This window comes from Lemur catta, chromosome 14, assembly GCF_020740605.2.
Source record: "Lemur catta isolate mLemCat1 chromosome 14, mLemCat1.pri, whole genome shotgun sequence".
Lineage (NCBI taxonomy): Eukaryota > Metazoa > Chordata > Mammalia > Primates > Lemuridae > Lemur > Lemur catta.
The window spans coordinates 11,107,815-11,159,706 of record NC_059141.1 but is presented as its reverse complement, the minus strand read 5'-3'; the positions used below and the strand labels follow the sequence as shown (position 1 = coordinate 11,159,706).

Here is a 51,892-nt window from a genome sequence, read left to right as displayed (position 1 = left end):
AATAATGATGAAAAGAATGGATCCTGGGTAGACCCCAGGAAAAAACCACTACAACAAGCTAACATCTATTGAGCACTTCCCAAGTACCAGGCGCCATGCTGAGAACTTTCCATGCATTATTTCATTTAGTTTTCATAACTGCCCTGTGAGATAAACACTCATCGTTCCCATTTTACAGCTAAGGATGTTGAGGCACAGAGAAGTGAAGTAACTTGGCAAAGATTCCACAACAAGTAAGTGATGAAACCAGGATTTTAACTCAGACGTTCAGATGCTAGAGCCCAAATCCTTAACCGCCAGATTATATCTTTATCATGCAGACCATAAAGTAAATCACATCGAAGACCTTTCAGTGCTGTTTCAGCATCTTTAAGAGCAAGAAGGCCACAAAGCACCCCAGTTTCCGGATTGTCTTCCTCCTGGTAATGAAGGCAGCGTGACAGGCTGAAGGGGCCGTGATGCATTTACCAGGAGGTAAGTATTTCAGATACGGTTTGGAGGGGTTTCAGGGGAAACATTTTCAAGGACTTGACTTGCAGGAATGATTTATGAAGAAAGATGAAAAGAGCTAAATATATATGTCCTGGCACGGTATGAAAAGGGTAAGAAAGGGAGAGAAGAAGGCAGCACAAAATAAAACACACAGACAGCCCTGAGTGTTCCAGAAATCTAGGGAGGGCTGCAGCAGCATGAGGCAAAGCGGGTCACGGCTCAGATCCAGTTGAAAAAGGAAAAATAGCAAGCCCGGGGCTTTCTCCAGCAGACGTTGTTTGAGTGCTGGCTGGCTCTGCCATCAGCTCAGGACTGGGAGGTGGGGGCGGCTCCTCCCTTCAAGCACTTAGGCGCGGAGAGGCTAGCTCAGGACTAGAGCCCTTATGGAATACTCTTGTAGGTAGAGCTCAGTAGGAACCGTGGTCTCCCGGGGGGAAGGAAGCAAGGTCTTTAAGTCAAGCTTTATATTTACAGACCACTTTGGCAGTTTTTCCTCTTTGAGTCATCACAACAATATTATCCCCATTTTGCAGGTGAGAAACCTAAGGCAGAGCTGGCTCAAGAGACTTTAGGATCAGGTGGCATCACACTGCTCCAGTCAGTGGCAGATCCAGGAATGGGGACAGCAGTGTTTCTACTGCTCATATTTTCAAAAGCAGCATCTTCATTCAGCACAGTAGCTGACACATAATAGATGCACAATAAATGCCATCTCTCTATGTAACGTAGCTTATGACTGAAGCCATGGACATATCCCCTTGTCCATCAGGATTTCTCTTAAGGGAAGTTCAGCTTTGGTGTCAGCTGTCTCATCAGGAGAAATACTTACCAGTATTACTGGAAACTGGGACTATCTTCCCCTACGAGCAAGAAGTGATGTAAATTAAATTCTCATGAACCAACATGGAATCAGACAGCTACTAACCTGGGATTTTATTTTCTAATTAAATTTTTTTGGCCTGGGGGACCTTTCTTGGGTGTTGTTGTCCTCCCTCCCTGGAGTCCTAACGGAGCCAGATTCCATTCAGATGCTACGGAAGGGAGGGATGGGTGTTTGTCACTGAAAGATCAGAAGGACATCATTATTAGAGCACTTGAAACCAACGGGCAGCCTCATTGAATTTCTTGTCTTCCTGTGCTACCAAAAATGTTTCTGTTGGTAAAATAATAACAAAACAAAAGAAACCAACCAAAAAACAATAATGAAAATACCAAACCAGTGACTTAATAAGAAATATTTACTACACAGAAGTTCAGAGATGAGGTGTCTCCAGGTTGGTTAACTTAGCAATTCAATATCAAACTCAAGGCTTCAATGGCAAATGCAAGACCTAGGTTCTTGCCATATTTTTGCTCTGCCATCTTAAGCGTATTGGCCTTTGCAAGCTTGTCCCTCATGGTCTCAAGACTGCTGGCATCAATCTCACACAACAATGTCCAAAGGCCAGAAGGTCAGAAGAAGGCACACCTTTTCCTCACGTCCCTTTTGAAGGATGTGAGGCAGACTTCCTTTTATGTCTCCTTTTGTGGCATAATCATGCCACATGTCCGTTCTTAAGTCAATCACTGGCAAGGAGAACAGAATTACTACTATGATCGGTTTGGTTCCTATCCTTGGCTACACTTTAGAATCACCTGGGGAGTTTAATAAAACATACCTGTGCCCAGGTCCCAGCCCTAGGGAATCTGTTTCAATGGATCTCAGATACAATCTAATGTGCAGCCAGCATTGAAAACCTCTGGTTTAGACCAACCAAGATTCCTCCTTAGGGCTAGAGCCAGGGCTGAGGCCCAGGCTGCTGTGAAGCACACGGTCACCTGATTCCTGAATGGAATTAAGGTTCTATTCAGTGAGAAAGAATGTGGAGCTGTGGACCAGGGAAGGGGATGCTGTCGGGTGGGCAGCCAACCACCCGTGCTGCACCCTCGCCTCTCCCCATGTAGGCAGGTGGGGACTCCACTGGAGTTACAGCACAGTTGGGAAATTTCTTCTTTTCTGGCTCATTTTGATGCCTTCCATGATGCAATCACCAGCTGAGGTCACATAGAAAAGGAGAAAATGAGAGAAGGGGAAAAAGGTTCTTTGGCCTCAATATTTTTGTGATTAATATGCCAAATTTCAGTTTTCTCAAAGTATGGTCTCTGACCACCTGGGCACTTTAAAAATGCAAATTCTTTCACACTGAGCAGGTGTCTGAAGAAAAAAATAAAGAAAAAGTAAAAATGCAAGTTCCTAGGCTCCATCCCAGACCCATGGAGCTAGCATATCTGAAGGGGGGACCTGAGATTGTTATTTTAACCAACATTGCAAGTGATTCTTATGTGACCCCAAGCTGAAGAACAGTGGAACTAGATGCAGCAGAGAAGAGATGGGTCGAAGTTTTTGATTTCTCCAAGAGGATGAATTTAGTTTCCCAATCACTTTCTTTTGGGTCCCAGTGATTTGGGAAGACGGAAAATGCTTGCCTTAAAGTTGCCTCATGGGGCCAAAAAGAACCAGCTCTGAAAATGAACATGTTGATGCGTGTTGAGTTGCCTGGAGGTGTCCTTAGCAACAGCCCGGTTTGCCACCTGGGGCAGCTGTCACATGCTGAGCAGAGAGAGGCAGCTTGGGAAGCCCATGCTGAGGAAGGTACGGGCTGGTTTCTGGGGTGCTGTATGGCCCTGTGTGTGTGTAGATGTGTGTGTGTGCACGAGTGTGTAGATGTGTGTTGGGGCTTGGGGGTGTGGCCTTTTAAGGTTCTCTTGAAATACTGGAAGTCATCCTAATTGCTCTCTACTCCTCGAAAAGTGGATTCTTACCCTGGACCCAGTGAAATGGAAACAGGCGACTGAAGACAGTGGCTTTCTGAGCCAGGCCTGCCCCAGTCGCAGCCCTCTAGCCTCAAGGCCCCAGCCTGCCCTCTGGTCCATGCTGCATGAGTTACAGATAGGATTGTCCCTGAGCCCCAGGGTCCCCATGGCCCAGAGGACCGTCAAGGCCCCCAGAATCGGCTCCCTGCGACCTTTCCAGCCGGTTGCTCCTCTGCTGGCTCCTCTGCTCTGCTGCGCTGCACACTCCGGGGTCTCCTCCTGGTTCCCTGAATGTACGTCGTGCCTCACACCCCAGCTTGCGCTGCTCCCTCACTCTGAACACACCCTCCAATTCTTAAAAATGAGGCTCCCGTCCAGGAAGCCGGTTCTGGCCTCCTGCCCCCATGCAGGAATGCCCACTCCCAACTTTGGGCCCCAACTGTACCCTGTGCAGACATCCATGCACTTGCAGCCCTTTATCGCATGGCTATGAGGATGTGTCTCCTCTGGCCCTGAAGAGGCCCTCGAGGGCAGGGCTTATCTCTATGTTCCCTGAGCTTACTGACCAGCAGGTGCCCAGAGAGAGTTTGTTGACTGACTAACTGATGTTTGCCTCAGACATCTGTTTAGAGTCGTATCTGAAATGTCTGTGTTGTGGGAGAGTCCCTTCACTGTCCTGGGGGCCAAAGCCCAGAGGAGCCCGATCCCCATCATCCTGTGATTCGAACAGGTAAGAACAAGCCAACCCCTGCTGGGCCCAGAGCCCTCTAAAAAGTGGGTGTAGCTCCCAGTGGGAGCTTGGACCTGCTGGGAAGGCCGAGGGCAGCCTCTTCCTTTAGGGTCTGGAGACCACTAAGGAGGAGGGAAGGGGCAGGAGCAACAGGGAAGAGCAGGAGGGACAGCCTTGTCACACAGCACCTTCTCACGTGATCTCCAGGAGAGCCCCTCAGAGTAGATGTCACCCTTCCCCTGCGTGGCAGTGAACACAGCTCCGTGGGAGAGCTCGCCCAGTTCCCCAGCAGGGAAAGGGTGCCTGGCGTGGGCTAGTCTGTTTGCTCTTGAGTAAGTGGAAGGTTGGGTGGGCCCTGTGCCCCCCACTTCTGAGTCCCAGCTGGAAAGCAGAGCTGCTCACAGGGCAGGTGAGATGCTCCAGCACTGGGGGCACCTCCGGGCAGGATAGGCCAAGGCTTCTGGGCCCCACCCCCAGCCTGCCTGGGGCCTGCAGACAAGTCACCCAGAGCACAGAGCACAGCCTGGGCAGGGAGCAGATTGGTGGTGACAGATTTAGGGCTCATTGTGTGCAGATGAGCTGGAAGAGCCACAAGCCTCCCCCTTGACCCTAACTGAGCCCGGCAAGCAGCTCTGGGTGGAGAAAGTGCTACAAATGTCACCTTCCGTTCCCTCACTCAGGTTGCTATTGTTTCAGGTCTACCAAGCTCAAGAAAGGGGATCAAAGTAATTATGGGTAAAAAAAGCACAGAGTGAGATCCCTTTTCAATGCTGAGGATTTGTGTGTTTCAATAACTCTTGTGTTTCTGCCCCAGCTTCCTTCTGGAAGCCACACGGCAAGTGTCAAACAGAAACAACCCAGAGGCTTGTGAAATGCATATTCCCAGGCCCCTTTCAGATCTCCTGAACCAGCTCCTCAGGCCTGAGGACCGAAATCTGGGTTTTAACAAGCCCCTCAGGGATTTCCCTGTGGAGCCAGGGCTGGAAACCTGCGTTGGAGGAAGCCTCTGGGTGACTGAAGACACAAGACCAGGTCCGGCTCCCCTGGGCTGTAAGGGCTGGAGACTCCGGCAGCCATGGGCTCCGAGAGGAGAATCATAGAACCACCCAGAAGGCGCTTCCTCCTCCCAGAGGTCCCGTGTTTTCACCATCTGCAGCTGGGCTCTGTCCTTCCCTCACCGAGGGCCACGCTGGTCACTCCCCTTGCCTCCCTAGGGCAGGACAGCCTGAGTTGACATAGCCCAGGCAGGTTTGCTGGAGTCATAAGATTACTCCCCGTGATCCGGGGTTGGGGAAGAAGGGGGAGGAGGAGCAGGAGGACGACTGAAAGAATGTCCACAGAGAAAAACTCTTGGTCCCCTGCAGGGCTTCCTGGGAAAGGATTTTGATCCTTCTTGCCCATCAGCCCTGTGTCCCTGAGCTAGATCAGCTGGTTTAGGGCCCAGCTGCTGCTCCTTCCCCGTCTCACCTCACCTGACTCCACTCCTCGGGCTCCCACCCCCTGCCCGGCCCCAGCAGCACGTGGGCCCGCGTCTGCCCTCCCGTTTACCGATGCCTGGCGCAAGCACGACTGAGTAAATGCTCACAGCATCCCTCTGAGATTGGCAGCACCATCCTCACTTCTCAGATGGGTAAGCTGAGGCCGAGAAAATTGTAATGTCCAAGGTCATGTTGGCTAGCAACAGCTTAGACTGGATTTGAACCCTGTTTTTCTGACTCGTGTTCTTGACACCTCCCATACACTCTTTTGGCCTATTTTGACTAAAGGTGAATGTTTCAACCATCAGGATTTGTTTTATTTGACCTTAGACTGCGGCGGTAACACGTAAGGTTTGGCTGAGTGCCTGGCACATAGTAAGCATGTGATGACTGCCAGTTCTTAGAATAATTAAAACAACCAATTATATAATAGAAGTAGCTTTCGATAGGGTCCTGGTGTTTGACAGAGGGAAGCATAGACTCTACACAGCAGAATTCTATGTAGAAGGATGCAAAGATTCCCCAGGGGGCTTGCTGCCTTCCTTCTAGGTACCTCTCTTGATGACGATTAGCTAGGAGCAGTAATACCTCACCCCACATCGTCGAGCAGTTTCAAACTATTCCCATGGTCTCTGTCTTATGTGACCCTCACCACATGCCTGTGAGGTGGGGAGAGTAATATATTTTGTTCCTACATTACAGATGGAGAACTTGAAGCCCAGATGGGTTAAGTTACTCCCCCAATGTTGCACAGCCTATTTGAAGCTGAGCTGAGGCAAGTACTGCAAGCAAGTCCTCCTCCTCCTTGTCCAAGTGGGAGATGTTTGTTTGTTTATTTATTTATTTATTTATTCATTATTAAGACAGAGTCTCGCTCTGTCACCCTGGCTAGAGTGCAGTGGTGTCATCATAGCTCACTGAAACCTCCAGCTCCTGGGCTCAAGAGAGCCTCCTACCTCAGCCTCCTGAGTAGCTGGGACTACAGGCAGGCACCATCACGCCCAACTGAGTTTTCTATTTTTTGTAGGGATGGGGTCTCGCTTTTGCTCAGGCTGGTCTTGAACTCCTGAGCTCAAGCACTCCTCCTGCCTTGGCCTCCCAAAGTGCTAGAATTACAGGCGTAAGCCACTGTGCCTGGCCAGATGTTCATTTAGAGATGATCAGTAAGAATCACAGGTTTTTAGAGCAGGGAAGACCCTTCTGGGACCACCTCATCCAAGTTCTTCATTGTGCAGCTGAGTGAGCTGGAGAGCAGAGAGGGTCACGACTTGTCCAAGATGACAGTGCTGGCTGGGGCAGAGCCGGGGGGATGCCCACAGAGGGCTTACCTCCTGCAGTTGGTGGTGCGTTATGACCAGGGACGCGCAAGAGCACATGTGACACTTAGCACGTATTCCTTTTAACTCCCGATATAGTGAAGCACGGAGCTCTTTAGTTCTGCTGCTGAAGGCCACAAAAGGAAACATTACATAAAACAAGTGTATACTAGAAAGTGTAGAAGAAGGTGAACTCTGGAAAGGAGACAGGTTGGAATCAGATGATCACCTGCCCCTCAGCTGAGTGGCCATGGGTTGGTGACTTCATCCCACTGAGCCTCAGTTTCCTCATCTGCAAAGTATAGAAATAACCATGCCCATCTTGCATAGCTGTTTAAGGATTAAACGTATGTGAAGCACTTAGTTCAAGCCCGTAAGCGCTCAATGAATGAACCTATTGTTATGAGTGCTGTTCGTGTTGCTATTGATAGACATTTTTGTCTCCTCCAAGCGTACTGCAGAGCACTGAGCCCAAGAGGGCAGGAACTGTCTCTCTAAGACATCTCTGCATCTCTGTGCCCAAACATTGCCTGGCATGAAGCCACATCTGTTGGATTGATCTCAAGACTTGCTATTCTTCATTGTCATGTGGCACTTTGCACTTTTCCGAATCCTCTGAATACAGTATTCCATCTGAGCCCTGCCAAATGCCCGTGGGACAGGCAGGGCCAGTGGTGTTATCATTCCCATTTTATAGCTGAAAGAAATTGAGGCTTAGAGAGATGATGCCTCCTGCCCAAGTCACCTGGCTGAGCTGAGATGGGATAAGTCTCTTCAGACTCCGGGCTGCACGTGTGTGAGCAGCACCCATGTTCTGTGGGAAGCAGATCCCCAGAGAGCCCTTTCATCAGATCCTGGGGTTTTTTGCCCGTAGAATCAGAACGGGCTTCAGAGAAAGACTGAGCTAAGGTCATCTGGTCACACTGACCTGTCCCCTCTTCCTACCCAGGCTCAGCCCTGCTCTCGGACCTGAGTGAAAGCTGGATGGTCATGGCACGTCAGAAAGGACCCTGGGAGCCGTGTGGATTTCAGGCAGGCTGCCTGGGGCACTCGGAGAAGCTGGAAGCAAGAGACTTTGCCCGGCTGGGGAAGACACCCAGGTTGTACATCCTGGCCTGGCTGACAGCCTCACTGACAGGTTTATTACCAAGTTTTATGGCTTCCAAGCTTAGTCACTGCTTAAGTCAGCCTGCTCAGAAACAAACACATAGCAAAGCCGTGACCCAGATGCTTAAGCTGGGAAAAGCGCACCCCGCCCTCGGCAGAACCGGCTTCTGGAGCCAAGTCCGGGGCTGGGAGGCAGCAAGGCTGTGGGTGAGGTGTAGTTGGGTGACCCACACAGTTGTCCTTTATTTTCCTGAAGCTTTCACTACCAAGTTTGTAGGGTGTAGGACGCAGTTGCCTGCTGCATGACAGTGGCCGGGGGCGTCTGACCCACTGTCCCCCAGGCCTTTCTTGAGAACTAAGCCTGGAGGGGGGAAGGGGGAAGGGGCACATCCTCTGGCAGACAAATCAGACTCCCTCCTGGCTGTCAGGTCATGAGCCAAGGGTGGAAGCCCAAACCCTGACCCAAAGCTGTTCAACCCTGTATTCTTCTTCCTACTCTTGTCCTATCCCTGCCTCCCTCCACGTGGCCTCTACTAATGCCAGAAATCTCCCCAGAATCTCTCTAGTCTCTACCCAGCACTGTGGTCCTTCATCCACCTGGAGCTGGAGTGGGCCTCAATGGAGTGGCCACAGCCCCTCTGCCCAGCTGTGCACGGCAGAGCCTGGGGCGGCAGGTCTTGGGGAGCCCTAACTGTGGGGCAACCCTCCTGCTGTTCGAGCCTGCAAGGACGTGCGGGCCATCTTCCTGCTGGTCTGTCCTTCCTCCAGTTCATTTATGGCCCCTGCCCAGGCTGGAGAAGAAGTGTGGAGTCAAGTTTACTGCAAAGTGGCTCTGGCTGTGAGAAAGAACTTGGAAGTTTCCATTGAACTTGTCCAGTTCCTTTAGAGTATGGCTTTAGGGCACTTGGGTCACGTCATGCACTTTGTGTTCCAGGTCCTCACTTAACTCTCACCCTGAATCAAGTCACCATTATTATTTGCCTGATTAGTTTCAAGAGACTCTTCACTGCCCTCCTGCTGGAGTGAAAGCTCCACTCCACTGTCATTCTTGGTAAGTAGCAAAGATTCCATTCTAGGAATGGAATCTGGGCCTCAAAGCATCTTGCTGTCATCCAACATTCTCTAAATCATCCCATCACCAAATTCTCATGCGTGACTGATTACAACCCCATACACTGGCAGAGGGAGGGAGGTTCAAAAGTGGGAATGGAGAAGTGGGCGCTTTGGGCCAGGATGGCGCAAGATACAACCAAGGCATGGAGACTGAATGTCAGAGGGGAAATTGATTAGTGCTCTCCCACTGCCATTGGCCGACCAGTGGGGCACTGGTGGGCAGGGTGGAGAGTGAAAACCTTGGGCTTGAGTCTGGCTTTGGAATTCACTGGCTGGGTGACCTCAGGCTGCCCTAGAAGGAAGCTTTCCTTGAACCATGTCCACAGTCGGACCCCTGTTTCATTCATGGCACCCTTGGCCCTTGCTGTATTGTACTTTATGGTGATGTATAATTGCATATTTATTCATGGGCTTCTATCTTTAAAGCCAGCCTTGATCACCAGACTGTAAGCGCCATGAAGGCAGTGACAGGTCTTTTTGGTCAGTTATTACCCAGCTCGACACAGTGCCTGGTAGGTTCATCTGTTGGATGAATAAATGGACAAATTCAAACTCTCTTGGCTTCGCTATCCTCATGTGAAATGTGAGATAATAACAAGTTATTTAAAGAGTTTTTTGGAGAAATTTAAAGTAAAATGTTATGAAAATACTTTCCACAAGGTCTGGCATGGTACAGGGTATATATGCTCAGCAAACTACCCTTAATTCTCACCACGGGGCAGTTAAGAACAGCATCTAGAGGATGTTCAAAGCAGACCTGTGCTTCTAGCTTGTTTTTCCAGGTCATTCCAACCTCCTCAGTGGGCCTCAGAGGTCTTTGTTCCAGATTCCTGGGGCTGCCCCACCCAGCCGCTCCTCTCTGGCTGGTGGGGAGAGCCCTCCTCTTCGGTCCCCTCTGTCTCCCTCCTTCCTCGTATCACTTGGTCCCTCTGACTCAGGGTTGTTATCCAGTGAGGACATACTGCTAAGGCCTCATCATGCTTAGAAGATTAAAATCCTTTAGTACCAGGTGGTAAAAGGTGCAACTTGATGAGACTATAAACCACCAAAGGACATTGTCCTTTGTCCTTTGGACAGCCTGGAGAGGGTCACCAGCACTGAGAGTGGCCGGGAGTATGCTGGCTGCCCTTGGAGGCGCTGAGTGGGCAGGGGCAGAGAGGGTGAATGCCATGCCCGCCTGCCACTCCAGGGCAGCCAGCAGGGGGGTGTGACAGACCAGGTGACAGAGCAGGTGTCCACTGTGCCCTGCCACCTGAGGGTGTGTGCTCCCAGGTGTGTGTTCCTAGTGTGTGTGTTCCCAGGCACTATGTGTGAGCAGGGCACTGTGTGGCCCCAGCTGCAGCAGAGCACCAGGTGACAGGGACCTAGTGACCACCACTCTAATGGGGATGTCCTTGGAAGAGTTTTAGGCAGTCCCCATAGCCAACCATGGCTCAGATAGGGACCTCTCACAAATGAGTTGGTAACTATTACAAGAATTCAATGATTTGTGCTACAATGGTTATTGCTAACAAGCAGTTTCAGCATAGTTTCATTTACCTGGAGGCCAGAAGATAATATTCTTTAAAATTCTGATTGATATGTTAATAAATTAATGACAGCCCGGGTTGTAAGTACTTTGCATACCTCCTGACCCTGGGCTGCTCCCGGGGGCCCTCCCCAGGTCAGTCAGCGCCACCTTCCCTGGCACCTGCTCTGGCCTCAGGCTGGGGTGCCTGTGGGACAGCCAGGCCTTTGCCTGGCCCAACTGTGGCTCCCTCTTGCCGTTTCCTTCACGTGTGTGTTTTTATGCTGTATCTCCTCTTTTTCCACCTTGGGCCCTGGGATGGTTAATTTTATGCATCAACTCGACAGGGTTATAGGGTGCCCAGATGTTTGGTGAGACATTATTCTGGGTGTTTCTGTGCGGGTGTTTTGGGTGAGGTGAACATCAGTAGACTGAGCGAGGCAGAGGGCTCTCCCTAAGGTGGGTGGGCCTCATCTAATCCCTGAAGGCCCAGTATGACAAAAATCCCGACCCTCTTGAAAGTAAGAGGGAACTCCTCCTGCCTGACTGCCCTGAGCTGGGTCGTCGGTCTTTTCCTGCTTTTGGACTTGAACTTAAACATCGCCTCTTCTTGGGTCTCAAGCTGCTGGCTTTTGGACTGGAACTTGCACTGTCGGCTCTCCTGGTTCATGGGCCTTGAACTCTGGCTGGGTCTATGCTACTGGCTGTCCTGGGCTCGGCTTGCTGACTGTAGATCTTGGGACTTCTCAGCCTCCATAAGCATGTGAGCCAATTCCTTGTAATCTCTCTCTCTCACACACACACACTATATATATCTCTCCGTAACTTGCATATATATCCTGTAGTTCCATTTCTCTGGAGAACCCTGACTAATACATGCCCTAATTCCTCAGACCCCCCTTGGCTGTCCTGGTTTGGGCATATAAATGCCGGTGCCCAGCAAGGGATATGAGGAGAGACTGCCCACCTGCCCACCCCAGGAAGCCATGGCCACTGGTATTACACCTTAGTTCTACTGTGCCCTTCTCTCTTGCCGCCTCCCCGCCGTGCTGCTGCATCCGGCTGGGTGGGCAGCGTGTTCCTGAAACCATGGTGAGCCGGCCCACGGGCCATTCCGCAGAAGCCCTACCTGAGCCCCGGGAGAATCCCACAGGGACTGGGCTTGGTGGGTGCTGATTTAGGTCACTTTTCCTCAAGACGAGAGGCTGAATGTCAGGGCTGCTAATCCTCCGAATGGCTCCTGGCTCAACCCATGTGGAATTAAATCCAGAATTAAAATTCAGAGCTTGTGCTGGACTGGAAGGGAAGACTTAGCTCTTTCCCTCAGGGACAAGGAAAAGCCCAAGGCCGGCTTGAGAAGGCAGCTTGGATGAGGGGTCCGCTGGGCTGATGGACTGTCTGCTGCATGTTGAGAGGAGACAGCATCCCTGTCACCACGGGGTTTACAAATTAACAGGGAAGCCTGGCAGGGGGCACAGGCGGCTAAAGAACCCCCAGAGAGGGAGCAGCTTCCTACCCACCCTGTTCCCACTTGTCAGCTCCCTCTGCAGGTCCAGTCACCCACACCCCTGTCCTCATAGCTGCCACCTCGTCCTTAGCCTTGCTGAAGCTGGCTGCCTGTCCCCTACTGCTCCCCTTCCAGAGGCTGCCTGTGCCCGTGGCAAGAGCAATGTGAGAGCCAGAGAGATCTAGGTGGAAGTCTGGCCTGCTTCCTTAGCCCACAGGAAGCTGCTCAGTCATGCCTCAGGCCAGCATATAACCCAAACCAGGACCCCACGTAGGGACCCACTTATGGGAGGAGGTGGCATAGTGGAGTAGTTAATTCTAGGATGGTTTGGATGCACATCCCAGCTCTACCCCTTAGAAACTCTGTGACCCCAGGCAATGCAATTTGCTTTCATGTACCCCACTTTCTTCATCTATAAAATAGGAATGTTTATGGTTCCCATCTTTTGGGGTTGTTCCGATTAATGTCATTCATGGATTAAAACAATTCAGATTATAAAGCACAGAGTCATGCTGTGATAATCCATTATGTTGATTATGAAATCAGAATTAATTATGATTAGAAACAGGAAGGCCACCACGACCTTTCTGGGTTTTCTCAGCTCTTAAATGAGATGATCCTTGCATGATGTTGCCTGGTACGGGGTCCAGAACATGTTCTCTGAATTCTCATTCTGTCCTTTCCTCTTGCTGTTGGTTGTTTAGAGACTCAGCATTAGCAAATAAAGCCCTAGAAGCACCATCAGAAATGGAGACATGTTGGTCTAAAATGCGGCCTTGTCTCGAAAGGCCCCACAGCTGGGGGCAGGCCTGCTTGGTCTCAGGGTTGGAAGTGGAGATCGTTGCCTGAGTGTCTGGCCTCCTAATGGTCACATTGCAGGCCCTGCAGGCTCTGCAAAGTTGGCCTCTATTTATGTCACGGTCCTTGCTGCTGCTGGACTCAGGAAGAGCTCACAAAGGAAAGCCCCCAAGCCCCAGACCCCACCATCAGCCTGAGGTGGAGGTGCTGTTTTTATCTCTTCTTGCTTCAAAGTGAGTGGCTCTCTTTCCTTCTTGATTTGGACATAATCTTTGTCTTCCTTTTTCTTTGGGTGCCTGTAATGATTAATTTTATGTGTCAAGTAGAATGAGCCACAGGGTGCCCAGACATTTAGTTAGATGTTATTTTGGGTGTGTGTGTGGGGGTGTTTCTGGGGGAGCCTAGCACTGGAATTGGTAGACTGAGAAAAGCAGATTGCCTCCTGATGTGGGGTGAAGGCCTGCATAGCTCATAAAAGGCTGATGCTTCCCCAGGTACGAGAGAATCCCTCCTGCCTGACTGCCTTTGAACTGGGACAGCAGCTTCTTCCTGCTTTCGGACTAGAACTGAAACCTTGGCCTTCCCGGGTCTCCAGCTTGCTGACTCGCCCTGCAGATCACAGGACTTCTCAGCTTCCAGCAGCGGTATCTGCCGGGAGCCCCCCGCACAAGAGCCTCCTCCGAATGGCAGGGCTCCCAAAGGCGCGTGTTATTGGATGTCCTGTGCGTGTGGCCCCTCCTCACCGAAAATGCCCAAGCGTTCTAGGAGCTCCGCTTGGCACCCGTGGGAATACGCTGCCAATCCCTGCTCCCTTCTGGCTTCACTTACCAGGAAAGGACCGGCAAATCTGATGAATAAAACCCATCAGAGAGTCTTGACCTGCGCGTTGGTCAGAAGCTCGAGCGAGAGGCGGCAATGTTACAATTAAGTAAATGGGTGACCTCAATTCGGAGACGATGTTTGTCGAATTGAATCTTCAGCAGGTTAACTTTCCTCATATGAGTAAAAATGATATTTGGGATTAAGTTTTCACTGCACTGAATGCATTACTGGATTTCTGCTTCTTGTCATTAGAAAGGGGACGTAACCTTCACTAAGGCGGTCTGCGGGGACCGGGACGGCTGGCATAACTGCTGAGTGCCGACTGACCACAGGGGATTAGGGCCGAACACAACTCATTTCACACTGAAAATAAGCTGATTTGTTTTTGTTTTTAAATAAGCCTTATTAAAAACTGGCTGCCACTCATGTAGGATCTGAGGACGCGTAGCAGGGCAGGGCTTTGACGTTGCTGGCTCGGCAGACACAGCAAAGCTGCTTTCAAACAACTGCTCCTGCCTGCTGTCCGGGCCCCAGGGAGTGGTCAAATGTGGGCAGCTCTGGACCCCCGACTGCTAAGTTGCCGGGGGCAACTCACAAAGGAAACCCAGGGACGGTGCCCATGGTGGGTGTGGCTGAGTCCGTGGGCCATTCTCTCTGCACCCCACTGGCCTTTCTGGAGCTCCTCATGGCAGGGAACTTTCCTGACCGTTCGTGACTCCCATTTGGATAACCTGCCTCCCTCTCCCATCTTCTCCTCTGGCCCCACTAGAGAAGCTGCCTTGGTTCTAGAACAGATCTGGAGTTCTCAAAGTGTGTTCTGGGAATGCATGGGAGTCCCCTGGACCCTTTCAGGAGATTTGCAAAGTCAAAACTCCCTCCTAAGAATATTATGACATTATTTATCCTTTTCCCTGTCATTCTCTCATGGGTGCGCGGTGGAGTTTTCCAGAGGCTACGTGACCTGTGAGGATGGATCACTCTGGTGGCTGGTGGAATGTGTGCCTGTGTATTCTCTTTGCTAAACATTTCTCGGTTTTAATTTTGAATGTGGAAAATGTCAATAGATATAAGTCACATAAACATAAGCTCTTTGGGGTTCAGGATTATGTTTTAAGTGCCTAAAGGGGTCTTGAGACCAATACATTTGAAAGCCTCTGCTTTAGATCTTTCCTTTTTTTTTTCCTTTTTAAATTCAAGGTGAAGTGCCATATTTACCGCAATATTTATATGCTCATAACCATTTAACAGGTAAAACTGTGCTATCATTTTTATTAGGTTCCTATCTTTTTTAAATGTGTAATTAACAAAGTCTTTGAATGATATGTCCCAATTCTATTTTTCCCATGAACCTCTTGATTTTTATTGTGTGATTTAAAATAATTATTTGTAATTGTGGTAAAATACACATAACATAAAATTTAACATCTTAGCCATTTTTAAGTGTGCAGTTCAGTGGCATTATGTATATTCACATTGTTGTGCAACCGTGGCCACCATCCATCTCCGGAACTTTCATCTTGCAAAACTGACACTGTCCGGATTAAACAGTAACTCCTCATTCCCCCACCTCCAGCCCCTGGCAACCACCGTTCTACCTGCAGTCTATGAATTTGACTAGATACCTCATGTAAGTGGAATTATACAGTATGTGTCTTTCTAGATTTTTCTTGATCCCTTCCCAACAGCCAAACTACCTGGTCTCAGGGTCCTGGAAGGCAACACAATACCTGGAGCTAAGACGCTCTTGTCCTATAAAGATGTGTCATGATGCCCCTCCACATCATGTGCGTTGTGACTGCCAGCCCTGTTGACAGTGGCATGTTCTAAAGATCATAGACATCAGACAGACCTAGTTCTAAAACCTGGCCCTATTGCTTTTGAAGCCATGTGGCCTCAGCGTGGGACTTAAATGCTCCAAGCCTTAGTTTCCTCATCTCTAAAGTTAGGATAAAGATTCCCTCCTCGCAGGGTGGTTGTGAGGATTAAAACAGCTTGTGGAATGGAAGGCAGGGACATTCACTGGGTGGCCCACGGTCGTGCAAAGGCCCAGCAGCGCAAGAGAGCATGACACGAGGTGGGGGCTGGGGAGGTGAGGAGATGCAGAAGCTCTATTTGATAAGTGCAGGGTGGAGGTGAGGAGCCACATCACAAAGGGTCTCAGGGCTACTTGGAAAGTTTGGACTTTATTCTGAGGGCAATGGGGAGCCACTGAAGGTTTTAGGCAGAAAGGGGACAATTGGATTTGCACTGCAGGAAGGTCACTCTGTCAGTGTGTGGAGAACACACTGATAGGGGACACAGTGGGAGACCAGTGAGCACACTGCTACAGTATCCTTGGTGAGAGATGACATGACACAGCAAAATGCCGTGGAAAGTCCCTCAAAACACCTTTGTTCTTTCCCCAAAGTTCTCCTCCTTGCTTCACCTTTCCTGTTTATTTTAATCTATGGTCTCTGAAAATATCTTTATTATCCTGAGTAATCCTGCTTTTGCTCTCAGCTCTCTCCCTCTCTCGAAGTAAGCTAAGTGGTTCACTAGATAGAAACCACCCACTCCTCAAATGTACTCCCTGGGGGTGTCTCCCCAAGCCCACACCCTCCGCTCCAAGAGTTTAGCAAAGTATTCACCAAAAGAATTGAGCTGTCTTGCAAGGGGTGGTTTCTGCCCAGAGCAATGAGCTGATACATTCATCAAATGTACGCTCCTGGTTTTTCCCTTTGTCTTGTAACCCCAGCCCTGATACCATCACCTCAAGAGATGGTCATATGGCACAATGCAGAGAACGAGAGTTAGGTTTTTGGCTTTGAATTTTGAAAAGGAGTTTAATAAGGAGATTTGTTCTGTGAAGTTTGGATTTGGTCGAGGGGCTGCACTCGGGGATCTGGAAGGCCACATGTGGCCTTGAGGCTGCAGGTTTCCCACCCCTGAATCAACCCACGCCGGGTCCCCCTGCTCCTGCAGAGGAGGTCCAGTGTGCCCAGTGAGGGGTGGGTGGAGCACAGTGAGGGGACAAAAGGCCTTAGATACAGGTGGGGTCCTGCTCCCCTGGCTGACCCCTGTGTACATTTGGGGCAGGAGAGGTGAGGCAGGGGGCACAACAGGATCTCAAGATAGGTTTGGGGGCCAGGCAGTGGCTCACACCTGTAATCTCAGCACTTCGGGAGGCCAAGGTGAGAGGATCACTTGAGCCAAAGAGTTCAAGACCAGTGTGAGCAACATAACGAAGCTGAGTCTCTAACGAAATTTTTTTAAAAATTAGCTGGATGTGATGGCACATGCCCTATAGTCCCAGCTACTCGGGAGGCTAAGAAAGGAGGAGAGCCTGAGCCCAAGAGTTCAAGGTTATAACAAGGTATGATTGTTGCACTGCACTCCAGCCTGGGTGACAGAAAAAAAAAATAGATTTGGGAAAAGACCCCCGAGCTAGCCTCTGTCCAGTGTGATGTGAAGAGGAAGAAATGTCTGTTTGCATAGACAATGATAACCAAGGACCAGATACCCCTCATTCTGACCCCCTTGAAGACTCATGGAACAGTGCACAATTTTGTGTATCATGTGGGATGCGTCTCTGGCACGTAACAGAAAACACCATTCCCATTGGCTTAAGTGATAAAGAGAACTTATTGGCTCATGTAAATAAAAAAGTCAATGGTAGGGTGGTCTTCAGGTATAGTGTGATTCAGACGTTCATGATAGCATCAGAGCGTGGCTCTATTTCTCTCCCATGCTCTTGGCTTTGCACCTTTTCCCATGCAGGCCTTGTCCTCAGGTCATGGTAGCAAGATGCCACGTGTTTCCTTGTTTATATCTAGGGGTGATGGAAGAGAAACAAAGAGATTGCATTACTCTTCCCCTAATTATTGAATAAAATCCTAGAATTCTGCTCTGATTGGACCAATCTAGGTCAGGGGCCTTGAGCCAATCACTGTGACAATGGCCTGCCATGAATGCAGGCGAGAAGTAGAGGAAGATGGGTTCCTGGCGGTGGGCAGGCCAGATCAGGCAGGGCCTGGAAAGCCACAGCACAGGTCTGGATTCTATTCTAATGGCTTTGAGAAGCCAGTGGGGATGGAGCAAGTGTGGGATATAATCTGACTTACATTTTTGTAAAGAACATTCCACTAAGGGTGGAGAATGGATTAAATGAATGAACCTTTTTGGTATGGAAAGGAGTGAAAACTTTTTGCTACATACAACCCCTGCTTCTTTTTAAGGAGGGTGGATTCCATTATAAGAAAGACCCTTTTCTCCTGCTCTGGCAAAATCTGGGAGGAGAGGCTGGGCAAAACTGAATTTTGGTATATAAGAAAAGGGAATGATTTATTATTATTATTGGCAGTTGTTCTGAGAGAGAGAACAGAGATGTGGTGAGAGAGATAGACCCAGTAAAGGTCAGAAGACTACAGTTTCCATTTCAGAAATGTCTGAGGGTGCTCTGGTTTGGATGTTGAAGCTCATGTTGGATTCGATCCCCAGTGTGGCAGTGTTGGGAGGGGTTTGGGTCGTGGTGGAGGGTGGGGCGAGTGAATTTCTCATGAATAGATTAATGCCCTTCCTCAAGGGTGAGTGAGTTCTTGCTTTTCCAGGAATGGATTAGTTCCTGGAAGAGTGGGTTGTTAAAGAGTGTGGCTTCCTCTCTCACCTTAGGATCTCTTTGTGTGTGCCCACTCCCCTTCCCCTTCCTGCCATGAGTGGAAGCAGCCTGAGGCCCTCACCAAGGGTAGCAGCCCAATCTTGGACTTTCCAGCCACTAGAATTGTGAGCCATATAAACCTCTTTTCTTTGTAAATTACCCATCTTCAGGTGTTCTGTATAACAACACTAAATGAATTAAGATGAGGGGCACTTTTAGAGGTAGGTTTATTGAACTTTGAATTTTAAGTTGTGTGTATCCTAAAATGTAAATCTTTCCAGGTCACCTAAAGCGTCCGTAGTCTGTACACTTATGAATAACTGTGTGTGTGTGTGTGTGTGTGTGTGTGTGTGTGTGTGTGTGTGCATACATGTATTATAGAAAAGGGCTCAGTCCCAAGTCCGGGTTAATGTTGCATGGGCCACAACAGCGTGTGTGAGATTATAAAATGAACCCAAAATGAGTGATTTCAGGGTCACCTAGAGTGAGGAGCCAGAGATCCCTAAAACTGCAAACTCTCTCCCATCTCCTGCCCTGCACCAGGAACTTCCAGAAACCTTGGGTGGGGCAATGGCTTAGGGAAATCTGTAGAATGAGGATTGGAAACACTGTTACTTAGAATTTAAGGAGCAAGTCATCACCAGCTGACATATGAGCTATAAATGCTTTAGAGTTTATAAACTAATTTCACATGTGTTACCCAAAAATGAAGTAAAATTTAAAAAAGGCTTTCCCTGAGAAATTACCACCCTCTGCTTTGGGAGTTGAAGACTTATTCTGAACGAGTGTGAATTGCAAGATCTCTTTGAGATGCTATCTGGCAGTGCCTACTACAATTTTAACACTACAATTTCCTACTACAATTTCCTCTGACACAGCAATCCCACTTCTAGGACTTGGACTTACCAAATAAAAACCCAGTACAGGGGAAGAGATGCACAGTAATTATTGTAGTGTCATTTATAGTAATAGCAAAAACAAACACAAAAAGCAAATTAACAAACAAGAAAACCCCAACCTAAAAAAAATTTGTCCACCAACAGGAGACATGTTAATAAAATCATGGTATATCCACACAATGGGATGCCATGCAGCTGTCAAAAAAGAATGAGTCAGATCTATATATCATCAGCTGGAACAGTGGCCAGGACATATTGTTAAATTTTTAAAAAGCAACTAGCTTGTTTCAGTTTTGTTTGTTGTTTATAAGCAATGAAAAAAACTTCATCAATGATACACATCAAAATAGTAATCATCAATGGGGTGGGATTAGAAGGAGACCATGAACTTAAAAATATATATATCTATATAATACCTTATATATCATGATATTTGGTTCTATATTTATACAATAAAGGACAAGAAATGCCAATTTCCTTCGAGGAGAAGCTGCCATTGCAAGCAGTGGGCAATATGTTTCAGAGCTCTGTGGATGCCTGGTATTTTTCTAAGGGTCAAAGCAGGACATTCCAATACCTGATTCTTTGTCCCCTCCCCCATCAGATGTGCCATGCGCATAAGAGTGTGTGTGTGTGTGTGTACGTGTGGGGGTGGGTGGGAGAGCAGATGTGGCTCCAGCCAGTCCCTATGAACCCCTTATCCCACACATTGTCATCCACAAAACCTCCTGAATTACCAAAAAAAAAAAAAAAGCAGCGTTGAGGAGACAGAGGCTGAGTTTTCCACATGCAAAGGAAGTAGGTGGAAAATTTGGCAAAACTCTGGAGATGGCTGGCAGACACCCAGGAAAGCTTAAATTATCTCCAGATTTGAATTTTCCTGGTAGAGGCTTAAAATCTCCTCATCGCTTTGCATGGGGAGCCCAGCTGGCAAAGGAGTGTTGAGCAACATTGGTTGGTCCCTGCTGGACATGGTTCCACTTCCTGTCTCTCTCCCCACTTCCTTTCTCAGTCTCCACTTCCTGCCTGTCTCTGCTCTTCTTACAGTATTTTAACCTGGGACTGGCCTGGGGGCCAAAACCACTCTTGGTCTCAGCCCCTACAGAGTTGGTCCCTTAGCTGCGATCCCCAACCCCTGGGCTGCAGACCGGTCCCAGTCCGTGGCCTGTTAGTTAGGGACCAGGCCACAGAGCTCCACCTGGATGTCTGTGGAAAAATCGTCTTCAGGAGCTGAGCAGGGGTAGCGGGTGAGTGAGCAAGGGAAGCTTCATCTGTATTTATAACCGCCCCCCGTCGCTCACATCACTGCCTGAGCTCCGCCTCCTCCCACCCCTGTCTGTGGGAAAATTGCCTTCCGTGAAACCCTCCCCTGGTGCCAGAAAGGTTGGGGACCACTGCCTTAGAGGGAGAATTGTGCCCTGGTGGGTCCCCCTCGGGTTCCACAGAGCAGCATGGCTTGGGGCTTTGCAGCTGGTCTCCTTTCCTGGTTTAGCTTTCTGTCCCCCCACCCCACCTTTAGCGCCAGGGCCAGGAGAGGCCAGGAGGAAGCTTCTCAAGCTTCTCCACCAGGTGAACGAGGGCTTGGCCTGGAAAGGGAAGGTGGAGTGGAGAGCCGATTGCTGCTGTTTTCCAGGTTTCCGTAATCCCAAAGCTGTAACAAGAGGCACCTGGACACCATCTCCCTCAACAGTGTCTGCCAGGAGAGTTTCTGAATCACCCTCCCTCGGGGCCTGGACAGAGCCCCAGCAGACTTGGGCTCGGGTCATTCAGCATAAAAAATATTAAATGCACAATGGCTCTCTCCAAATAAATGGCAGCTTTCCATTGGGGAAAATTTATTTTCCACTTGAAAAGCTAATGAAAACCAGTCATGGTGAAAAACCCAGCCAAAGAAGGAATGTAGGCTTTCTTTTCTTCAAGAGGAGAATAACACCAAGTTCCGGGTGGTTCTTTGTGGAATCCAGACCTGGGGAGAAGAGGGGGCTGGGCCACTGGGATTTCCCCAGACCCTGGCTGGAAAATGGGCCTTGGGGTCAGGCAGCTTGGCGGGGATGGCAAAGGCTAGGGGAGCCCCGGAAACGTGCTCATTCTTCTAGGGGGTGTGGGGAATGCCTGAGCAGAGGAAACTTCTGGAACATATAAATAGAGCGGGAAAGTCAGAGCTACGGAGTCTGAGGGAGACAGGAACTTAGCAGTTTTAATAAATCTGACGTTTTAGCTGTTTCTTTTTTAGATCCCCTGTGCTAAGGTGGCTGCAGGGAAATCGAGACTGAGTCTAAAATGCTCCAGGTTTCATGTGCCTTGTCTGTAGCTTAATCCTAACATTGCCTTTTCCCATTAACATGCTGCCTTCATTGGCATTGGGCCTAACTGGAACTGTCAGTGTGCCCTGCTCCAGAACCTTCTTGGCTCACCCCACTCATGCTCTTCTCTCCCATCACCCAGAGCACTGATGATATGGCTCACTTCTACTGATCCATGATCTTTTAGATGCTCTCTCCCTCTGCTTAACAAACTTTAATGGCTCCCTATTGCCTCCAGAAGTTCTACATTTTAGGTTGCTGTTCAAAACTCTTTATAATCTTGCCTTTGCCTCCCTTCATAGCTGCATCTCCCATCACTACCTTGGAAACCTCTTAGATTCCAGAACTAAAACAATAGCTCATGCCCCCTAACTATGCTCTTTTATACTCAGGTATTTTGCATATACTATTCCTGCTCCAGGAATTCCTTTCCCTTGCGTTGCCTGCTGGGGACTCTCTGAGGACTTCAAGAAGCAGCTCAGGTACTGTTCTTGCCTCACCACAATCTGCACTTCTCTGAAAAGTCAGTCCCAAGCTCCCAAGGCAATGTGTGCAGGCTCTAGTTAGGGCACTTTGGACACCGAATGACGATTATTCAGACCTTGGACTCAGTCACCTTCCAAAGCCTCGGATCCCTTACCTGCAAAATGGGGATAAAAGGACCTCTTGGTGCGGGGGGTGAGGATTGCCAATGAAACAAAGCCTGCAGAGCCCCTGGGAGCGCTTGGGTAATTGCTGACTGGGATTATATGATCAGATGGTGAACATTTTGACAACAGGGACCGTGTCTCATTCATTTTGTATCCATGACTCTTAAGACAGAACGTGGTTGGGGAGTTTTGCTCTGCTTGCTTGTTGAAGAGAAGGATGGCTGCCTCGTGGTGTGTTGTCTCTGGGTCCAGGACTCCTTCCTGAGCACGCTTGTCCTCGGTCCCCCACGGTGCATGGCTTCCCACAGGGGCTCAGTAAATATTAGCCCAGCAAATAGAGGTGGGGGGCGGGAAGAGACAAACATTCTAGTGCTGTCGTGGAAGGTCCCTTTTTCCCTCCTAGGACACCTGGCGGTGCACTGTCTCCTCTTGCCAGGGAGTGTAGGCTGGGGACGCTGACCAGCCCTCCTAACTGGGGCTTTGCTTGGTTCTGCAGGGAAAGAAGCCCCTCACATATTTCAGGTGTCCCTGGCAGGGATGAAACAGGGACAGAAATGGCAGGGGCTTCCTCAAATGGCAACGGTACATGGGCCTTCTCTGTGCCTTCAGGCTGCCAAGCATTGTGTGCATTTTCTCATTAACTCTCACAAGTCTTGTGGGGCAGGCGCTGCTACATGCGCATTTTACAGATGAGGAAACAGGCTCAGAGAGTGAAAGAGATTTGCCAGGGCCAAACAGCTTGTTCGTAGAGGGGCTGGGGTTTGAACACAGGCCAGCCTGAATCCAGAACTTGGGCACACAGATGCCAGGCGTGGAGAAAAGGAAGGCATTGTTAACCTACGCGGGTGGGCAGCACTTTCACCTGGGTTAGCCCATTCACCTGCCTGTAGCTCCAGGAAGGTTCTCTCCCAATTTACCAGGTCGACCTGCTGCAGCTGAGCTGCCTCTAACTGCAGCGTCTAATTTGCTGGCCAGGCATGGCCTCCCCAGTCCTGGTGAGCTTATCTTTAGGAATCTGGCCCCCACCACAGTCCCAGGCACCCCTAGAGAGGGCTCGCCTGCTCTCCCTCCTCCAGGCTGAGCCCAAAGATGCAAGCCCTGCCTGCAGCCAGAAGGGATTTAGGAGCCCCCGGGGTTTCTGGCAGAGCTGCGGGCCAGCAGCCTTCCCAGCTGGGGCCCCTCCTTGAGGTGGGCGTCAGCCACCTGACCCCAGGCATCGCCATCCTCCCTCCTAGGGGCAAAGGCTCAGCTCCCTACAGAGGGCTTTGGTCTGGAGCTGATCCTCCTCAGGGGTCACAGTGTCTGGGCTCTGGAATCCCCCTGGGGGAGTCCTGCCCAGGGGTGCGGACCAAGCAGAGCCCTGGCTGACCAGGGGTTTCCATTTGGCCCCCAGACACCGTTATCAGAGTGGCTGCCCCCAGAGGGGTCCTTAACATGGGGTAGGACTCTCCCTGGGGTGTTGGGGTGTGGCCTCTGCTTGGAGGTTTGAGGAATGGGCCGAGTTTACTTTCATTAAAATTAAAAATATATGTGTGTGTTCGAGACCAGGGGTGGGGGCTGTTGGGGTAAAAGAAAAAGGCCACATTGTCATAAAGTGGCCAGGGAGGCCCCGAGTATCTTTGCAAAGTTCAGAGTATACAGGAAGAGCACAGAACCAGGTAGCTGCTTTGGGCTGGCAGGGGACCCCGACCTGGGACTCAGGGATGGGGAGGTGGCCTGAGGACTGACCAGGCAGGATGTCCTGGTCCCACAGCCCCACCGAGCAGAGCCACAGCCCTCACTCTCCATGGCCCTTTGTATAGTAACCGGGGATTAGCTGGAAGGACCTCAGTAGGGCTGGAACCCCAGGCCCATCCCAAGGCCAGCCCGTCCCGTTCTAGGGGCAGAACCTGAGGCCCAGAGCAGGGAGAGACTTTCCAAGGTCACCTGGGCGGGGGAAACCAGGTGAAACCCAGGAGTCCTGCCACCCTTTGCAATGCCAACGCCCTGCATCATGCCTGGCGGGGAGCAAGGAAGATGACTGATGACGATGATGAGTAAAGAAGACTCTTTCTCCACCAGGAGATTGGGGGTTGAAGTTCAAAGGTCAGATTGTCACCTGGATGCCACCTCCACTCCCAGTCTGGTGACTTGGGGGTGAGGACGACAGAGGCGGGGCGTAGGCACCGTGCAGGGCCGTGTCAAATGCCTCCACCGGCTCCAGCTGTTCTGCATGGAACACGTTCACACACACAGTCCCCTGGCTGTGAGGCTACTTTCCGGAACTTCACAGACGCTTGTGTCTTTTGGACAAGTGCAATCACAGGGAGAGAATTCTGGGAGGTCGCCCACTGCCTCATGTAACAGCATGGTGATCACTCTTGGGCCTTCCTGTGTGTCGCACTGGGGGTGCGGGTGGCACATACAGCACGCAGGCCTGAAGGCTGGGGCTCCTAGGACTTCAAGAGCCCAAGGGCAGGTAGGAGCCTGGAAGCCTGGGAGGGAGGAGGGCGAGTAGGGAGCAGATATCAGCGCAAACTGGGTTGAACTAGGGTCAGAAGGTCCCAACGTGCTGGCAGGTGGGGGCAGGGTTCTCCATGCGTATGTCCTATGTGAGGGTGCAAACTGGCAGATCCTCTGGAAGGGCACTCTGGCACTATCTAACAGAAGTTAAAGGCACCTGCCCCTTGCAAGTCCACCTGTAGGTGTTTATCTGACACTCCCACGCATGTGCAAGGCGGTATTCACAAAGCATTGTTTGTTTAGATGACAAAATATCTCATTAGGCTACCTTGTTAGGGGACTGAGGCATCAATGTGTGACCCAGTGAAAGGATGAGGTCGGCTGATGATATAGGTGGATCTCCAACATATATTAGGTTGAAAAGCAAAACAAGTGAATGACAACAAGGTCCAGAATGTGCTCACGGCTGGGTAGGAACATCTCTGGAAGGACACACAAGGCACACAAGCCTTGGAGGAAGAAAACTGGGAGGCTGGGGTGTCAGGTAGGAGCCTCACTTTTCACAGCGTCCTTCCCGTTGCTGACATCCCTTCTACCATGCTCAGTGCACGACCTACCAGATCCTTCCTTCGTGCCCCCTCCCCCGCATCCCCACAGCGGCAAGATAGGGAGGGGGTGGTGGCTTGAGCTAGTGAGGCCTGGAGCCCAGGGCCCCCTGATGTTCCTGGAGGAGGGTGAGAGTGAGGACACCCCGTGGCGTGCCTGTGTCAGGTCCGGCCTTCCAGGCCTCTGCTTTGTGCTGATGAGCAGATTTGTCACTGGCACTTTTGCAGGAACACAGTGAAATTCTGACTCGGGGCACAATCACCCAGCTGGGGGCCTGGAGGCCTTTGGAATTCGCCACTGAGAGCTTGTCAGCAAGTCTTTATTGAGCACCAACTCTGTGCCGGGTGCTGAGTACACGGTGATGAGCAGAACAAGCTAGGACTGTGCCCTTGTGGAGTTGGATGGCTGGTGGATAGGACAATGAAAAGTCAACAAACTCACCATGTGGTCAGCGTTGGGTCCAGGCAGGCTGGAGGCCTGAGGGCTGCTTCACACGGGGTGGGTGGGAAGGGCAGGAAGGGCCTCTGAGGAGGGGACATCCAGGCTGAGACATGAAGGGCAAGAAGGAGGTGGCAGCAAGAGGTGAGTGGCAGCCAGGGGTGAGGTCACAATGCCAACCAGAGGGACTGCGTGTGGAGGCCCCACAGAGGACAGAGTTTGGGGGGACAGGAAGGCAGCCAGTGTGGTGAGAGAGGAGAGATAGGGGAGTCAGGTGAGGGTTGGGGAGGTGGCAGGAATGCCATGCTGCTGCTGCCCTGGCTGGGGGGCACGGTGGCAGTCAGGGCCGTGGCTCATCCATCTTCACAGGTACCTGTATTTGCTTTTCCTTGCCTCTCACCTCTGGCTCCTTCCAACTGGGTACAACTACTCTGCTACTGTAACAGGGAATGAGACCCCGGGATCGGTTCCTGCCTTGGCCACAGGCTTTGCTCATCATAAGATTTATGTTCTAGATCAAAATGTCTGCAAGAACATCTTGCAGGATAGGTGATGTGGAAAAAGAGGCTCCATGGTGTATCAGTTAACATTATGTTTGGCTGCATGCGACAGAAAACACCAGCAAACATGTGGCTTAAACAAGATACAATTTTATTTTTGTTAGATAAACAAAATTTGGAGGTAAATCTAGACCCCAGAATAAGTCCTAGATCATCAGTAAGAAGCTACCTCGTAGCCCAAGATGGCTGTTCAAATGCCAATATCTACATCTGCATTCCAGACAGGAGAAATGTGTGGGGGAGAGAAAGGTGCACCCCTTCTCCTTAAGGGGCCTTCCTGGAAATCATATATGATTTATGTCTGCCTGTATTTCGTTGGCCAGAATTTATCAGAGAGTTGTACCTAGCTGCAGGGAAAGCTGGGAAAGGTAGTTTTTATTCCAGGTGGCAATACACCAAGCTAAAAATCTTAGAGGTTCTATGTTTAAGGAAGAAAGGGGAAATGGAGAATGCTAGACACTTAGCATTCTCTGCCACATATGATTAAATACATTTGAGAATATTTGGTTAAACAAAGTTAAACAAGTGCACTAATGGGCATTGTTAATCTGTAAGAGAGGCTGTAGTACATAGCCTCTGCCAAATGTATTAAACTGTAGAGTTGGGGTGTGTGTGTGTGTGTGTGAGGGAGAGAGAGAACTTTATAGAATTAGTGTTCTGCAGAAGATATTTATGTAAACTTAGTCCTTGATGAAGTGTAGAGTTCAAAAATGATGGATCTAGGCAGCGTACCTTCATTTTAAAGACTAAATGAAATTCCTTCAATAAACCTAGACCACCTACCCTGGATCAGACGGGTCCTGGGTTAAGTGCCAGGATCTACAGATGATTCATGTTTCCTGCTCTCAATAAGTTCAAAGTCAGGGGAGACATATTCTCAGTAAAATAGTTATAAGAAATTCCAAAATAGAACTTGAACTTGGAGAATGTGAAATTGGCCTGCAGAACCAGATGGCTGGGGTACAGGCTGGGGACAGCATGGAGTGGCAAAAAGAGTCCGTGCAAGGTGATGAGGCCAGAGGGGTGCACAGGCAGCGGAGGAAGGCTTTGGGGGCCATTCCGGGGAGGGGGCTGTCTCCTTGTGGCAGCCGGAATGATAAGATGATATGGCAGAAAGGTCATGTACCTACGAGCCGAATCCAGGTCTTTCCTCCGCCCTGGCTCCCTGCCCTCTGCCACTGCCAAGGCCTTCTCCCTGTCCTATCACCAGACAGCTAGTTGGTCACCAGAGCACACAGCCCTCCGCAGGTTCCAAAGCTCTGTCACCTCCTCCATTCTCTCACATGATCGTCACAAGAATTCTAAGAAGTACAGAGAGCAGGGAGGGCTGCTCTTGTCCCCACTTTACAGAGAGGCTGGGACGGCTCCATCATCATACCCTCTGCGTGGCAGATTGCAAAGAGGAGAAGTCCCCCTCCCTGGCGGGGTGTGTGCAGAGAGGGGCTGAGAGCAGAAGCCCCTCTGAGGGAGGCTGAGCTCCCCTGGGGCCTCTTCCTGGCTGGCTAAGCGCTCGTGGAGGCTGCTCCACCACGGCTGGCAGGGAAGGGCCCTATGGCAGTTTCCAGGGCTGCCGTAAGGAAGGACCACAAACCGAGTGGCTTCAGACCACGGAAATCTGTTCTTTCCCAGTTCTAGAGGTCACAAGTCTGAAACGAAGGTGTCAGCAGGGCCATGTCCCCTCCGAAGGCTCTGGGGGAGTACCCTTCCTGCCTCTTCCAGCTGCTGGTGCTGGCTGCAATCATTCCATTCCCAGCCTCTGTTGTCCCACGGCATTCTCCTCTGTGTGTGTCCAATTTCCCTTGTCTTGCACGGACACCAGTCACTGCGTTAGAGCCCGTCTGAATCCAGCATCACCTCACCTTTACTTGATCATACCTGCAAAGACCCTATTTCCAAGTGGGTACATTCACATGTCCTCCCCAAGGCTAGGACTTGGGGATGGCGGTGGGGGGGGGCCTCAATTCAACCTACAACAGACACTTTCCTTCTTCAGCTCATGTCGAGCCAGCCCAGGGCTTTGGAGAGGACCCAGAGCCAACACCCGATCCTGCAGCTCTAACCTCCAGCAAATCAACAAATCCCGCTTATCTCTGATGTATTAGCCTTTGCATTGATCCAACGCCCTCGGTGCAGAGCCTGCAAACACACTGTTTTCCTACTGACTCCTGGCCAGGTGTGTGGTGGGGGATCCAGGCCAGCTGGCAGAGCAGGCAGGGATGTGGCCAAGCTGTCCTCCTCGGGCCACCTCCTGGCCACAGGTGCTCATCTGCAACCCGGCAGAGGGCGAGCTGGAGCCCACCTCCTCACCCTGGCATGAGGACCTGCTCATTGAGCAGCTTCACTTTTAAGAGCTTAGTAAGTGATGGTGGTGGTAGTGACAGGGGTGCGTTCTCCGTGCATCACAAATCCCTACCTGTCCTCCAGGCTGTACTAGTTTGCTGCTGCAACAAAGTGCTACAAACTGGGTGTTTAAGCAGAAATATATCGTGTCACAGTTCTGGAGGCCGGGAGTCTGAAATCAAGGTGTCGGCAGGATCGCTTCCTTTTGAGGTTCCTTCCTTCCCCTTCTTCCTGTGAGACAGAACCTGTTCCACGCCTCCCCCTGAGCTCCTGGTGGTTGCTGGCGATCTTCGGCATTCCCTGGCTTGTGGAGGCATCACCCTGCTCACTGCCTTCGTCTTCGCGGGCGTTCTCCCTGTGTGCACACGTGTCTGTTTTCACATTTCCCCTCGTTATAAGGACACCAGTTATATGGGATTAGGGGCCCGCTCTACTCCAGTATGGCTTCATCTTAACTAGTTAATCAGCTATGATCCTATTTCCAGACAAGGTCACATTCTTAGGTACTGGGGGTTAGGACTTGAACATCTGAATTCTGGGGTGGACACGATTCAACCCATAACAAAGGCCCATCAGAAATCTCAGCCCCTCCAGGAAGCCTTCTGCACTCGAATTCACACACTCTCCGCTCTCTGGAACTCCTACAGCACACAGAGTCTGAGCAACTCAGTGGGCTTGGGCCACTGAGCCTCCTTGGCCTTCCTGGGTGTTTATTTTCTGTCTCCCTATGGCTGGACTTAACTCTGGGTTGACAGCATTTACAGTTTTTGAACACAAGTGTCGCACAGCGGAAGCCCTCTTATCTGATGTTATTAGGACTGGTAGTTGGGTGGTAAATTGAAAATCCAAAAGGAATGCCAGCTAGCAGCACGGCCCCGCATGTGGTGGGCAACAGATTGATGCAGGAATAGAGCGCCAAGGTTAACCACTGTGTTGGTTAAATAGACGTTGACTAGGAGAGATTCTCCTGCACAAAACACAAACAGCAGTCACCAAACCCCAAGACGAATGGAAACTGGATGTAGAGTTATCCAACCTCCTATCGAGAGCGCATTTTTCTTTAAAGACACCATCAATGCTGTGGACCATTTAAGGCCCCTCCTGTCTGTTTTGGACGTCAGGGGAAGTGGCTGCACAGAGCTGTTTGGGGCTTTAAAAGTGGAAAGGAATCCTGGCCACAGGATTTAGGAGAATAAAGTAGACTTTTGAGAGTTAAACTCTGAAATACACATAATAGGTCCAAAGCAGAAAGCGGCAAAAATCTGTGTTTACCTTATCATGCTACTAATGTACCCCAAAAAGAAGGTAGTCCTCAGAAGGGTGTGTGTGTGAGTGTGTATGTGAGAGTATGTGAATGTGTGTGTTGTGCATGGTAGTGTGTGTAGATATGTGAGGGTGTACAAGTGTGTGTGAGGGTGTGTGCATGTGTCTATGGGTTTGTGGGCTCATATGATGTGCATGATCATGTGTGTGGGTGTGAGTGGGTGTGAATGCGTGTGTGTGTGTGTGTGGACAGGCAGGGAGGCCCAGGAAACAGAGAGGATGCTGCCTTTGCTCAGCAAGATGCAGCAAAGCCAACCAGGGTATCCTGGCTCTCCCCAAGGGAGAGAGGGGGACTCTGGGCCGGGGACTCAGGCTCCTGGCCTGTGCTGAAGTTCTGCCCATCCTGGGGAGATAAGTGCATCAGGTGATTGCAGTGCAATGCCACTGTGATTGACATCACCCACATCATCTACTGCCCCCTATCACATTCCAAACTCAGTGCTGACTGTCACTGGGTCCCTGGGAGCTCTCCCCCAGGTAGGGAATGTGCCCATGAGCAGACATGGAGACCCAGCCTGTGGGGACTAGGGATTCATCTCAGTTCCTCCCCTCGCTAGCTGGTGTCCTCAGGCAGCTTAATTACCCTTTCTGAGCTTCAGTTTCTTCATCGTTGCGGTGAGTTTAATAGTAGTACCTGCTACATAGGTCGTCGTGAGGATTAACGAGATGATCCAGGTAAAGTGCTTAGCACAGTGGCTAGCACATAGCAGGCCTTTGAAAAGTAGAAGCTGCCGTCATCATAATGGTAAATGTTATAGTAAATTTTATAATAAATACAAACATCAGCATTATTTTTGAAGCTTGCCCCTGAAAAATGGATCCATTCCTGGGGTCTGAGTGAGGACACGATCTGCTGTTCATCACGGTACCCTCGTGCCGAGCACAGGCCTGGCGCGTAACACACGCTCAGGAAGCATTTGTTGAAAAAGTGAATGAATGACTGAGTGAGTTAGTGAGTGGCAAGTCACGCTTCTGGGCCCATAGGTCCATGTCTGTGGTAGCTTCACAAAGGTGAGCCATCCTGGACACTTGCACTTGGCGACCAGGCCACCTTTCACTGGGGACAGCTGGCCCCACTCAACCCCAGCACACTGCTCACAGTCTGGAGAGGGAGTCCCCGGAGCAGCCACTTGGTCACCAGGCCAAGGCTTGCGTTATTATCACCACACTTCCCAGGCTGCTGAATTGGGCCACTCATACCTGCTTTTGTTTATATTGCTCTGGCGGGAAGCAAAGTGTCCCTGAGCAAAGTGAGTATCCTCCCGTGCCTTGCTGTACATTCTCAGTGTGTTCCAGGGACGAGCAAAGTCCACTGTGTCTGGGAGCTTGTTAGAAATGCAGAACCCCGGGCCGGACCTACAGAATCGTAAGCTATGTTTCAACAAGGTCCCCAGGGCATGTGTGGCTATTAAAGCCTGACAGTGCAGCTCTAGTGCCACCGCCTCAAGAACCCACAGCTTGCCCATCTCTAGAGGAAAACCCAGCATTTAGGACTTTCTGCTTCTCCCGCACTCCAAATGTGTGTCCCGGCATCAGACAGGTTAGGACAGGGTTGTCGGGAGTGTACTGTGCTCTTGTCCCTTCAGGTCACCCCCTCACCTTTCTAAAACATTGACACTGCCCAACAACCTGGACTTTCTTCATTGCTATCATGAGGAGCTTCTCGTTATAGCGATTGAATTGGTACTTGCTTTCTTGAAAAGCATGTTTTAACTCAAGGGAGTTGTCGTCACGGTAAGTTCTGCTGCTGTGGGTTTTACCGCCCCTCTGTTGCTTCCTGTGGGTGCCTGGGGGCGGACAGCACCCTGAGACTTCCAGATGGTCCCTGCCCCTCCTCCTGCACATCTGTCCAGCTGTGTGGGCCTGGCACACGGCATGCCCTGCCTTCCTTCGTCCCACCTCTTACCTGCTCTGGAGAGAACACAAACATGTCAGTGACAGCACAGTAAAATCCGATGACAGCCCGAGAACTCCTAAATCTTCCAAATTGCAGCCTGCACGTCCTCTAACTCTACATCTGGGCATGCCCGAGCGGACCCGCCCGGATCTAGTCCCAGCAGCTGCCATCGAGCGTTTGCCTCGTTCCGGCTGCCGCATGGAACTCTCTGGATGCAGCTTCCCAGGTGGGATGCAGCTCCGGGCGGGGGCTCAGGGTGGGGAGTGGAGGACACGGCGTCGCACGCTCCCAAGTCCAACTCTTTCTGCGTTGGCTTTCCCCGTGGAAATGAGCAACTCCAGTGAACGTCCCACAGGAATCCCAAGGCAGGACAAAACAGAGCTCCCAGTTGGTGGGGTTGTGGCAACCCTCCCTGCTATATGTGGGCACTCAAAAGGAAGGTTACTATTTTGAGCACTTAGGAATCAGGCTTCCGCCCTCAGGTTCAAGTTGAAAACAGTGGTTGGTATTCTGTTGTCACCTTTGCCAGAGAAGGGGGATTGGGCAAGCTCCTTGGCCTCTGTGCCCCCAGGGTGTGTGAAGGGCTCTGGGGACAAAGGCTCCCCTGACAGCCACTCACTCATCATAGGTGCAAAGAGGCCAGCACTTTGCCTCCGACTCTTTATTAACTTTAGGGAAGAGTCTTCCAGTATGGGTGGGGAGAAGCAAACCATTTAATAATTCATTTCTTAATGAAGAATGAATCATTTTTGAAAGCCTCCTGCCTCTTTTTCCAGCTGACCCTATAATTAGACAAAGCACGATCATTTCCTTTCTACTGCTCCTCCCCAGAGCAAGAGCTGTTAGTCAGCGGCTAGCAGGAAACAGATGGCACTCAAATTGAGGATACTTTAAGGTGTCCTTTGAAAAAGGACTGTTGACAAAGGCGTGGGCAGGGTATGGGGAAACCGAAAGGGCCAGTGCAGTGTGCCGGGGCTGGGAGCTCCCCGCAGGGCTCTTATCACCCCGTCCTGACGGGGCAGAGGAGAGAGAGTTACCGAATCTGGAAGGAGGCAGTCAGGGGGAGGGGTGGCCTTGACAGGAGCAAGGGACCTTCATCTGGGGGTGCAGCTAGCCTGAGATGACCCTGTGAGGAGAGAGACAGAGGAAGAATATTCCAGTCTCACTCGTCTCCTCCCGTCAGTCTTCTGCCAAGGACCCCACTGACCAGACCCAACCTGGAGCCCGAGGGGCAGCAGCCTGTCACCACAGGACAGACAAGTCAGTCTCAGGGGGCAGAAAGCAGTGTGGACAGGAGCAAAGAGTGGATCTGGGGGGGCAAAGGGGAGCTGCTGGCACCTGAGTGCTCTTGTGTTCACCCTGGACCCCACCTGATTCATTTCTTGTCAAGCCTGCAGCTGTGGAGACACCGTGTCCCTTTGCTCCTGAGCACTCTTGTGTTGTCATTATTGTCACATATTGCCCAGATATCTCTCTGCCAAACCAGCTTGTAAGCTCTTTGGGGACAGAGGTTGTGTTTTCCCTTGGCGTCAGGTTGCAAAGTTGCACGATTCTCATTTGCCCCCCAAATCCCTGGACCTTATAGAAAATCACCTCACTTCAAGGGTAGAGAAGGGTGGAAAAACATTTCCAGGTCTAGGCAATCACTTTGTTGAAAAAAGCTAAAACCAAGTTTTCAGCATTATTAACAGAAGTAGAAAAGCATGTCCACCCATCTTCAGAAATTATCCATACCTAGGAATGGTTCCAGTAGGGACCCTGTCCAGCTGGGGTTACCGTCAGATTGTCTCAGCCACAAGGTTTCCCAAAGAAATTGCCTCGAAAAATCATGAAGAGACTGTGACCAAAGGTGTAAAAGATGGTTATATTTTAAAAAATAAACAAATAAAATGGAAAACTATGGTATCTCCTCTCTGTTCTCTATAATTTTTTCAGTAATCTTTTGTATACCATGAGCCCTGAAATCAAATGTCAAAACTGCTTCCTCAGAGTAAATTGTCAAAGTAATTTTGAAGGCTGGACTTAGGCACATGGATGTTTTGTAATATTTACAATGCCAACCCAGATCTCCTGGGATGAACACTAATTCATGAGATCTCTAAGGGCCTTTGCACGGTGAGAAGAGAAGGAGGAAACTGACCCCGTGACACTAAATGCACATGATCTCAATGACAAGGTAATTGTAGCAGTAATCTCAGTGGCCTACGGAGCTTGGGTGGCTGGCAGGGTCCTTATCTGTCTCCCCGAGAGGGTCTGGGTCAATTTAACTTTAGGACCTTCTCAAGGGTCGGTCCTTTTGTGGTCCTGCCTCTCAGCTTCAGCTTTTTTAGTAATTCAGATTCTGACATGATCTGCCATGGAGGGAGTGAAAATGATCAGAAATGCCAGCTTCTAGTTTTTCAGCTTCTACTTTTGTAATTTCTTTACCTGATTGTAAAAGTAGTATGTGCTCATTGCGGGGAATTTGGAAAATGTAAGAGATCAAAAGAAAATAAAAGGCAACCATATTTCCCCACCCAGCAATGATCACCATTAACTTCCTGATGTCTCCCTCTCCCTTTTTTAAATCTTCAGTTTTCTTTTCTTGATATTTAAGTGTTTCAATCATCCATTCATTCTTATTTATTGAGCACACACTATTGTCCTGTTCTCAGCATTTCAGCATCAGTGATGTAGCAGTAGAATAAATGGACACAGTCCTGTTCTCACGGAGATAAAATAATATCAGAGACAGTTATTAAAATCCAGTGGGCAGAAGGAACACAGGAAAATCTCCAAACACTTAGAAGTTAAACAGCATATTTCTAAATAATTCATAGGCCAAAGGGGGGATCTCAAGGAAATAAAAAATACATAGAACTCTGGGGTACAGCTAAAGCAGTGCTGAAGGGAAAAGTAACATTAAATGCTAACATTAGAAAAGAGGAAACATCGCAAATCAATAATCAAAGTTCTCACTTCAAGAAGCCAGGAAAAAAAGAATAAAATTACACCCAAAGCAAGTGGAAGGAAAGAAATAAAATCAATGAAATTGAAAACAGGAAAACAATAGAGAAAAATCAACAAAACAAAAAGATGGCTCTTCAAAAAACCAATAAAACTGATATATCTCTAGCAAGGCTGACAAAAATAAAAAGAAAGAAACACATTACCAATATTAGAGATGAGACAGGGGACATCACTACAGTTGTTAAAAAGATAATAAGCAGACATTAATACTTTGAATTTCTTTATGCTCATAAATTTGACAACTTAAAAGAAATGAACTAATTCCACAAATGACAAGAACTACCAAAACCCAACCAAGATGAAATTGATAATCTCAGTAGCCCTATAACCATTAAAGAAATAGAGTTTGTAATTTAAAAAGCTTCCAAATTTTTACTGGAGCATTCTTACAGAAAAATTAACACCGATTTTATACCACGTTTTCCAGAAAACAGGAGAGGAGGGAGCACTCCCCAACTCATTTTATGAAGCTGGTGTCATTCTGATTCCAAAACCAGATAAAGACAGCACAAGAAAACTACAGACCATTGTCTCTCATGATCTCAGATGCAAAAATCCTCAACAAAATATTAGCGAATTAACTCCAGCAATGAATAAATGTACATTAGGGAAGTGGGGGTGATTTAACAAAATAAGCTGAGACTTCAGATTTGGATAGACTTAGTTTCAATTACCAGCTTCCCACGTGATGCAGTAACTCTCTGAACCTCAGTTCATCTATTTGTAATTCAGGGTAACACACAGATTTTAGGGTTGGTGCTAGTAAATGAAATGATATGTTTAAAATAGTCAATGGAAGTTATTATTTTGCCATATTTCTTTCAGGTATTTTTCTTATAGAAAAATAAAATGTTACAAATATAGCTGGTATTTTGTTATGGCAGCCTGAGCTGACTAATATATGGAGCACATTAGTACCCCAGGGCCTTTGCATGTCTGTCCCTTCTGCCAGCTACGCCCTTCTTCCATGGCATTCCTTCATTTCCTTCAAGTCTCTGTTCAAAAGCCACCTTCTCAATGAGACTAACCCTGAAAACTATTTAAAATTGCAACTCATCTTCCCCCAGCCAGCACTTCCAATGCCGCTTTCATATTCTACTTAAAAAAATTTTTTTTCCATACACACTTAAAGGACTTTCTAATATATGGTATTATTTACTTATTATATTGTCTATTGCCTGTCACCCCCTGAAAAAAATGCAAGCTCCAGAGGAACAGGTATATGTGTCTGTCTTGTTCACTGATACTGTCCAAGTGCTTAGTACCATGATTGACAGTTGAAGAAATATTTCTTCACTGAGTGCGTGAACCTCTCGGCCCCTGGAGAGGCAGCCGGCCAGCCGGGGAGACCGCGCCATACCAGGAGTGCCCAGCAGATGGCAGCCGATGAACGCCAGAGACAGCTGGGCGTCCACGCTTTGAACTCAAAGGTTCTTTCAATTAAGCGCAAGGTAAGAACCTGGGAGACACAAACATGTTCGACTTAGTCCTAACGCAGACTTGTACTGGTGACGAAGATGCTGTATGCGGGAGGTGAGCTGGTGAACTGATAAAGCCTTTATCTAATACAGGAGACTGTTTACCCACAACTCCGGGGTGAAAAAATGCAAACAGCTGTTGAGAAGAAAGGATGGTGGAGTCCTCCCACAGTGGGGGAAGGGGTGGAGAGGCCTGTGGCCATGCATATGCATCACTGCTCCAAGGGACAGAAAGATGACATTTGACCACCACTCCTGAGGGAATGAAGTAAGCCCCTAACACACCGTCAGCAGTGCGGAAGTTTCTAGTCTTACTCCTAACACGCCAGAAGATGCTTCATTATGAGAACCTCTAATCTGCCTCTGGGCGTCTTCCCAGCTGCCCTAGTCCCAGGTGCTTCTGTTACCCATCTAGATGATCAGGGATTGAGCTGCAGTGGTAACAAGCCCTTAAAAGCCAAGTTCAGGGTGAACCTGCCTTAGCTCACATTCAGCACCTGAGTATGTCAGGTTAGGGACGGCTCCAAGGCAGATACTGCTGGGAATATGAGTCTACTAACCCAGAACAATCCCAGCCAGCTGGTCAACCTAGTTACTGCGACGATGACTGCAAGAGCTAGCATGTATTGAGCACTTCCTGTGTGCCAGGCATGTGCTGTGTGGGTTACCTGCAATATTTCATTACTTCGTAGAGCGACTCTCTGAAGTCCACACTCTTCTCTTCCCTATCTCACAGATGACACGAGAGAGGTTGTCACTCACCCGAGGACCCAGCCAGGTGCTCTGGAGCTCAACCTCAACCCCCAGGAGGCAGGAATCTGCTGAGGGGCACCACGTATCCTGACAGCCCTCAGAGAACATCTAGACCAGCCCCTTCTGTTGACAGATGGGGAAACTGAGGCCCAGAGAGGGGAAGGGACTGGCCCAAGTGCAGGAAGAATGATCCTGGGCCTTAACATTCCCAGCTAGTGCTGGGAGGTCAGTTCGCAGCCTTTTATTTCGCTTTCCCCAGATTCCAATCTGCCTCAGCCCTTGCTGACACTAACACTTCCGCATGAGACCCCGTGCAAACGACACTTCTCTTGTTTTAGGAGTTTTATCAACCAACAGACTGTCCGGCCGCAATCACTGGCCTCTCATGATGGGAATTCTGGCTTCTGCAGCTATTAGCTGGTGTCTTTGGTCAAGCCACTCACCTCTTGGCTGATTTTTCATCATTAAAAATGGAGAAAATGATATTTATGAAAGACTATATTCTATTCTAGGCCAGTGCTGTCCAACGCAAATATAACAGGAGCCACAAGTGCAAGCCACGTATGTCATTTTAAATTTTCTAGTAGCCACATCCATAAAAGGTAAAGGGAACAGGTGGACTGAAGCATTGGCACGCATCCACCATCATTAATTTCCATAATTTGTTTCATTTAATGAAATATCTTCAAAATATTATCATTTCCATATCTAGTCAATATACAATTGTTAGTGAGGTACTTTAAGTGTTATTGTCATAGAAGCCTTCAAAATCCGGTGTGTATTTCGCACTTACAGCACCTCTCCATTTGGACTGGCCACGTTTCGGATACTCAGAAGCCACACACAGCGAGTGGCTCCTGTGCTGGACAGAAGTGTCCAGGCCTCGACAACATATTGGCTCTGTGCTTACGAGTCTTTCTGTCTACACCTTGTGCGGGGCAGATGACAATCAGCTGGAACCCTGACTGGGCAGAGGTGGCCTTTGTCCTGGCAGCAGGACGTAGTAAGTCCCCAGCCCTCCCCTGCTCTCAGCAGCCACTAAGCTGCCATTGAAAACCTTCCCTCTCCAGATCCATTTCCTCCAGCGTCACAAACAGGACTTTCCCATTCTCTGCAAATATTCATGTCCATTTTGTCCTTGGTGCAGTGGCAGGACAGACTGAGCTACAGTGAGGGAGCAGAGTAGGGAGGAGAGTGGGGTGCCAGCAGAGCTGGAGGGACCGTGTGCCTCCCTGAGGATGGGTTTGGCCCTTGGGCATCCCGGTCACCGTGGGACCTGGGCGCCATCCCTGCTTGTCAGCTCAGAACCTCACCTCACCGCACCCAGCTCAACCCTGTGGCCTGAACTGAAACACCCTTGTTATGGGAAAGCGCCACAGCTGTGGCCATCACTTACGTTTGCTAATCAGTAGGTGTAGCTGTGCTGGAGAAACATAAAAAGGCTCAAACCAGGCTTCACCCTCAGGGCTCCAGGACGAAGACTGGAGCCAGTGTCTGCCTGGGTTCTCCTGACAGCAGTGGTCACTGGGGCTTGTGGAGAGCGCTGAGGCCCAGTGACAGGGGAGCTGGCAGCTGCAGAAGACTAAGGAGGACAAGGAGGGACCCTGTGAGCCCAGGGTGGGACGGAGTGGGAAGTGCAGGTGGGAGAGCTCAGGCACAGGGGCCTGGGTCCTCCAGGGCCTGGGGTAGCAGAGACCCATCTGCTCACCCTTCCCCAGCCGCTACGGGGTTCTTTCCTTCTCTCTGGGAGGCAGTGGTTGAGGGCCAGAGCTCTGCGTTCCGACTGCCTGGGTTCCAGTTCCAGCCCTGCACTTTCTGTGTGACTTTGGCAGGTGATCCACCCTCTCTCAGCATCGTGTCCTCATCTGGGAGTGGGGTGGAAACTCCTTCTTGGGGTTTTCTGAGTTATAAATGAGGCAATAAATGTGAGGCTTAGCATCATGCCAGGCTACTATTATTATATTTTACTGGGGAAAGAGCTGGTTCCCTGGTACTCTGGCTTGTCCAGAATAGAGGCATCTTATTATTTTTCTCAGTAAATTAATTTGATGGATAAAAAGTGCAGCATTAATGGAATCTGTGCTGAAACAGAACAATTTCTGAGATGTACTGTTAGTGGAAAAAGCGAAGTGCAGAATAGTGTATAGTGTGAGCCAGTGTGGAACACACATGCACGGGCTGTGCTTGGGATGGGCGAAAAGTACAGGTTGGGGTGACTGGAGAGGGGAACTGGAGACACCGGTGTGGGAGAGGTTGGCTTTTCATTATCTAGCCCCTTGTAATAGTCCCACTTTACCAGGAACATACTGCTTTTTTCTTTTTTAACATGCATCACTTTTTTCAATTAAAAAATAATTAAAATATCCTCCCCTCACCCATTATAAATGGTCATTGTAGAAAATTTCCAAATTCTGAAGGAAGAGCAAAAAAATGCTGTACCATTTCTTCGCTGGGTGTTTGAGGACCCAGGGTCCCTGCCTAGGAAGACGGTTTGCTCCTTAATTCGTTTTCCATGTTTCACCGTTTAAGCATCTGCAGGGATTTAACTGGGGTGAGAGGAAAACAACAGGGGGGCTACTTGTGCATGTAACATACACCCAACAACCAAAGCTCTTTATACACATGCATCCAACAACCAAAGTACTTACACACACACACACACACACACACACACACACACACACACACACACACACACACACCAGTAATCAAAAGAGCTTCAGACACCTACCCATTAATCAAAGCACTTAATATGCACACACCAATAACCAAGGAGCTTCACACACACACCCCCCAACAACCAAAGGGTTCACACACCCACTCACACATCCTCCATCAACCAAAACACTTTATACACACCCCCCCACAGAGCTTTACTCCCCCAACCAAAGTGCTTCATACACAGCCCCCCAAGGACCAAAATATTTTACCCATGCACCCCGATAACCAAAGCTCTCCGTACAGACTCCCCCCACAAAAGCCCCCCATAAGCACTTCAATTTGTTTGATGCAGCAGCAGATACTTGAACATGAAGACATTAGACTGCGACTTTCTTTTCAGATTAATGAGCAGAAGATTGGAGGAGGAGAGGGGGCGAGGATGGCGGGAGTGAGCAATTACACCCAAATCTTTTCTCTGTTGATTAGGGATTCCTTCTCCAGCCTGCTTTGGCTCCGGCTAAATCTTTTTCTAATGAGATGTGGCTTATCCAGATCAGGGCGCTGAGAAAAAAGTTGCAATTAACTTTAAGAAGAAAAGGAGTGAGTGAGAAAGGGAGGGAAGAGTGGAGGGGGAGGGGGCCTGGTGGGGGGAGGGACAGGCCTTGGGGGCAGGTGCTGAAGAGACAGAGAAGATGGAGCAGCTCTCTGCAGGTGGAGGGGGCGCAGGCCTCGGCTGCAGTCACTGCTCCCTGGTTCTGGAGCTTAGGGATTGTCCCTGGGGCACCTCTGCCTGCCTGTGTCAGGCTCAAGTCAAGGGCTGGAGAGGTGAGGGTCCCTTGGGGTTCAGGGCTTTCCCAGCTCTGCACACCCACCCTCTCGGCAGCGTGTCTCCCTTCTGCCTGCCTACCCTCTGGAGGACACAGCCCCCAGCCACCTGCCTGGAGCCTCCGTGACCCCAGGTGTCAGGTCAGCACTCACTCTGCTCTTGGGAGCCGCCAGGATCCCCATGTGGCACAGGCCTCAGCACTGACGCCAGCTGGGGTCTGCCTCATCTTCCCTTCTGGGAGTGGGGCCTCCAGTTATTTTCATCTGAGCCACTTAGAAGGGAGTACAGGGACTGGGATTGAGAGAGACACTTCCTAGTGTGGCCAAAATGCCTCAAGCTCCCAGAACCGCACCGATTTGCCTTCATGTGCCTCTCTCTGGGCAGAATCAAGCTTGACCAAGCTACAGCTGCGGGCCAGGCACTCCCTCTCTCGGGCGCTCAGTTTCTCCATCTGTTAAGGGAACAAACCAGCGAGCAGCCGAGCTCCAGGGTCTCCGCCGTCCTGATGCCCAGAGACCCGGAGAAAGGCCCACACAGACTCCGCATGTCCCCCGATGTCAGGAATCGGCCTCCCGCCCGGGCTCCCGGGCTCTGCTCTGTGAATCCACGGGACACTTACACCTTCCTGCATGGTCTCATCCACTCAGAGATGGAGTTTTGCCCTATTTGGCAGAAAATGGCCAGCAATGCCTGCGGGCAGCTTTCACAGATCTTGAGGTCTCTAACCTGGTGCTCCTGGTGGGGTCTCAGATAATAACGCAACATCTGTGTGCCAGCCGAGCTGGGGACCCCGAGCCTGGATCAGAGGGAGTCAGGCCGGGTGGGTGGATGCAGGGCAGATGTGGGCTGCAGTCTCCCTTGTCTGGTCACACGCAGACACACGGCCATATATGCTGAAGGGGTCCAGGTAGATCGTCCAAAGCTGGGCTCCGTTTTCTCCTGTCCATTCCGTGGACCTCCCTGTGCAAATTTTGGGGGATTTTTATCGCACTGCTGGTAAATTGTGGGAAAAAATGAATCTGGAGACTTCGAATCGTGCCCCGTCAGACTAGCTTGCTTGGTTCCCAAAGAAGGGCCCCTGTGTGTTGGTGGCTACCTACAGACACATGGCTCCTTTGCTGGGGTATTCAGGTGACCCCTTACCGAATAAGCCAGGGAGATGACCCCAGACTGGAGGACAGATGAGCTGGGCTTATCTTTCCTGTGTCTAAGTTCCAGAGAGGTCACTTGAGTTCCCACCTTCGAGCCTGGTTCCTGGGTCCCAAACCAGCCCTCCCTTCTGTCCCTGCCTTCCACCGTGTTAGCTGCTGGGGACAATCTGCGCTTTCTCCTGTCTCTCTCTGGCTGTCGCCAATCTAATAAGCATATGTGCTAGAAATCCTAGCCCGAGTGCTAAGTTAGAAATTCATCTTAAACATATAGCAAGGTCAGATGAAGGGAAAAAAATAGAAAACAAAACACAAAACCCTGAAAGAGAAATTGGACACAGAAGGGCAGATGTAGACAGAACAGGAAGTGCTGGCCCTAGGCTAAATGAAACAGCTGTCACCATTGTTCTGCACTGAAAACTGCCTTTGCAAACTCCATGCGGTCCGGGCTCAGAAAGCAGATGTTAATAATTACAGCACATGAAACGAAGGGCACAGGATTAGGCAAGTGACGAAAAAGAAATGGTACCAGTAGATTTATAACTCGCTCAGGCAAATCTGCTTGGGCTGGTGTGGGGGGTGGGCTGGGCGGCCTCACTGCAGATGCTCCCACCCAATCTCTTTCCTAGTTTGGCATTTTGGCTTCCGGGATTGTCTCAGAATATGGGGATTGTTTAGATTGTTTTATGGTGGGGGGCTGTGGAGGCCCATTCTAGCTGCCTTCCCAGGGACCCCATGCCTGCAGGGCCACAGCCAATTGCCTCTGACCTGCAAGAAAAAGACAACATCCCCAATGCTCGGCCCAAGTACAAGAAGATAAATAGTCAGATGGTTCACTGTAAACAGGGACTCATGGACACAAAGCCAGGCAGCCATCCTTGGAGCTCTTGCTTTTACCAAAGGGTTCATGTCTAAGATCCAGGAGCTCAAGTTCTTTGCAGCTGAAATTGATTCACACTTTAAAGTCAGCCAGCGCTCGCACCTTGGCAAAGGAGCTCTGGGAGAACGTTGGGACGGTTGGAGAAAGTCTGCAAGGCAAGTTTCTTGGGCTAATTACATAAGTAGAAAAGGCAGAGTCTTCACGTGCTTCCTGAACGTCCATCGGCGCTCCTCCACGTGAGCCAGAGTTGTAAAAGCAAAACAAAACAACACACTCACGTCTACAAAAAAAAATCCTCCCATCCCACCACCCCCTGGAAAGGTTAGAAAGAAGGTAAAGCATGTGTTTGGCATCTTTAGGCCTGATATGGAAACCATATGCTTAAATACACTAGCAAACATACTTAATATAACACTCTCTTTTATTAAATGTGGTTTTATAAACGCTCTCCCCAGCCAGGGCACCTTCGCCGTGCTGGAGGCTGGGGCTTGGCAAAATAATCTTCCTGCTGTTACATCTATTGATGCACATTTTTTGAAAATGAGTCTCGGACCCTTGGAAAATAGACTGGTTCTGATTATTATTGCAAGAGGGAAGGGGCACACGAGGGCATCTTCTTTCCTCTGATAAATTAAAAGAACTGTAACGGGTGCTTTCTGCAACCTGTAAAGGGGCAGAGCCATCTGTGATTCATTTAGCAGCTCCTTACAGAAGATTTATTTGATTAATTTGGTCAGAAGAGAGAGAATATGGGTTTTCCCCTTCCCTGAAAGGCACACACCCCCCCGCACACGCACACACGCACCCACCCATGGGCAGACATCTCAGGAATGAAAAATGACTAATCGTGTTATTGGAACTGGCGAACTCGGGGCCTCAGTGGTGAGGTAGCAAGCTCCTGCCCCGCCGGGGCTGGTTTCAGAACAGATTTCATAGCCTCAGGCCCAGCGCCACCAAAGAGTGTGCCTGGAGAACAGGACCATGAGCCACTGGATGGCTGCAATTAGGCATTGATTACTGGGTGCCAGGCACTGTGCTGAGCTCTGTGTGTGTGTACATCTCGCTGCGTCGCCACGACAACCCCTGGGGAGGTGCTGCTACCATCTCTGCTTTATAGACATGGAGACTACTCCATTCCCAGCAGGCCTCTGCTCAAAATTCTTTTTGCTTTTTTCAGATGCTATTTTGCTCTCTCAGTCCTCTGGCCTGAGCCAGGTGAACGGAGGCTGCATCTTGCATTTGTCCATGGAGGGTATCCTTGGAAGGGGCGTCCACATCGGCTGTGCTTCCCTCCTGTGGATTTCAGTTCCGTGTCGACCTGAGAAAGGCTCCTCCTTTAGGCTTATTTCTAGTCTCAAGGAGAGCTCTGGCCTCCTCTGGCCTTGGTTGTCTTGAGCTTACGTGGCCCGGCCCTACAAGCGATTATGTGTAAACCACAGCCAATTCCTGGTGGGTGGGAACAGCCTCTGAAATACGTCCTCAGGGAAGGCAAAGAGAACAGTGCAGGCGAGAGGAAATCAAAAAGTCATACAAGATCTGAGCCAAAGAGGACTTTGGGTATCAGTGGCAACAGTGGCAAATATATGGCAAGAAAATGTGCCACTGCTCTTTCCCCGTGCTCGTGGCAGACATTGCTAATTGATCCCAGCTCTCTCTCCTGCTCAGCCTGAAAATCCTCAACACAGCACCCCAGGCGGCCTCTACCACCAGGTCAGAATTAGCAAATGAGTTGAAAGCTGTTTGCAGTCCCTTCCTGTTGAATCTTTCATTTTGTGGAGGGAGAAACAGGGGCTCAGGTAGGACAAGTCAGCTGCAAAACCAGTCAGGAGGTCAGTGCCCAGTCTCAGATCACTGGCTGTCGCTGCTGGTAGTTTCTACTCCCACACCAGTGGGGCCGCTTGAAGCCGGGGTGCAGTGGGTCATGGACCCCTATATTTTGCTGTGTCTGCTCTCACCCACTCCCCACAATAGACTGTCACTGCAGACAGGATAAAAGGCATCCCCTGGAAGGCTGCAGACAATCGAAATCTTTGTTACTTTAAAATAATTAACCCCCAAACCAGGATGGGGTGGGGCAGCCTGAGCCCCCAATCTGTTACAATCTGGGGCCTAAAAATTCTAGAAAGAAGTGGAAGGTTTCACCCTGGAAATGCTGGGATTGGTGGACACTCCCCGCTCTCTCACTTGCCACAGGAAATGCCTAGATCAAAGGCGACCAGGACTCAATAGGCTTAAGGTATTGAGGGCTTGTCTGGCTGCAGGGCTGTCACCCGGGGCCCTCAGACTTTTCAGCTGGGCGGAATTTCTCTGTGGAAAGAATAACAGGACTTTGTGGAAGGGGGAAGGAGGCTCCAAGTTCAGAAGTTCCCTCCAGAGCCCCTTCCCTGCCGGTCCCTTGCTAGGACCTCATCTTCACTGTTTCTCAGGCTGCTGTGGCGCCAGGGCGATTTTGAGGCTCACTACCTCATTTTGCTGAATATCTGATTGGAGGAAAAAAGCTTTTCCATAGAAAAATGAAACTGAGTGCCCGGGCTTTGGTTCAGAGAATCAGAGGGTGAGTCTGAAATACAACAGATTTTGAAGGGAGGCCGTCATGGTCCGTTCGGTAGCAAGAGTGTTTTCACTACACCATTTAGCAAGGTCACCTGCTGGGTCGATAGGGGACCTACTTAAGGAACAGACAGGACTTGGGCACCACTTGCATCTCAGTGATGGGCTGCTCCTGGGCGCTTCTGCAATTTTGAGGAGCCCTAAACACACTTGGTTTAAACATGGCTTCTGCGGTCCTGTTTATACCACCAATCTCCACTACCTAAGAAATGGCTGCTGGCCAAATCCCACTCTAGCCCAGCACAGCCTCTTGAAAAGATCACAAATATTGAATTAGTGAAGTCCCTAATAATGAGGATTTTATAGGGCCCAAATAACACCCCTTGAAGGGGTTTGTTGACCAATCATGATTTGTTGAATGAAGGTGCTTACATTGCAGGAGGGGTTTTCTGGAATGTTCCTGACTGAGGGGGTGACTGGACAGTGCAGAGAAGGAGCCAAGTTGGAGGGTGGTAATGAAGCCAGGAGGTCCTCTGTGCGCCATTTTGGATTCCACTTAGGGATAAAGGAGGGGGCTAGGTGTGTATGAGTTGCCCCTGAAGACACTTATAAAAAGAGGACTGCGTGCCACTGAGAATTAGAAGCAAACTCAATGGCCAAGCAGATATCACTAGCTGTGTGACCTTGGGCAAGTTAGATAACATCTCTGTGCTTCAATTTTCTTCTCTGTAAAATAGGGGTAATAACAGTGCCTACCTGATAAGCCTTGTTGTTAGGATTAAATGAGATAAAATACTTGGAACAGGGACTAGCACAGCTATCAAGAAAGCATTATTTCCCAGGTTTGGTGCGGTGGCTCGTGCCTGTAATCCTAGCACTTTTGAAGGCCAAGGTGGGAGGATCGCTTGAGGCCAGGAATTAGAGACTAGCCTGGGCAACATAGTGAGACCCTGTCTCTACAAAAAAAATAAATAAATAAATAAAGAAAGAAAGAAAGAAAGAAAGAAAGAAAGAGAAAGCATTATCTTCCAAAACGTCTATCAACTGACAAGTGGATAAATAAAGGGGTCTGTCCATACAATGGAATATTATTCACCCATAAAAAGGAGTGAAGTCCTGATACACACTACAGTGTGGATGAACCTGGTAAACAGTTATGTTGGATGAAAGAAGCCAGACACAAAAGGCCACTTTTATGGTTTCATTTATATGAAATGTCTAGAATAAGCAAATCTGTAGAGATGAAAAGTAGAGTAGTGGCTGCTTAGGGCTGTTGGGGGAGGGGGTGGGAGGATAGGGAGATGACAGCTAAAGGGTATGGGGTTGCTTTTTGAGATGACAGAAATGTTCTAGAATGGACTGTGCTTATGGTTGCACTCATCTGTGAATATACCCCAAACCACTGAATTATACATTTTAAATGGATGACTTGTATGGTATAGGAATTATATCTCAATAAACTGTAAAAAAAAGGAAAACATCTCATTTTTTTAAGTGAGCATGGTTATGATAACAGGGTTTGATGGACCTTTGACAACTGGAGAACGCTCGCTCCACCTACAGACAGATTAAAAAAAACCCAAAACATGCCTATGGGCCACACTTGGCCTCAGTTTCCCTATCTGCTAGAAGAGATAGAAGTTTCTTCCTCAAAGGCTGGGCACAATGGCTCATGCCTGTAATCCCAGCCCTTTGGGAAGCTGAGGCGAGAGGATCGCTTGAGGCCAGGAGTTCAAGACCAGCCTGGGCAGCATAATGAGACCCGACCTGTGCAAAAAATAAAAAAAATCGCTGGGCATGGTGGTGGGCATTTGTAGTCCCAGCTACTTGGGAGGCTGAGGCAGGAGGATTGCCTGAGCCCAGGAGTTGGAGGTTACGGTGAGCTATGATTGAGCCACTGCACTCCAGTCTGTGGAACAGAGCGAGATCTTGTCTTAAAAAAAAAAGGAATTAATATTTAAGATAGATGACCATGTATGAAGGGTACAGGGCAGGGTCAAGAGGCTGGACTTGGCCATTCACCAACTGTGCAACTTGAGGAAAATAATTTCTCTGGACTACCATAAGATGAGAAAATGGTGGGTGTGATCTCTGAATGTCCTTTAAGCAAAAATCTTCAGAGTCCATGATAATGGCCCAAATCTTATCATTGGCAGGGTAAGCCAGACTGGACCGTTCTAAGGCTGTCTCCCATAGACTGGAACTTGTCCCTTCTATTCCAAGGGTCTTGAGTTCTAGAATCCCAGGCTCAAGCTCACAGCACACTGGCTGGAGAAGGACCTATCACTTCATTCTTATCCCCTCAGACTGAAGCGTTGACATAGCTCCTTCCTCTCTCTGGGGCTGGAGACACTGGGTTGAATAGTGCTGCCCCCAAATTCCTGTTCACTGGAGTCTGCAGATGGGCCCTTACTAGGAAGTGGGGTCTTTGGAGATGTAATCAAGTTAAGATGAGGTTATACTGGATTAGGGTGGCCCTTAATCTAATGATTAGGGTCCTTCTAGGAAGAGGGGAATTTGGAAGCGGAGAGACAGAGAGGAGAATGCCAAGTGAAAATGGAAGCAGAGACTGAGGTTAAGCTGCCACAAGACAAGGGACACCAGGGATTGCCAGCAGCCACCAGCAGCTAGGAGAGCGGTGTGGAGTGGATTCTCCTTCAGAAGGAGCCTGCCCTGATGACAGCTGGATCTTGGACTTCCAGCCTGAGCTGAGGTCTGTCACCTCTCATCTTTCCTCACAAGCCTCCATCTCTTCCTCCCCCTCTGGGCCTGGGAAAGGCCACTCAGTCGGCCAAGCACGCTCCTAAGCCTGGCTCTCTCTGGCCCCAGGGGTGTGGAGGGAGAAGAATTGGCCTTTTGGGCTTCCACAGTGGGAAGTGAACCCTGCTTCCCCCTTGTGGCAACTTGCAGTGGGGACAAGGCTGTGCCTTGTAAGGTCACCTGGTGCTGGCCTATGTGCCACCTTCCTTTGCAGGGATCTGGAACGGTGTCAGCTGGACACGGGGTGGTGGTCAGAAGCTGCCCAAATGACGGGCCTGCAGAATTAACCTTTCAAAATAGGAAAGCAATTAGAACATCATAAGTGCTTTTGCTTGGTAGACAAACAACTTTTAAAATGTAGAACCATAGGGAAGAACAGGGAAAAAGCATTCTTGGGGAGAGGAAAGCCCTTTACTTTATTCAGTTTAATAAATTTATCTAATATATACCTTTGAACAGAAACTGTGTGACAGGCCCTATGTTTGGCACTGGGGACAGCAATATACAAGACAGAGAAGGTCCCTGTTCCCGTGGAGCTGTCATGCTTACCGTGGGAGACAGACAGCAAAATAGGGAAACAAAAGCCACCCTCTTAGGCGCTTAATCCATGATAGTTACCCATGGAACAATGGAAATGTCCTACAGTGGGGATTGGTTTAATATATTTTGAGGCACCCACACTTTGTATGGACTATTACGAAGCCATTATATCCATGATTATTGTAGAATGTCTAACAGCACAGAAAAGTGCTCACGGATCATTCATTCATTCAACGCATATCAGTTGAGCACATACTCTGTTACAGGCACCCTCCTGGGCTCTGAGACAGAGCAAGGAGCAGCAGAGGCGGGTTCAGGCAGATTCTCTCCTGTTCTGGAACTTACATCCTATCCAGGGGGACAGAAATAAGAAAGTGAGGAAATACTCAAACAGGAAAAGGTCAGATGGAAATGACAAACAGGGTGACATGGTACAGACTGCCAGGGAGATGGCAAGGGGCTGCTGTAGTGGTGGTCAGGGAAGGCTTCCTGGAGGAGGTGACCCAGAACTAAGGCCCGACCAAGAGGGGGTCAGCAGGCAAAGATGAGAAATCTCAGCATTTGATCACCTTTCAAGGGGCAAGGTGAAGGATGAGGAAGTGCGATTTATGCCTACACTTGGCGGGTCAGAACTTTGTGGGAACTTGGGATCAGCTGGCCTTTCTTTAGGGCCATAGATGGGTAAAATGAGGTGATGCGGTCTGTCTTGGGGTGCTCAGGAAGTCAGTGGCAAAGCCAGGATAGCACTCTGGGTCTGGGTTCCCTGAACAGCGCCCTTCCCATGCTGTGTGCCATCCCGCCTGTCAGGAAATGTCCCCCCTGAGTGCTTTTGTGGACCTAGGGTCATACAAAGGACACGTCTCTTCATCAGGCAGGTCTCCAGGATTTCTGGAAGTTCTACAACATGCATGGTGCTATGCCCAGAGCCACGAGGAGCATAACCAAGCAAGCCATGTGGATCCGTACTTGCTCAGGAAAAGGAAAGCTGCAATGCCAGAGAGTGGCGATGTGGACACAGGGCCCCAAGATGCTGCCAAGAAGAAGGGATTCTTGGGAGGAGAGGCCACAGCAGCTGGACTGGGAGATTAAACTCTCATGTTTACGCAGACAACTTCTCACCCCCCATTTCGTTGGCCCCCAGGCCCTGGCACGGGAACCCCAGGAGAGCGGAGGTCCTGGCATGGCTGGGGCCCGGGACCTCTGCCTTGCACCCTGGGTTGGGGTGTTCTAGATCTTCAAAGAGGCGTCAGCCCATCGACACAGCTGCAGGAATGATATGGGACCAGCCTTGTCCCTGCTCACTTCTGTTCCTTGTTGCTGTGCCACCCCCCGCTGGCTTTGATCTTGGTCCCACTCGGCTTGGCCCAGCGCTGAGGTCTCCTGCTGTGATGCCCCAGGATGGGTCTCCAGCACGCAGGGACTCACGCTCTCTCGCTATCGAAGCCTGGATCTGGCCTCCTGCTTGCTGGGCTGTGGCCCTGAGGATCCCTCTGGGGCCCAGGGGGAGGGAGTGAAGGACAAAGGTAACTCTGGGCCAGACTGGGGAGGTTTTGCAGGCCAGGGGCTAGGCAAGTGCACCTTGATGGACAGTGGGGAGTGCCCTCTCTCTGGCCACCTGGGTGGCATGTAAGCGCTAACGTGGGCAGGTGTAGGCAGTGGTCAGGAGTTCAGGCTCTGGGTGGGAACAGCTGCTCACATCTCAGCTGAAACCATTTTCTTCCTGGGTAACCACTGTTAAGTTCCTTAGCTACTCTGTCCCTCAGTTTGCTTGTCTGTAAAATGGAGAGAATAAGAACAGCCACGTCACAGTATTGTTACGAGGCCTAAATGAAGAAGTGCCTGGCTCACTGGAATCACTCGAAACTGGAGCTGTCATTGATGCTAAAGTCTCAGCTGGCTTTGGGAGGAATTAGCTCCTTGGAAGCACAGCTGCGATGGTTCTTGGAGCCTCTTCCTGCCTCCTGCATGACAGGAGCCTAACTCCCCTCCCTTGCACTCTGTTCTCCTCCCTGTTCTCTGGCCCCTGGCCCAGTCTGGCTCTAACGACCTTTGAGGGTCTACCATAGCGTCTTCTTTCATCTTCCCGACCTCCAGCCCCTTTCTGCTCACAGCTGCCTAATGGATCTTCCAGCCCTGCTCAAAATCCTCCACGATCCCAGTAACTGCAGGGGAAATAGCCACCTCCTCAGTCTTTATTCAAGACCCTTTGCAATCTAATCTTTGCCTTAACTTTGCAGCCTCATGTGGATCTGGGCAGTCCGAGTCTGAATTTGCATCTGGGTTCCACTGCGTCTGAGCTGCGAAACCTCAGGGAATGCATACAACCTCTGTGCACCTTAGTTTTCTTATTTGTAAATGGAAATAATGATACCTGCCTTGCTGGCTTCACAAAGACGTTTGAGGGGCAGATGAGTGGGGATGTGTCTGCTGTTTGTAACCTGGAAAGCAACGCACTGTTCTTGGACCACACAGCGGTTTCCTTTCTCTAGGCCTTTGTTCAGGCCATTCCTCCACCTGGAGTGCCTTGTCACCCTTAGTGACCATCATCTGAATGAATGTGTCATTCAGAGCCCGGGGCAAAGCCGTGTTGTCTGTGACGCTGCGCTGAATAGTCTGCCTGCAGTGATGTCTCCCTCTCACATTTGCTAGCTCGTGTGCTCACGCCTCTCACAAACACTCTTCCTGTGTCTGCTGTCTCTCCCTCCTGCCACTGGGCACTTCTGGAGGGCAGAACGACACCTAAATCAGCTCTGCTTTTCCCGCAGCACCGCACACTCCGCACGCAGTGGGTATTTGATGAGTACTTGGTGGGGGATAGGGTGAATGAATGAGTTTGGGGAGAAGGTGTATGAAAGTCAAAGGGGTGGGCCGAGCCCCTCTGGGGCCTGTTTTACGGCCCAGATGACTAAGACGTGTCAACGAGCAGCCATTTCCCACAGTGGCCCAAATTTTCACAAATAGTTTGGACCCAGAGTGCCTGTCTAAGAAGGATTTAGGGGCAGAAATCTGCTTGAAAGTTGGGGAGGAGGCTTGTTTGGAAGTTGCATTATGCAGACTAGCACATGTTTTTTAAAAATCTCATGCATACACAAACCCCTTCATTGTGGATGCGATGCGGCAGGGGTTGGCAGGGGGCACGTCACACAACTGGGCCAGGGAGTGGGGATGAGTCTGCGACACCTCACTCCTACTGAGCGGAGTCTCAGAAATTGCCTTCCCGGGGCCGGGTGCTGGGGTGGGGGAAGCCTGGGGCTCCTGGTGACCTGAATTATGTTCCATACTCAGGAGCACCTGATTTATTATCAGGGACTGAAATATACAAAAGAACAAAGGGCCCTGGGGACATTTGTGACCCATCTGCTCCCTCTCCATATTGAGCCAAGGCACTGCACTCTCAGCAGTTCTCAGAGTGTCTGAGCCCCTCCTCAACCTCCCCGCCCCCGAACACTTATATTCTAGGGCCACACATTCCTCAGGCAACGCTGAATCCTGAGTATTTTAATGCCTGATAGCTATCTCCGTATGGATTTTTG

General features: G+C 49.8%; 1 long non-coding RNA gene across 1 annotated transcript; it reads right to left on the bottom strand.

Moving 5' to 3' along the window:
* Positions 1–26,264: 26,264 nt before the first annotated feature.
* On the bottom strand, positions 26,265–34,498 carry LOC123650198. The gene is made up of 2 exons (XR_006739293.1): positions 33,489–34,498; positions 26,265–31,768 (listed from the first exon to the last, which is right to left on the bottom strand). It is a non-coding gene; the product is annotated as an uncharacterized LOC123650198 (long non-coding RNA).
* Between the last annotated feature and the right edge of the window lie 17,394 nt (positions 34,499–51,892).